The 63,740-nt window shown below is 34.0% G+C and overlaps 6 protein-coding genes and 1 long non-coding RNA gene across 10 annotated transcripts; 3 read left to right on the top strand and 4 right to left on the bottom strand.

The window, feature by feature from the left end:
- Positions 1–19,580: 19,580 nt before the first annotated feature.
- On the top strand, positions 19,581–22,571 carry LOC106439812 (pentatricopeptide repeat-containing protein At3g22150, chloroplastic). The gene has a single exon (XM_048758407.1). The coding sequence runs from the start codon at positions 19,682–19,684 to the stop codon at positions 22,148–22,150; it is 2,469 nt and encodes an 822-aa protein (XP_048614364.1). The 5' UTR covers positions 19,581–19,681; the 3' UTR covers positions 22,151–22,571.
- A 6,379-nt stretch (positions 22,572–28,950) lies between these two features.
- On the bottom strand, positions 28,951–29,825 carry LOC106444238 (VQ motif-containing protein 22). Its single transcript, XM_013885736.3, has one exon. It carries the CDS (start codon positions 29,689–29,691, stop codon positions 29,107–29,109), a length of 585 nt encoding a protein of 194 aa, XP_013741190.2. The 5' UTR covers positions 29,692–29,825; the 3' UTR covers positions 28,951–29,106.
- A 2,253-nt stretch (positions 29,826–32,078) lies between these two features.
- On the bottom strand, positions 32,079–35,970 carry LOC106439811 (protein FAR-RED ELONGATED HYPOCOTYL 3). Of its 2 annotated transcripts, none has more exons than XM_013881331.3 (8): positions 35,606–35,970; positions 33,354–35,519; positions 33,187–33,243; positions 33,026–33,094; positions 32,870–32,938; positions 32,692–32,760; positions 32,558–32,602; positions 32,079–32,475 (listed from the first exon to the last, which is right to left on the bottom strand). In XM_013881331.3, the coding sequence occupies exons 2-8, from the start codon at positions 35,511–35,513 to the stop codon at positions 32,419–32,421; spliced, it is 2,526 nt and encodes an 841-aa protein (XP_013736785.1). In that variant the 5' UTR covers positions 35,514–35,519; positions 35,606–35,970; the 3' UTR covers positions 32,079–32,418. The 2 variants fall into 2 exon arrangements, with proteins under 2 accessions (XP_013736785.1, XP_013736787.1); XM_013881333.3 differs by having other exon boundaries at positions 32,692–32,754; positions 35,606–35,873.
- Positions 35,971–36,044: 74 nt separating this feature from the next.
- On the top strand, positions 36,045–39,525 carry LOC111206417. The gene is made up of 2 exons (XR_002658654.2): positions 36,045–36,509; positions 36,935–39,525. It is a non-coding gene; the product is annotated as an uncharacterized LOC111206417 (long non-coding RNA).
- On the bottom strand, positions 39,318–42,282 carry LOC106439810 (protein IQ-DOMAIN 5). Of its 2 annotated transcripts, none has more exons than XM_013881329.3 (7): positions 42,014–42,282; positions 41,631–41,740; positions 41,319–41,531; positions 40,999–41,226; positions 40,790–40,903; positions 40,116–40,605; positions 39,318–39,804 (listed from the first exon to the last, which is right to left on the bottom strand). In XM_013881329.3, exons 2-7 carry the CDS (start codon positions 41,712–41,714, stop codon positions 39,713–39,715), a joined length of 1,221 nt encoding a protein of 406 aa, XP_013736783.1. In that variant the 5' UTR covers positions 41,715–41,740; positions 42,014–42,282; the 3' UTR covers positions 39,318–39,712. The 2 variants fall into 2 exon arrangements, with proteins under 2 accessions (XP_013736783.1, XP_013736784.1); XM_013881330.3 differs by having other exon boundaries at positions 41,319–41,525; positions 42,014–42,256.
- A 3,108-nt stretch (positions 42,283–45,390) lies between these two features.
- On the top strand, positions 45,391–49,253 carry LOC106439809 (gamma-aminobutyrate transaminase POP2, mitochondrial). 2 transcript variants are annotated; one of them, XM_013881328.3, is made up of 19 exons: positions 45,391–45,642; positions 46,014–46,102; positions 46,188–46,272; positions 46,416–46,488; positions 46,616–46,713; positions 46,816–46,908; positions 46,988–47,061; positions 47,136–47,174; positions 47,275–47,363; positions 47,463–47,539; positions 47,624–47,698; positions 47,819–47,866; positions 47,958–48,041; positions 48,129–48,216; positions 48,298–48,376; positions 48,451–48,544; positions 48,630–48,708; positions 48,809–48,924; positions 49,012–49,253. In XM_013881328.3, exons 1-19 carry the CDS (start codon positions 45,598–45,600, stop codon positions 49,087–49,089), a joined length of 1,503 nt encoding a protein of 500 aa, XP_013736782.1. In that variant the 5' UTR covers positions 45,391–45,597; the 3' UTR covers positions 49,090–49,253. The 2 variants fall into 2 exon arrangements, with proteins under 2 accessions (XP_013736782.1, XP_022559471.1); XM_022703750.2 differs by having other exon boundaries at positions 47,124–47,174.
- A 1,348-nt stretch (positions 49,254–50,601) lies between these two features.
- On the bottom strand, positions 50,602–52,475 carry LOC106427503 (ribosomal RNA large subunit methyltransferase I-like). Its single transcript, XM_013868233.3, has 5 exons — positions 52,101–52,475; positions 51,896–52,033; positions 51,576–51,813; positions 51,125–51,496; positions 50,602–51,040 (listed from the first exon to the last, which is right to left on the bottom strand). Exons 1-5 carry the CDS (start codon positions 52,430–52,432, stop codon positions 50,774–50,776), a joined length of 1,347 nt encoding a protein of 448 aa, XP_013723687.2. The 5' UTR covers positions 52,433–52,475; the 3' UTR covers positions 50,602–50,773.
- Between the last annotated feature and the right edge of the window lie 11,265 nt (positions 52,476–63,740).

Here is a 63,740-nt window from a genome sequence, read left to right as displayed (position 1 = left end):
TTTGTAATTTTAGTTACATCATCTTCCTCTCGACTTGTTTCTTCTCCAACGACAACCGTTTTTTTTATTTATTTTTAACATAAATAATTTTTTTCTTTGACGATTATCTTCGATTCTTGATCGGTAACAATGAAATACTAGATCTTGACATGCGGTTCCGCGCAGGTTTTGGATTTAATTTGCATTCAATGTAAATTTATAAACCATTGATTTTATAAAATGTCCATTTATATTTTTATGTTTTGTAAAATATATTTAGAGTATAATATAATATATTATAATATAGATGTTTGATAATTTTTATTTGTACACAATATTATATTTATAATTTTATAACTTGATGCAATTTGATGTAATTGTAATATTCATATATTAACCTATTTATTTTTTTGTTTATTTATTTAAATTGATTTAATTTTTTACAGTAGGTTTTATAAATTATTATTAATTTTATGATATTTGGTTTTCTTGAAAATTGTATTGTATCAGATTAATATATACTATATATTACAGTTTGTGTTTTTTATTTTCAGCAAAAAAAAAAAGAATTCATTGTAATTAATTAATTTTAAAATTTTGATTTTAAGTGAGGTGACAGATTTGTAAATAAGAAAGAAATGCAATAGCTACATGTGTAAATAAGAAAAAATATTTAATTTGCTATTCGTGTTTCCAAACAATTCTCATTTAATCTTTTATCCAAGTTTCCAAACGACAGAATCTGTAAATGAGAAAGAAATACAGTGACTAAATATATAAAAAAAAAATATTTAATATGCTATCTTTTTTTTCAAACAACTTTCATTTGATCTACTATCTAAGTTTCCAAACAGTACCAAAAGGTACTTCAGTTTTAATAATATAGATGATAGATATATGCTTAAAGGACAGATTTCGAACCGGAAAATGTCAAAATATGTATACTTTTTTTGAAATCCGAATTTTTACCCGAATAACACAAAATCGCAGCGGAGCACTACCGAGTTGTGTTTAACCGGTGCGAAGTCGGCTAACTAGGCCGCATTTTTGAACATGGGTTATAGTACTAAAAGCATTTCCAGCACGGCAGCACGGCACAGAACATGGAATCTAGTCTCCTAAATAATCATCAGTGATATCCATTTTTGTAGCCTTAAAATTTTAAAGGAAAATCAAACTGAAACAGATCAGACATAAAATGGGAAAATTCTGTAAAATTAATATTTTGTGGATACATTTTTTTGGTAATATATTAAGTATACTAGGATAAGACATGCGCCTTACGTATGACAAATTTATATGAAAATTGTTTAAGAAATATTGTATGGGAAAATAAAATGTATATTCTTGATCGAATAAATATTATTGGCCCTTAAATAATTTTTAATTTTTTTTTGTTAATTACATAATTTGTTTACTGATGAGCTGATTCTATTTTAAAAATATTTTAGGTCAAAAAATCATTTATCGCATAAGAACCTAACGTTTAGGCCGGAGAATCTCATGCCTACAATTTGGTTACAATGAAAATATGAAAGCTTGGTTTTATATAATGATTTAGCAATTTAAATGTTAATTATGGTTATGGGAAGTTTACGTTCACATGCCAATCCTAAATATCTTCAATATTTTTCTCATTTTTGTGTCGTTTTTTTCATTTTGTTTATTGCTCGATATAAATATTGATTTTTGAGTTTATTCTCATTTCGTAATTTTGTTTTGGCTAGAAAATGTTTAAGATTTAAAATTATTAAAGAGATATGTACTTAGGTTGATCCGCGTATTGAGCAGAATAAATATTTTATATTTATTACTTATTTTATGTTTTTTGCATATTATGAAATAATAAAATAATAATTATATATTAAATAACTAAGAAATCAGTTACTATTATGTAATAAATTGGCGTGCACATATAAATCAAACAATCGCTCTTGTTTATTCGCAATCATTTTAGGGTAAATAAATCAAACTAATCAATTTTATTTATCGTATATGATATATATATATATATAATTAAATTTAAATGATATTAACATAGATATATAGTATACTTTTAATATGGATATTTATTAAATGAGGTTTCTACTCATATGATTTTATGATTATTTGCATATTTGTGTAACAAAACTTTACACCAACGATTTTTGTTTTTAATGTGGAATTTTTAGTGGTTACAATAATTTATAATTATTTAAAAAAAAATGAAGATTTCAAAATTAAAATATTAACTTTTCAATATATGTTCAACGTAGATATCAAAATATAAGTATGTATTTGCATATGATGTATATAGTTTAATTTAAAAGATATGAAATATGTATATATATTAAAATAAAATTATTTATTCATATGATTTTATAATCATTGTACCTTATTATAGAAAAAAAATCAAACCTTGATCACAAAAGTTTATGTGAGACTTTTAACAATTTTAGTAATTTATACTCGTTTTGAAAAATTCAAAATACAACATATACAAAAAAAAAAATCGTAATTTTTATTAGTAATTATGTAATTTATTTTAATAATAAATAATTAAACAAAAATGATAAAAAATATACAGATTGTTAGCAAATTTTTATTATTTAGAATAATTAATTGTCATATATATCTTAATTACATTAGGTACTTTTGTAGGTTTTAATTAAGGAAAGAATTCAATTTGATAAATGAATGGTCCATAATGAACATACTATATAATATAACATTTCTTAGCAATTTAATTATGGACTAACAAAATTCTTAATTGATTCTCAAGCTGCTACATAAGCAAAATTAGCATTTTAATTACGTGAGAATTCAGCATGAAATTTTTTTAATTAATACAAGTTATAACTTTTTTAATGTGATACCATATTTCAAATTTGGACTGAATTAGATAGAACACTAGCGGAAATATAGAATTCAAACTAACAAAGAAACCTAAACAACGACAAAGAACCGAGACATGAGAAACAAATGAGCAGAGCAATGACGCACCTAAAGAAAACATAAATAAAATGAACATTTGATCATTACGACTTACAAGCTACCGAAACAATTCACCCTCAGACTATAAAATGATGACCCATGTAACCAATGCCGGCGTAAGTACAAGCGCCAGCATTGCACTCTTCGAGAGAACCCACATGTAAAAGGGCATATTATTTAAAAAAAAACAGTAAATCTGAATTTCAAACCAAAAACGAAAAATATAAGAAAGAGGCAAGAAATAGACTGTAATTTATATTTAAGATGGCACTGATTGCGGGAGTCATCGCTTTAGAATTTTAGGGTGCCATTATTTCGGTAGCTTGTGGCGATCATATGTTCATTTCATTTATGCTTTTCAGGTGTCAGTGTTCTTTTGGCTTTCGGTTCTATGTCTTGATTCATTTCTTTCATTTCTTGGTTCTTTGTTGCTGATTAGGTGGGTTGTTTAGTCTAATTATTTTATCTGAGTTCTGTCAAAATTTGAAAGCTGAAAGGAAAAAACAAGCCAAAGAAAGTGGGCTGACGTGGCAAGTCTGATTTGAAGTGCGACTAGGGTTTTGGGTTCTAACACACGTAATCTCTGTTCGGGCCGATGACGGATCTAACCGAGTTTTCGCCTTTGGGGGACACAGCAAGGGAAAATAACACAGTTAAGGAAGGGAAGACGTCTTCGTGGGTAGGGGTGGCTCAGTCGGGACCAGTTTTGGCGATACATGTGTTGGCTTATGTTTCAGAGGAGGGAAAGGATTTTGTGGAGTTTCGGATGGTATAATCCAGAACACAGTGCCTCTATGGGATGATCTAATCGAAGAAAAGTTCATGGGCACTGCTCCTCATGTTGCAAAAATTCACGCTATAGTGAATAAAATCTGGCCTCTGGGAAGCCAAGCTATACGAATCGAGGTTTTTGAAGTGGACAAGACTATAGTCAAGTTCAGAATCAAAGACGCTAACACGCGAGCACGGATCTTACGTCATGGAATGTGGAACATTGCTAATATCCCGATGGTAGTGTTAAAATGGTCTCCAGAGGAGGAGGAAGAGGAGTAAGTCGAGATCACTACAATACTGATTTGGTAACGTTAAAGAAAATGCCGAGAAGGATGTTTTCATGGAAGGGCTTGGGGTTCATCGCCAGTGCAGTTGGAAAGCCTAAGAGGCTACACCCGGACACTCTACTTAGCAAGAGTTTTGGAGGAGGCAAAGGTCTTTATAGAAGCAAATATGACTAAAGAACTGCCGAAGTCTCATCACTTTAAATCAAAACTAGGAGTGGTGGCTGATGTCCAGTTCGTGTATCCTTGGTACCATCCAAGTGCTGTTTATGTTCTAAATGGGGGCATGTAGGAGCAAAATGTAGTGGAAAAGGAAAAAGCATATGTATATTACAGAGGAAAGAGATGTAAGAGGGTCCTTCCAAGGAGGTAGAAGGCAGTGAGTCCTCTTCGAAACAAATTGATCAGGAAAGTGATGCATCTAGCTCTGCACCACTAGCAGTTGAGCCAGAGATAACTCATGGAGTGGAAAAGGAGAGAATGGTTAGCGATGGAGAAGAGAGATTGGAAGATGGAAATATTGTGGTAGATCAGAACCAAGCTCACGAGGAGAGAATTGTTGCTGGTGCACATCAACAGACTGAAGAACATAAAGAAACAAAGGATGACTGGTTGAATGTGTCTCCAGGAAAACAAATGAGGTCAATCTCAAAAATAAATGCAGATTCAAACATCATAAGTTCTCCTTCTCGTTTTGCCATCTTGGGAGAGGATTGAGATGAGAGAGAACATTATGAATGAGGAAGGTGAGATTTTGGAGAAACAAGTGCCTGTGGAATCTGATACTCACAAGTTGTAATGAACAGCAAAAGCAAGAGATTGTTGATGAAGTTAACACTCGGAGAACATCTACTCGCAATGCAAAATTTCATGCTAAGAATGGTGGAGACACGAAGATTCAAAGTACGCGCAGCTTGGCAAGTACTATGGGTAAAAAACGTAATACCAATAAGTGTTAATTATGTCGGGTTTCTTCTGGAATATTCGAGGTTTTAATAAATAAAAAAAGAAGCACATGGTTGTACAGAATTGGGGAAGGGACAAGAATTTCATGTTTGGAGGGTTGCTGGAAACAAGAGTTAAGGAGGGTAGGAGTGAGGAAATACTTTCGACAGCCTTTTGGGGTTGGAGTATGATCTCAAATTATGAGTTTAATGCATTAGGAAGAATATGGTTGGTGTGGAGACCAGACATCAGAGTAACGCCTTTCTTTAAAAGTAGGTAAGTGTTCACAGTCTCAATTTGGATTGAAAGTGGAGAGGAATTCTTTTATTTTATGTTTATGCTTTGAACACTATGGAAGAGAGGAGGGAGTTATGGAAGGACTTAAAGCTTCATCAAGATTCCCTGATCATTCACAATATGCCTTGGCTAATTGCAGGAGATTTCAATGAAACTCTTAATATGGAGGATCATTTGTGGCATGAAGTCTCTCCTATGGTGACTCAAGGAATGAGGAAGTTTGGTGATGTTGTGAGATATTGTTCCCTGACGGACTTAGGATTGCATGGGCCACACTATACATGGTGTAATAAACTAACGGAGGGTCTTATCTTGAAGAAGATTGATCGTGTCATGTTTAATGACCACTGGCTCGCTGCCTATCCGCAATCATATGCTATGTTTGAGACTGGTGGATGTTCGGATCATCTACGCTGGCGCATTCAGCTTCACTCGGAACTTTTGCGCCTGAGACGACCATTCAAATTTGTTAATGCGATCACAGAGTTGGAAGATCTTCTACTTAGTGTTGGAAAGTATTGGGAAAATACTGAACCAATATTTTCATCGACTTCGTCTCTATTAATATTCTCAAAGAAGCTAAAGAACTTGAAGCCTATAATACGGGAGTTGGAAAAGACAAGGTTGGGGAACCTCTCAGTTAAGTTAAAGGCTTATTTTGAAGAGTTATGCACACAGCAGGATGAAACAATGAGAAATCCAACACAACAAACATTCAGTCTGAAAGTGAAGTATATAAGCGTTGGGACTTTGTTTATCGACTTGAAGAGAAATTTCTCAAACAAAAATCAAAGATGCATTGGTTGGATGTGGGTGATAAGAACAATACGGCTTTCCATCGAGGAGAAACAGAAAGAGAAATAGTGAACTTGATCAAGGAGATAGAGTGCTTAGATGGAGAGGTGGTGAGGACTCCTGAACAAATAAAAATCGAAGCTGAGAGGCACTTTCGAGAATTTCTTCAGTTTCAGCCATCAAACTATTCAGGTATTGATGTAGACGTGCTTCAGTCCCTCTTACCTTACCGTTGGACAAAGAGAATCTAGTCAAAGGGGTCACGGCTGAGGAGGTAACAAAAGTTTTATTTGCTATGCTGAGCGACAAGTCTCCTTGTCCTGATGGTTACACTGTAGAGTTCTACTAATTAGCGTGGCCAATCATTGGTTCTGAGTTTGTTACTGCGGTTAAAAGTTTTTTTGAGAAGGGTTTTCTACCAAAAGGGGTTACTACAACCATTACGGCTCTCATACCGAAGGTCACATGAGCAAAGAAGATGAAAGACTACTGTCCCATCTCTTGCTGTAATGTTATCTACAAAGTGATCTCAAAGATTATCGCAAACCGGTTAAAGAAGCTCTTCCCAGAATTTATTAGTCTGAATAAATCCGCTTTTGTAAAAGATCGGCTACTGATAGAAAATCTGCTCCTAGCAACGGAACTGGTTGAGGATTATCACAAAGACTCAGCCTCTCGTCGATGTGCAATAAAGGGATATTTCAAAAGCATTTGATTCGGTTCAGTGGTCCTTTCTATTCAACACCTTGACAGCGCTGGGATTCCCGGAGAAATTCCTACATTGGATATCTTTTTGTGTCACTACGGCTTCTTTCTCGGTCCAAGTGAATGGAGAGCTGGCTGGGTTCTTCAAGAGTGAAAGAGGGCTTCGTCAGGGTTGCGCACTCTCATCATATCTGTTTGTCATCAGTATGAATGTTTTATCGAAGATGTTGGATAAATCAGCAGCAGAGCACATGATGGGCTATCACACAAAGTGTAAGAACCTGAATCTTACACACTTGAGCTTTGCAGATGATATTCTATTGTTCTCAGATGGTAATTCTCATTCCATTGAGAGTATCCTGGAGGTTTTCAAGAAGTTCGAAACTATCTCAGGCTAAATGATGAGTGTGAAAAAATCAACGATCTTTTGTGGGGGAAGTGATGATAACACAAAGCAAGAACTTCAGGAACGTTTTAGCATGGATGTGGGTGTCTTACCGGTTCGATATCTAGGACTGCCACTCTTAACAAAGCGAATGGGGAAGAATGATTACCAACCACTCATTGAGAAAATGAAGAAAAGAATTAGTCTATGGACGTACAGATTCTTATCTAGGGCTGGACGACTGCAGCTTATTAAGTCCATGCTTATGAGTATTGCCAACTTATGCATGTCCTCTTTCTGTCTCCCTGGAGAATGTCTGAAAGAGATTGATAGCTTGTGTTGTGCATTCCTCTGGTCTGGTCCAACACTCAATGTGAAGCGAGCGAAGGTGGCATGGGATACAGTTACCATGTTGAAATCATAAGGGGGGGGGGGGGGGGGGGGGGGCTTGGACTTAGGCCGTTAAAGGAAGCTAATATCACTTGTTTCCTTAAGCTAATATGGAGGATCACTTCCTCCCATTCTCTATGGGCTCAATGGGTGAAAACATATTTGCTTAAAGGAGGGACATTTTGGACGGTCAAGAGTACAACAACAATGGGTTGTGGGTATGGAAGGAACTTCTAAAATATAGAGACAATGCTAAAGATTTTCATCGAATGGAATTGAAAGATGGCCAAGGCACCTCATTCTGGAATAATGCATGGTCAGATATGGGTCGTTTAATCGATCTTACGGGCGTTAGGGGATGTATTGATATGGGAATTCGGTTAAATGCAAGTGTTGCGTCTGTTATCTCTTGACGGCCACGACGGCACCGCTATGATTTGTATCCTATGATTGAGGATGAGTTACATAAAAAGCGAGAAAATATAGGTGTAGGAGAAGATATTTCGGTATGGAAGTCTACTTCGGACAGCTTCAAACCAAAATTCAACATGAGAAGCACATGGTCTCTTCTTAGACGTTTTGCTCCCACTGTAACCTGGCACTCGATCGTCTGGTTCTCTCACTCGATGCCGAAGTACTCGTTCACGGTGTGGCTAGCAATGCACAACATGTTAACAACTGGCGACAGAATGATATCCTAGAATGTGGGTATTGATGTGAGTTGTGTTCTATGTCAACAACACCTGGAAACAAGAGATCATCTCTTTTTTGAATGTAGCTACTCTCAAGAAGTCTGGTCGGCTCTGGTCCAGGGTCTTCTTCTATCCCGTTTCACGAACAAATGGCAGGATATCCGAGTAATCTTGGCAGACAATACTCTTCCGCACCTAACGATGTACCTCTTGCGATACAGCTTTCAAGTGACTCTGCACTCTCTATGCGTGAGAGGAATGGTCATCGTCATGGGTCTCAGCCGCTACTAGCAAGTCAGCTGATAAAGATGATCGATAGGCAGATTCAAAAACAGTGTCTCATTCTGATATCCAAGATAATTAGACGTCATGAAGGGGTCTTACATCTCTGATTCTCTACTAGATAGGCTGAAATAGTGCTTTTATGTTTTTCTCATAATCAAGTAGTCTACATTGTAAACATTATTTTTTCTGAATAAATTTTACATATTATTCAAAGAAAAAAAAATTGAAATAAAGTATAATACTTAACATTTACCCAAAAAACATTATCGACAAGATATTAATTTTACCGAATTTTTCCATTTTATGTATGAACAGTTGAACAAGTCATTGTTAAAATCAGTTTAATTGATTTTAATTTTTAGAACTTGAAGCTACATAAATGGATATCACTGAATTAATTTAATTTGACTGATAGTTGTTACTCCAGATTCCGGATAGAAACAATATAGTATGGGGTGAAATAAATGCATGCCAGAAATTGTGAATATTACCACCTTGTTTTCTGCAATGTGTATGTCTCATCAATCATATATGTATATGTGTATAATATTCTTATTCAAAAATTTTAAAGTTAATAAATTTGCAAATGTGAATCTAATAAAAATTGACTAAACTAATCTTTTGATTATTTACTGTATCGAATATTCAAGTTATAAGATTTAAAGCATATCTACGAATAGTGCACCCAAGAAGTCATCACACTTAGAAATGGATAATGCTATGGTTATAAACTGATCTTATTTTTGAGCCAAAAAATGGACCTCATGCATGCATGTTACTCTACATTTGTTTCATTGCGAATTTCCTCCCATAGCCTAAACATAATTCAAAAACCAAATATAACAGAAAATTTGTGGTCGTCTGAGTACTTGAGTACTACTCGTGAAGACATGTTCTTGGTCCACCAGTAGAAAAGACCAAGGTCAATAAAAACGATATCGATTTTGATATTTTCTACACGTTAGTCCGTCGAAAGCAGAAAAGAGAATAAAATCGGAAAACGATTATCGTTTTGACATTTTCCTAACATCGGCCAATCACCAGCAGAAAATAGCAAAAACAATGAATCATCGTTTTGATATTTTCTTTACACTCCTAAAATATTAACTAGCGGTATTGGTGTTTAACTGAAACAAAAGAATTATGAATTTATGATATGTCACTTAGCGATTTAAGACTATTTCGTTAAGATAGAATGTTACTAGTGGTGGTTTTAGTTTTGGATGTTATGAATGATATCTTATTGACTATTGAGGTTTTAACTCTCGTATAAATGAATAGTACTTCGAATTTTATTAACTGCTATACTTTCACGTCAAAATGAAGAAGTTGATTGTTTTCCTAAGATATATACGAGGTTCACAATCTGTAGAGGTTATAAATAATATACATACAATATGTGGCTGTGTTTAAACATTCATAGTCTCTTTTTTTTACATCAACTCAGCTAAACTCTTACTTGGAACATTCTCTATATGTTTTTCCCTATATGTTTTTGCATTATTTTTTTAATATATATATATATATTTTTTTTTTACTTTAAAGTAGAATAACTATATTATAGAGATGAATTTGATCTAATTATCTGCTTCCATAATAGAGTTACTCTATTACAGAGAAAAAATATAGACGACTGTTATCATTTATTTTTGTGAAGTTTGATGTATGACTGGCATGCTGAACACAAAATCTTCTGCTTGAACATGAACACGAATATCAGGGGAACATCTTAAATGAACCCCATACACAACCTGAAAAAGGTGAAAATTCAAGACTTCTGTTGAAGGCATGGTTATGTGTAATTCACAATGCACAATTGGAAGTCCACAGTCTTCAGGTTCTATTGACCAAACCGCATAAAGAATTTCCTAATGATTGATTCATCACTTATGTTTGTCCAACGGATGGAGAATTTTACGCAAATATTCACAACCAAATTTGTACCAAGTAGTTTCCAAATTGACCGATTATCACAATCAGAGGCAATTGACATCGGTAATTCTTCACGGTTTTATAGGCTCATTAAGGAATGACTATTGTCTCACCAGGAACAAGATCAGCTTGGTGTTGAATATCACATAAAGGAGGCAATAATTCAGCTGGAATTATATCACCAAATTTATAAATAAAAAAAACTTGAACACACAAACCATCAATAATCAAATTCATCGGATTGAGGAATCGACCTTAAATCTTGTTACTATGAAGATAAACTTGTTCAGCCATAAATTTTTCCTTTGTGCACCAAGTTCCATGCTTCATCTTGTTTGTAAAAATAAGGCTTATAAAACCACATCCCTCCAATTAGCGTTTATCAGGACACAATTAATTATTTTACATATTGGAACCTCATCTTGATGATTCCATCAAGTGAACTTGGGCCCTTTGAAAGCCATATCGATGAGCTCACAGTCAGAGATTAATGTTTGAAACCATTCCATGAGAATGATCTTCTGAAGCCAAAATCTCTTTGAAATCATCCATTACAATCCAAGGACCAGAGCTAGTGCTAAAGAAACCTTTCATTGATCGCAATTCCTCCCGAAACTAAGTTATGTCCCTCTGAAAATTAGAAGCATATATGCACGAAATCATGAACTCTTCACTTGGATGTAAGGAGAGAAGAACCGTCATAAGCTGAAGACTTTTGTACAAAACTGTAACAATACCAAAGGAGACCAACGTAACCATATTCTTCCTAACCGATGGTACTCATAAATTGTTTCATAGTTCCATCCACAAAACATATATTCAATGATAGAATCAGCAAAATCTTCTTTAACACGAGTTACAAGAAGACAACCAAGAAGATGATTATTACCTCTAATCCAAGATCGAACTGCATTATGTTTGCACTTTTTGTTGAAACCGCGAGTGTCCTACGCAAAAAGGGTCGTCATGATCATTATATCCTCTGGTTTTCTTTGTAGTAGTGTGAGGCAAAGTAGGTTGAGCTTTCTTTGGAGCAGCGGCTTGCTTTTGACCTTTGTTCTTTTCTTTATGATTTGACTTAAGCTTCTTTTTGTTGGTTACAATTTTTTGAGGAGGTAATTCTTCCTCATCTGAACTATCATCCTCAGAGACTGCTTTTATTTCACCTCCCTCTTGCTTATTTCATCGCTCAGATGTTTGCAAGAATATCAAACCTGGTAGGTGAGATAGCAGCTGAAACTTCTTTGCTCTTTTTTTCTCAATGGAACCTTGAGTTTTGACACATTAGCCTTTAGCATTCGTAGGGACTGTCCAAGCCTGATCATGTTTTCAGAATGAACATCAGCTGTTTGAGTTTTTTTATCTCTTGTACATCTGAAACCCCCTTCAAACCCCTTTCAAATTCGTCTAAGCTTTATTTTCTTATGTTTTCTTTTGCTTTGTTTGATGACTAATTCCCTTTCAAGTGATTGTTCTTTTGCAAAGTACATTCACAAGAGAGGAAGATCATGTCTCTTGACTTAGAATCAATGATAAAGGCTATTTTGGAGAGTCAAGAAAGGATGATATCTAGAAGCTCAACATGTTGTGAAAGAGCTTATGAACCATCCACCTCATTGGAGTATCAACCACATGGAGACTTTGGTCAAAGAAGACAATATGGATATGGTGAGGGATATCAACCTTGGGATATAGACTATGAAGAACAAGCAGCTAAATTTCCTCAAGATTCAAGTGAAGAAAACATCACCAACATGCCTGTGAAGTTGTTAGAGAATCAAAAAAAGGGAAGGATTTAGATAGAAAGACAACTTGATTCTCTTTCCACCAAGATTGATGTTAATGGCAAGGTTCTAAGCTCAAGGTTGGATGGAGTTATAAGACATGTGAAATCAATCAACAACAACTCTCTCACATTAGTGAAGATCAAGAAGAAAGCAACACCCCCTTTTACAACACCAATACTTATGAAGAACATACCATGGATATGGAAATTAATATTGAAGAGGATGTTCAAATCAAGGATGGATTTCAACAAGAAGCTTAAGACTCTATGGATTCATGGTAAATTAAAATCTTGTGATAATATATGAAGAGCAAGTTGAACCAATCGCATTCATGGGTTATTCAACAAGGAGCAAGAATGAAGAAGTACGCTTGGTTGGAAGAGTCTTTGAAGATATTTGTGATGATGGTGTGGTTGTTAAATGCATGGAGGAGAAAAGATAGATCTCATTGGTTATGGATGAGTTATCAACCAAGGACGAAATGCATGTGAGGCTTAATTCCAAGAAAGGATCAAGGGGTGAAGAGTCTAAAGAAAATCAAGTGATTCAACATTGAATAATCTCCCAAAGAGGTGCAAGAAGAAGACTCTCCTATGGACAAACCCTTTGACTACCATTTTGGTATACTCTCTACCAAAGAAGTTGATGATCTAAGGAAGGTACCTTAGATTAGGATGAATGAGTTTATAGTTTGGTTTTATGATGAGTATGATCCCGGTGATCCGGTTTGGCAAGAAAGTCTTCACTACATGGGTAAAGAGCTTGGACACATTCCGCCTTCACTTCTCCGCTTCAGCACGTCTCTCCTGGTGGAACAAATCCGAGGCCAAGGGTCCTTTACCACCCAATTAAACCTATAACTCCAAGTAAGTGCACCCTAAATTTGTAAATACTTTCATTTTCTTTCTCTTTGATCTCTCCTTCAAGTTTACTTTCACACAAGGGACTGTGTGAAGTAAGTTTGGGGGAGAGTCTACCATCTCACCTTGTGTTCTATTTTGTTTTCTTGTCATCTTGAGTCTCATACATTATATTTTGCATACTTATTTCCATAGAAAACCCACAGAATTGAAAATTATTGAAAACAACAAAAAGAAGCATTTAGTTGCATCATTTTAATCTTCAGGATAAGTCTAGAAACATATAGATTGCTTTCATGCATTGGGAGAAAACTTTGTAAAGAACTCATGCAAAGAAGTTAATGTGTTATCCTTCTCAGTCATAATAAGTAGCTTGAACATCTTCTAGATAACTTGTATACCTCGAGCCTTGAAAACTCCTCTTGAAACTTGTTTGATTGACGAAACTTGCTTGTTCTTGAAACCAACTCCAATCTTATTTGAGTTAATGAACCTAATATATCTAGCTTATGGGCTCTTCTTGTGCTTGATCATGGTTACCTCACACACACTTGAGTTAGTCTTATCCTTTTCACCAATCTTTGGCAACTCAAGTCGCCATCTCTCCTTTAGATGGTTCTCCACACCCTTAACCCTACCTTCCTTTCAAGACATTATTAAATTGATGAGTGAGGTCTTTTCTGAAAGTTTGAGATGTGCATAATGTTGAGAGTATTGGTAACGATAATGGTTGGTCCTCATTACTTGCTAGCTTTAGGATCTCATGATGTCTAGCTCATAGGATAGGAAGGGAGTATTGAGTGTTTGATCTTTGAGGGTTGAAAAAAAAAAGATGAGTGAAAAGAGTGAACTCAAAAGTCTAAAAAAAAAGAGATCAAAGAAAAAGAAAGTTTAGCTCAAAAGTGTCTAAAGAAATAAAAACCGCTGAGAATTTTTTTGTTTTTAAGAGTGGGGTAAAGAAAAAAGAAAAGAGCTTAAGCTAAGGAACGAGTGAAAAAAAAATCTCTAGTGGGAAAAAATTAATAAAGAGTTCAAAAAGTGAGAGTGATCTTGAGTGTTCTTGTAGCATTTTGGTGAGTGAATGGGAGTTTGACATTGGGAAACAAAGATTAAAAAATTGCTTGTGTCTAGGAAATGGGTAGAACAATGAGGATTCTTGAGCATTGTATGCAAGAGTTTTGAGCATTGTATGCATGAGTTGTTCTCTTTCTTAGATATATTATGCATAATGTCAAGCTACTTGTTCTTGAGAGTAAACCACCATGAAAAGCACTTGATAACCCTCTTACTTCACTATAACTACAAACCTTTTTTCACCAAGCCAAATGATTAGGACCAATTGTCCATTCGCAAGAGTGCACTTATGATTATTGTTTAATGAATGTGAGGGTTGGTTGATTGGTTTGTTTGTGGAGTCTTGAGAATGAGCGTAAGAGATCAAGGAGTTGAGATAGGCCTAGAGAAGTTAGAGTTTGATAGGATGTTTTGCTCTTGATATTTGGTATGATTTTGTAAGTATATCACGTTGATGTCTTTGAAAAATATCTTTTGGTAATGAGCTTCCACCTTCACAACTCTTTCTCACTTTGTTCTTGAAAGTTTACTTGGGGACAACTAAATGATAAATGTGGGAGGGTTGATATCCTATGAATTTGCATGATTTTAAACTATCATTTAATGTATATAATGATCATGTAGAGATTCATTTATACATATTTATATTTCATTGCATTGCATTGCATGTGTCTATATCAGGTTTTGGAGATACTTATTGGTGAGTTTGAAGGCATTTGAGGAGTTTTGAGTCAAAAGGGTAAAAGATGAACATGGATGACGGCTTTAAAGATCTCTTCTGAAGCTCGAATTTTGGGCCGACATAGGCAATTGAGTCAGCTTTCCAATTCCGGTGGTTTCAAATCATTTGGAGCTGTATTGAGGAGTTATGATCTATCTACTGGAGGCATATCAACCATGTAGCGACCATAGCTGTAGCGACCATAGCATGTCGCTACGGAGGAACTCGAGTGTATGTAGCGACCACTGTAGCGATCAGAGCATGTTGCTATGGTTCCCCAAGAAGCCCCACACAACTAAGTGCTGTAGTGACCTAGTTATAGTGGGATGACCATGTCTCTACAGACGAAAACACCACTTTTTATTGGGTTAACCCAGATTTATTGTGGATCCAGCTCGTTTTAAGACATCTATAAATAGATTTCGACTTAAAAATCCTATTTTCTCTCGTTTTCTCTCAAGACTTTGCCTCATTTTGTAAAAACTTGAACCTTTTGATCATTTAAGAAAGTACTTCATCTTATATTTGTGTTTCTCTTGATCACTAAGATGATTAACCTTGAATCTCATATAGATTTAAGATTTTTCATGGAGATTATTGAGTAGACACTTTTTGAATCCATGGGTTAAGTAGATCTAGGGTGATTAGTGAAGAGTTAAGGTGGTTATTGTTAGATCTACTAGTTTTTATGCTTGCTAAATGTTTTTAATGCTAGATTAGACTTGATCAATCTTATCTATACCTTATGCAATTTTAAGTCCGGAAGGTGTTTGTTAAAATGCTTAAATGAACTTAGTATTGTTTTAGCTTGAATAACCAAAGACATTTGATGTTAGGATTGCTAGATGGTTAGTATACTTGAACATAATGAATTAGGCCAACGGGAGTTGATATTTAGCTCATGATTGCATATGGATTATTGTCACGACAGTGAATTAATCTATCTGAATGAGATCTAGACCTATATAGACTTTTGATTGCTTAAACGTATCACTTTGACTTGGAAACTAATTGCCTTGGATAAATTGTCTTAATCCCATGGATTCTACCTTATCATTTGATTGAAAGTTTAGTTTTTGCACTTATTTCTTAAATGAATTTGAGATCACCTTGTTTATATTTCCAGGATCTTAATTTGTTACCAATCATCCATCTTCTTGTTTTCTTAGATTATGAAAGCTTGTGTATTCTTAGTGTTATAGATCACTAGTTCCTTGTGGATTCAATCCTAAAGTGATGCATCGTTATACCATTTGATTGTGGTAGAGCGCATATTAGGTTAATTGACATGTGATAAAATGCATTAATCATCAGTCCCTACTGATACACATTTGCAGGCTGCTCATAAGGTCTTGCGATATCTCAAGAATAATCATGGTCAAGGATTGATGTACTTAGCTACTTCATAGTTATGCTTGAATGCTTTTGCTGATGCAAATTGGGATACTTGCAAAGAGACTCGCCGTTCTATTACAGGCTTTTGTGTTTATTTTGGTTCTTCTTTGATCTCTTGGAAGTCCAAGAAACTGGTTGTGGTTAGTAGAAGCAATACAGAGGCTGAATATCAAAGTCTTGCTTTAGCTACATGTGAGTTGATTTGGCTGCAACAATTGCTTCGTGATATGCATGTCTCTGTCACCCGTGTTGCTAAGTTGTATTGTGATAATAAGTCAGCGCTTCATATTGCCATGAATCCTTTTTTCACGAATGTATGAAGCACCTAGAGATCGATTGTCATACCGTTCATGATCAGCTGAAGACAGACAAGATCAAGACTTTTCATGTCACCACTGGAAACCAGCTTGCAGACATTCTCACCAAACCTCTTTACCCAGGTCCTTACCATTCATTCTTCTCTCGTTTGTTCTTGTCAAGTCTTTACCTTTTGCAAGCTCCACAGATAAAGACTTGAGGGGAGGGTTAACTAACCGGTTTATATTAGTTAGGTTTTCTTTTGCTTAACCGTACAATTGTACTGAACATACATGTACATGTTCATTATGAGGAATAACAAATTTCTATTTTTATTTTCTTCTTCATCTCTCACTCTAATCTCGAACTTGAATTTTGTTCTTCATTATCTCTGATTATGAACCTTAGTATTATTAATAAAACCAATAAAACCCAAGTTTCTATTATACTATAAATTTAATTCTTAATTTTGAATTAATATATAAAATGGAACCAATATTTAATCATATATATAATAGATAATCTTTAAATTTACATCAGTAGAATATTATTAAGAAAACTAGTTTGAAATATTCTAAATTGGCTGCTATTTTTAAAAAGATATGCTCAATCAAAACTACATTAACATTTGGGTTTAGATTATTGATTATTGTTTAGGTTTTAAGATTAGGAAATGGGGTTGAATTTATAAAGTTATATAAATGTTTTTGAGTAAAGGACATAATTCCCCCACAAAATATCATATAATAACAATTATACACAAACTTTTAACTTCATCTTAATTTCACATATCCCTTATATATTAATTGAGAAACATTACAACCTTTAAGTGTAGTCACGTGTCATCACCAGAATGAAATTCAGAATCCTTAGAAAATATGTTGGTCCAATTAAGTATATATTATACTTTTCATTTAACTAATCATAAAATTAATTAAAGTGTACAATTACTATTTTATTTTCTTTCCTTAAATAAAAGCTACGGAATTACCAAATATGACTAATATATATATGACAATTAATGATTCTAATAATAAAGATTTGATAACAATTTATATCTCATCCATTATTTTTGTTTAATTTTATATTATTAAAATAAATTAAACAATCAAATTAGCTATAAAATTAAAATATAGATTTTTCGTATATGTTATATTTTGAATTTTTAAAAACGACAAAATTACTAAAACTATTAAAATTATTATGTAAAAATTAATGATCAATGGTTTAACATCCCCTATATATTAATAGGAAAACATTTAAAAAGTTTATAACCTGTAGTTACTAATTAAAAAAATGCCGTGCTAGGTTGTCACGTAACTGGAATGTTAATTTGTTTACGTGGCGACTTGAAAATCAATTGAGAATTTTGTTAGTCCAAAATTAAATTGCTAAAAAATGTTATATTATATAGTATGTCCATTATGGACCATTCATTTATCAAATTGAAATGTATTATATATTATTTCCTTAAATAAAACTTACGGAAGTACCTTATGTGATTATGATATATATAGTAATTAATTATTTTAAATAATGAAAATTTGCTAATAATCTGTATACTTTCTATCATTTTTTTTTAATTCTTTATTATTAAAATAAATTACACAATTACATTAATCATATATTAAAAATTTAGATTTTTTTGTATATGTTGTATTTTGAATTTTTCAAAACGAGTATAAATTACTAAACTATTAAAAGTCTCACATAAACTTTTGTGATCAATGTTTAGTTTTTTTTATAATAAGATATAATGATAATAAAATCATATAAACAAATAATTTTATTTTAATAGGTGTTTATGTTAATATATATATATATATATATATATTTCATATCGTTTAAATTTAATTATATATCATATACGATAGATAAGATTGAATGTTTTGATTTATTTATTCTAAAATGATTGCGAATATACAAGAGCGGTCATTTGATTTATATATGCAAACCAATTTATTATATAATTATTATTTTATTATTTTATAATATGCACAAAAATATAAAATATTTATTTTGCACAAGGTGCATATCTTAACTTAAGTATCTATCTCTTTAATAATTTTGAATCTTAAACATTTTCTAAATCTCATGCCAAAATAAAAGAAAAAATAAAAATATACTTAAAAATAAATATTTATATCGAGCAAATAACCAAAATGACACAAAAATGAAAAAAATATCAAAGATAGATAGGCTTGATACGTGAACGTAAACTTCTCATAACCATTATTAAATTTTAAATTGCTAAATCATGATATAAAAACGAGCTGACATAGTTTCATTGTAACCAAATAGTAGACATGAGATTTTTCGGCCTAAACATTAGGTTTTTAAGTGATAAATAAATTTTTGATCTAAAATATTTTTAAAAATGGGACCAGTTTATTAGTAAACAAATTATGTAGTTAACAAAAAAGTTTTTAAAAAATTTTTTAATAGCCAAAAATATTAATTCGATCAATAATATAAATTTTATTTTTCATACGATATTTATTAAATAATTTTCACATAAATTTAGCCCGCGGTCTTATCCTAGTTTTAAGTTATTTTACCTATTACTCACCAATTCAAAAAACTGAAACACAAACCCGGCTTTTCACTGATTTAATGGTTAGAACCTAAACCAAAATTCGTTTACAACCTAAACCAAAGTCGAAACACTTGAACCAAAAACAATTAACCAAATAAAAACCAACTTGACCCTCGTTAGAACATGCCTCTCAATCGCCTATGATTTTTTTTTCTTTTTTTTAACCACAAAGATTATGTGGTTTTATGGTTTGAAACTTTGAACTGGGAAATAACATGTAGAATAATTTAAAATACATATAATTAAGACGAGATTGATAGTTTCTTACCTGATAGTTTTGGTGGGAAAATATGGATTATTTACCCAATATTTTTTAAAACATTAATAAATAGTTTAGTTGGTTTATTATTTTTTTTTTATCACAAATTTAGTGTACTTTGAAAAATGGTAATCTATCTTATAAAAATAGAAAATAAACAAACTCTTATCACTGAAGAAAGATGATGATGATAACATAAAGCGGAAGAGAGAGTCAATAACGTCACTTCATTTCGTTCTTCATCATCTCTTCCACAATGGCCGGATCAGCTCTACCTCTCCCACCACCACCGCCACTTTCGTTCCACTCTCCCCCGCCAAACCAAACCCGCCGCTCTTCCACCTTCGCCCCACCAACAAACCCAACTCCCCAAACACCTTCAATCCGCTCCCGCCTCAGCAGAATCTGCCAAGAAGGAAACCCACAGCTCGCACGCCAGCTGTTCGACGCAATTCCCAAACCAACAACCGTCCTATGGAACACCATTATCATCGGCCTCATCTGCAACAACCTCCCGCACGAGGCTCTCCTTTTCTACTCCCGGATGAAAAAGACCGCTCCTTTCACCAAATGCGACCCTTACACTTACTCCTCCACGCTCAAGGCCTGCGCCGAGACCAAGAACCTGAAGGCTGGTAAAGCCGTGCATTGCCATTTGATCCGGTGCTTGCAGAACTCGAGCAGGGTTGTTCATAACTCTCTGTTGAATATGTACGTTTCTTGCTTGAACCACCTTCCTCCTGGAAGCGAGTACGATGTGGTGCGTAAGGTTTTTGATAGTATGCGTAGGAAGAACGTTGTGGCGTGGAATACGTTGGTTTCTTGGTATGTGAAGACGGAGAGACACGCAGAGGCGTGTAGGCAGTTTGGGATTATGATGAGGATGGAGATTAAACCGAGTCCGGTTAGCTTTGTGAATGTCTTCCCCGCGGTGGCGAGTTCGAGAAGTGTTAAGAGAGCTAAAGTATTTTATGGTTTGATGCTTAAGTTGGGAGATGAGTATGTGAAGGACTTGTTTGTTGTGAGCTCGGCTATTTCTATGTATGCAGAGCTTGGCGATATTGAAGCGTCACGGAGAGTGTTTGATTCTTGTGTAGAGAGGAACATTGAGGTGTGGAATACAATGATAGGAGTCTATGTTCAGAACGAGTACCTGGTTGAGAGTATAGATCTTGTTCTTGATGCAATAGGATCGAAAGAGATTGTGTCTGACGAAGTAACGTTCCTCTTGGCAGCGAGTGCAGTTTCAGCGCTGCAGCAAGTGGAGTTAGGTAGACAGTTTCATGGTTTTGTCAGCAAGAACTTTCAGGAGCTTCCCGTTGTGATATTCAACTCGTTGATGGTGATGTACTCGAGGTGCGGCTCTGTGCACGAGTCCTTTGCGGTCTTTGTTTCGATGCGAGAGAGAGATGTTGTGACGTGGAACACAATGATCTCTGCGTCTGTCCAAAACGGCTTAGATGATGAAGGATTGATGTTGGTGTATGAGATGCAGAAGCAGGGGTTTAAGATCGATTACATAACAGTGACTGCTTTGCTTTCGGCTGCGTCGAATCTTAGAAACAAGGAGATTGGGAAGCAGACTCATGGTTTCCTTATAAGGCAAGGGATTCAGTTCGAGGGGATGAACAGTTACCTTATTGACATGTATGCTAAGTCAGGTCTAATAAGGATCTCAGAGAAGCTTTTCGAGAGAAGTGGCTATGCTGAAAGAGATCAAGCTACTTGGAACTCTATGATGTCCGGGTACACGCAGAACGGACACACAGAGGAAACGTTTGCTGTGTTCAGGAAGATGTTAGAACAGAATATCAAACCCAATGCCATAACTGTGGCGTCGATTCTCCCTGCGTGTAGCCAGATAGGTAGTTTCGACTTAGGTAAACAGCTACATGGTTTCTCTATAAGGCAGTACTTGGATCAGAACGTATTTGTTGCTTCTGCGTTAGTTGATATGTACTCAAAGTCAGGAGCGATACAGTACGCAGAAAACATGTTTTACCAAACGAAAGAGAGAAACTCTGTGACGTACACCACGATGATATTGGGGTATGGTCAACACGGAATGGGTGAGAGAGCTATCTCGCTGTTTCGTTCAATGGAAGAGTCTGGAGTCAAACCAGATACTGTCACCTTTGTTGCAGTATTATCAGCTTGCAGCTATTCCGGTTTAGTGGATGAAGGTCTCAAAATATTCGAGGAAATGAGTGAAGTTTATAACATCCAGCCTTCCAATGAGCACTATTGCTGCGTTACAGACATGTTAGGGAGAGTAGGCCGCGTTGATGAAGCCTACGAGTTTGTTAAAGGGCTTGATGAAGAAGGAAACATTGCTGAGCTATGGGGTTCGGTTCTGGGAGCTTGTAGAGTACATGGTGAGATTGAGCTTGCTGAAACTGTTTCAGAGAAGTTAGCTAAAGTGGATAAAGGGAAGAACTTTTCAGGATATCAGGTTTTGCTCTCGAATATGTATGCTGAGGAACAGAAATGGACGAGTGTTGATAGGTTGAGGAGAGGAATGAGAGAAAAGGGTTTAAGGAAAGAAGTTGGTCGTAGTGGGATTGAAGTTGCAGGTAATGTAAATTGTTTTGTGTCTAGAGATCAAGAGCATCCTCAGAGTGATGAGATATACGATGTCATTGAGGGTTTGGCTAAAGATATGAGAGGCGATTCGCATCTGACAACATTCCCTATGGTTACCCCAAGTTTGGAATTAGAGGAGTGATGTAGAATGCTAGTAACTCTTTTAGCTCTCACAGAATAAGGAGAGAAGATGTGTTAAGAAGTGAGATGATTCAAGGTGGGTAAGCGCCCAAAACTCTCATTTGTTGGTAACATTGCAGCAATTCTCTATGGTCATAAACACTCCTTGTTCATCATTGGAAGAGAAACATTATTCAGCCAGACAGGAGATGGAGGTTCTAAGCCATTGGAAGACGATTTAAGTGAGATTGTAGAACCATTATTTGCCTCGCTTTGTACACTTTGTTCTTTGTATACAAGTACCACTGCAAGCTGATCATCTCTTGTAATGATGTATATAAATAAATAAAACAAAACCATTGTAGTTTCCTTTCTCTCATCTTCACTACGCATCTTCTCTTGTAAACATTATAGTTTTATGATTGTTTTCACTTTAAGATATTCTTTTGGGGTTTCTTAATTTTATTTTAAGTTCAGTTATACGGTAGAAACGCTATAAATTAATACTCGATCAATTACAAACATGGTAAATTAATAAATTTCTTCGGTCTCGAATTTGGCCGGTTCAAAATATGACACAAATCGATAAAATAATAAGATAATAGTTTTTTTGTAGAAAATCTATGTATATATATAATCCCATTAAAATCATAAATTAATAATTCATACATATAATGTTTATATATGTACAAACAAATCATTGTATTATTTATTTTATATTCACAATGAAATTGAACTTTATTTTTCTTAACACATCAACATATTTTGATAATATTAGGTAAAATTATATGGGTTTTCTGCAAAAAAACCCTCAATGTGGTTTTTTTTTGCAAATTAATCCGCGAACTCAAAAACCCACGGGTCAACCCTCCAAGTGCCAGTCAAACCGCAATATAACCCTCTGCCGTATTTATGTGTATTTAACTGTGTATAATTTTAACATTTTTTCAATACTAGGTCGTTTTGGCGCTAATTTTTTAATGAAAAAAATTTGTTAAACTCGTGGTTTGAAATTTGAACCTTAAATACCATGTGCATGCTATATAACCATCTCGGCCAACAAATATATTTGTTTACTTAACAAACGCAATTATATAGATTTCTAAAACGAAATGACCTAGTTTTTCTCGGACATGGGAGCTTGCGTAAATGCACAATGAAGGTGGGGTTCAACAAATTTTTTTCATTAAAAAATTAGCGCCAAAATGACCTAGTATTGAAAAAATGTTAAAATTATACACAGTCAAATACACATAAATATGGCCGAGGGTTATATTGCGGTTTGACTGGCACTTGGAGGGTTGACCCGTGGGTTTTTGAGTTCGCGGATTAATTTGCAAAAAAAAACCACATTGAGGGTTTTTTTGTAGAAAACCCAAATTATATCTAAAACTACATTTAAATTCTATGAAACATATTTTGTATACACCAAATAGAATAACAAAAATAATAAAAGTCTAATTTTAATAAGAGAAATTCCCTAGGATAGACCTAAATTTTTTTTTGTCACAAATATAGACCTCAAAAATAAAAATGACCAAAATAGACTTAAATGTTTTATCAAAAGAAGTAAATATACACTTATACCCCTAGGGTTAATTAATCTAGACATTAGAGTTTAGAATTAAGGGGGTGGGGTTTAGGGTTTAAAAATAAATAAAAAGTTAAATTTTCAAAATAAAAAAGTGCTATTTTGGTCATTTTAGTTTTTGAGGTCTATTTTTGTGGCAAAAACTTAAAAAAATCTATTTAAGAGAATTGCCCTTTTAATAATTTAATTAACATATACACGACAAAATAAACTATTTATCTTATTTTATTAAAAATATATTTTAAAATATAAAAATAATTTTTTTTGTAAATTAATAACTCTAAAAAATAATAAAATTTCGTAATTCCAATATTATTAATTTAAATAGTTTTTACTATAAGACTATTAAATTTCAAGATACTTCTAAAAAATTGACTAATAATATAATGCCAAATATTTTCGTAGTATTTTGTGAGTATCTAGCAAGTTTTTATTTCAGTTATTTTAAGTTTACTTTTATAAAACTATTGAATTTCAATATTGTTTTTGAAAAATTGACCAAAAATGTAATGCAAAATATTTTTCATAGTATCTTGTGAGTATCTAGCAAGTTCTTATTTTAGTTATTTTAATGTTTGAGTTTTCATGATAAAAATTAAAATGGAAATGGATCTAGAGCAACATTTTTCTAATAAATTAGTAGTTCTAAAAAGTAAATAAAATAATGATCTAATATCATTAGATATTTTAGAGTGGTGAGAAATTAGTCAAAATATATTATTTGAGATATTTTGGACTGAATTTTTCACCGTTTTGTGATATTTTGGATTGAGGTTTTTCTCGTTTTGAGATATTCATAATCGAACAATAATATATTTTTATTTATTTTAAGTTGAGATACTCTGCTGAAAGTTTTCTTATTATATGCCTAAAGTCTCAATTTTAACCAAAAAAGAAGTAAAAAAAAATAACAGAGATGTTAAAATAGTACAAAAGTTTTGGAGGGTTTCAACTTGGGTTTGTCCCACATGAAACCCCAATTAGTAGCTTGTGTTCTTTGACTAGTTTTGTGGACCATCATAAGCTTCACACTTCTTCAAAATAAAGGCAAACGAGAGACCAAAAAATCTAAACTCTCGAGTTTAATTTGTAATCACAAAGTAAGAAACGTTTCTACTAGACAAAGACACAAATAACAAGAGGTTACAAGACAATTCGTTTGACAAACAAACAAAAAAGAAGCTAACTTTGATGAATTACGTAAGCTATGCAAGAAGAAGATTATCTACTTTAGACGACTCTACCTGTTCTTGATTATCTTGTGATGATCCCATTGTTGAGAGTTTGTGAATCATCGCTACAACAGACCCTAAAATTCAAATAGACCATTTATTTTCCAAAATAGAGAAGGTGAGTTTAAAAGCTTAACAAACCAAATTTATAGCTGTAATAAAGCATCATTCCAAGTATTCACCATAGATTGGAGTACCTGACAATTCTCCAAGCTTGAATCATGTGATTTTGACCAAAGAACGATATGGTCATACTAATAAACATTAGCGTCTGATCCCCGTGAGAAATGATAACATACGGGGTTACCATAGCGATCAACCCTCCATTTTACTCCATTTAGTTCCTAATTTAAATATATAAAATAAAATCAGCAGTATAATTACATATATAATTAGATAGTCTTTATATTTACACCAATATAATACTTTTAAGCAAAATTTCTTAAAATATTCTAAGTTGGCTACTATTTTAAAAATATACATGCTCAATCTTTGCTCAAAAAAAGAAAAAATATGCTCAATCTGGATTCAAGATTTATGATTATTGTTTAGGTTTCAGTATTTAAGAGGTGGAGTTAGTTTATAAGCTTATATAAATATTTTTTTAAACATTTATAAATGATTTAATTGGTTAATTTTGCTTTTTTCATCATAAATTTAGTGTGTTTTTAAAAGTTGTAATCAACTTTCACCGGGGAATGATATGGTCATACTGATAAGCATGAGCAACCGATCCCCCGAGAGATGATAACATACGGGTTACAATATCAATCAACCTTCCATTTGTCTCCAGACATCCCAGCTAACAACTTTGGCTTTGATCAACTGTTTGTCTTGACATCATCAGTAAATTTTCTTCCACTATTCTTCCTCCCATCAATAGGAAGAATCTCATCCCCATCTTGATTTCCATCGACATCGTCATCGTCATCACCCGCTGTTGTAGATACAAAAACCGAAAGAAATACTCTAGATTTGAGTTGTTTATGCAAAGCATAAACTGACTTATTGATCACAAATAGACTATGAACCATCTGAAAGAATAAATAAAGATTCAACTTCACAAATTGAGACAATTTTCGAAGTTGAATCCTTATTTCTTATTGCAGATGATTCATAATCTGTTTGTGATCAACTTCACAAATTGACAATGGTACTTCACAAAAGTTGAATTCTTATTTATTGCAGACGGTTTCTAGTCTATCTAATCAATCAATGATACTTTCATAACAAAAAATAAAATAAAATGTTGTAAAGTCTACTCATCTTAGTTAAATACCCAAAACAGTTTGATACCCGTTTAATACTTCAAGTAATTATTTTGCTCATTTTAATATATTTACTTTTAAAAATGTGTTATTTTAATACCCAAACTATATTAATTTTAATCAAAGATTATTAATCAGTTTTAAATAAAATTTTAAAAACCTTTATTTTAATTTTTAAGAATAAAACTAACTAGAAATTAGATAGTATTTTAAAATTTAGAAAACCTTAATCATGAATAAAATACATATATTATTTTAAAGTTCAGAAAATAAACTAAATTTGAAATTAGAACTAAAATTAATGTTATAAATTAAGATTATCCAAACATATGTTATTTAAAAAAGAAAACAGGTAATAAATTTTGTTTTTGAAATTTAAAGATTTTTATGTTTTGTTTAAAACTTATTATTAAAATTAGCATAGTTTGTGTATTAAAATGAACATAGTTTTAAAAGCAAACGTATTAAAATGAGCAAAATAATTAGTTGAAGTATTAAACTATGTAGTATAAAAGTTTGGATATAAAAAAAATTAACAAAATTTAGTTGGGTATTGTTATGGAATTTTCCTTTTAATAAAATAGTTACCAGAAGGTGATTATAAAAAATAAAACACTGGTTAAACTTAAACCATATATCTGAATTTTTGAATAAAATGAGTGTTTATTTATGTACGAATGAGGTTGTTCAAATGGATCTCGCGTAGTTTCTGCTAGACGAGAAATATGGAAATCTAGTTGAGTTGTCTTATCTATCACTATTCAAGCTTCCTCCAACAATGTGCGACTTCAAAAAACAAACTGCTCTGGTGAGTGAGTTTTTATTTTGGTTTTTACTTTGTATATGTCATTACATTAATTACCATATGGATGGAGTTTGAAATTTACATGACCATCTAGAAAAACTACAACTCAACCACTAGTCTACCACTCAATAAACTCATAAGATATTTATATATATATGTTTATATATTTATATACAAATAAATACATTTCTAAACTATATTACTACAAAAAACTCTTAGGTGAAAGAATAGTAGATAGTTTGTTCCAATTCAATGCTTCCCTCTTGTGTTTTAAAATCATAGTCTAGTTGTTCGAAAGAATTGATTATCGCATTTATTTAAGTATGTATGAAAGAAGAGGCCTAATTTAATCATAAATAACATCAAAATCTACCAAAGTATAAGATTGAGAGTCGTAATAAGATGTTTTGTATAATTGTATAGTATAGACTGTATAGTAATTGGTGAATGAATTCAAATTGAGTTAAGAAAAGGAATTTTCACTTGAGGTTAAGGGACCCACAATGCGTATTAGATACATCCCCTCTTCCTAACCCCTTTATCACTCTTTTTTTTTTGTCACTTCGTCGATGTTACTTTTTTTTAAAATAAGATTCTTCATTGTTAATTCCTTTTATATTATTTTATTTGTCAAATATAAACACGTCTACAACATGATAGAAATATTCTCTTATTAATTTATGGATTTATCTTAAGAATCTAAAATCTATTAAAATGCAAAAGAGTAAGAAAAAAAACTAAAGACATTCTATAAGTATAGAGTTTGGCTTTGGTATACCGGCCAAACTCTATATTAACATCGATCTAAATCAAAAGATCCATCTCACTTTCAGTCTAAATCATAATTAATATGAATGAGAAGAAATTAAAAGAGGAAAAATAAACGATACTCCCTCCGTTTTATATTGTAAGTAGTTTTAGCAAAAAATGTTTGTTTCACAATATAAGTAGTTTTCATATTTCAATGCACATTTTTCTTTATTGAATATTGTGTAACCAATCAAATAATGCTAGCTTTTTTATAATAGGTTGAATTTAAAATTAAATAATATTTTTTTACAAAAGCGATAATTTCTTAATATTGGTGATTTTAAATAAAACTAGTTACAATATGGAACAGAGGGAGTAACGTAAGAATCTAGGTATGTTCATGTTGGTAGCCTACCTTCACCCAAAAGCTTCCTCTGTTTCCAACGAAAAGCAAGTTTAATTTCTATATGATCCAATTAATGGTCTTATCACCATATTTTAATGTTAAAAGATTATTCTGGTCTTGACGAAAATTCTCCTTCAAATATATTTCAATAATCTTATAAAGTTAGTGATTGAAGACAAAGAAAAAAGTAAATCAAATTGTGAACTGGAAAAGGATAGTCATCGTTTTCCGTCTACAAGTCATATTTTGCATTTTATCGAGCTTATTTGGCAAAGCAGATAAAACTACATTCACACTAACTAATTTCATGTTTGAATGCCTACAATAAATGAATACAGAAATTGGATGTAAGCTATTTCTCTCACATTTCCTCCATTACATGCACGTTATACATATATACTATTAATTTGAATAATATTGAAGAAATTTCAATTTTTCAGATGTAGTTCAGAACTTTACGTGAAAGTATGTTTTTAACATATATAGAGCGTTAATATGTATAATATATATACGTGATATATTAGTGTTCGAGAACATTGTTTTAGTTTACCTAAGTCTAGTAGAAAATATGGATGCCATAATAATTTATATAACTGATAATGTATTCTCGTAAAAACATATAGATTTATTTGGAAACGTTATTTTATTTTGCTTACTGCCAAACTGGAGTTTTCCTTTTGAATGCAAGCAAGTGTGCAACTTCAGTCATTGAATATTTGCTTATTTAGGACCATGATAAGTGATAACGCTGTAAACAAATGCTCAACGCCTAAAACAAAGATAAAAAGCTTGAATATGAAAACGAAAAACTTAAATATACAACAGTCAAAGTTGTCATTCTATGACAAAAGAAAGTCAGTACCTAACATTTCTGCCTTTATGCGAAAAAAGAGAAAAAAATATTTCAAAAAAATCCAATCGTTTTCTCATTGCAGTCTCGAAGACGACGTATTACTATTCGTGGCTTCCTTATACGACGGAGCAGAACCTCCTCCTCCACCGCCCGCGGTTCCAAAACCACCAGGAACCATCGTATTAGGGTTGTTCATGTTACTATACCCAACGACGGGATTCATGTTGTTTAACGAGAACATATAAGGCTGTTGCGGTGGAGGCGGCGCGTGAGGCTGGTAACTATATTGCCAAGGAACTTGTTGGGAAGATCCGGCGGATGGATCCGACGAAGAGGTGAGGCTAAAACCGGAAGTGGTATTACCTGACCCGAAAGCCATAGCGGATGGACCGCCCGTGAACTGCTGAACCATGGCGCGGAAGTTTGATGTGTCCGTGTTGAGAAGTGTTGTTGGTGTTCTACGTGAGGCTCTTGATCTTCTACGTGCCGGTTTGGTTACACGGCCTGTTTCTGGACTAAGACGAGAGTCCATGGAGGTGGCTTCACCGGAGGGAGAAGCTGCTGTGGTGGTTGTGACGGCGGTTGAAGTGATGGTGGAAGTTGTGTAGAAGGCTTGGTTGTTGCTGTAGAGGTGAGACCAATCGTTTGAGTTAGCCATTTTGTGTTGTCTCAAGACTGAGAGATTGTAATAAGTAACAAAACAGCATTTGCCTTCGTTTGTTGTTTATTTATTTAGGTTTAGTGATTAGACTTGGTCAAAAGGAAGACTATTCAAAATCAATCATGACCGTTGATTTAGGAAACATATTAGATTCTGTGGCTTAGCATTTCTTTCCTAACTAAAATAAAAAATATATATATATATAGTATACTAATATACTTACTTTATTAACATGATTTAATCTTTTTAATAACTAAATGATTTAATCTTATTCGATATTATCATGATATTGGAAAAAATAATAAAGAGAAAATGACTAGATAGCAATAAAAATTTTTTTATCATAAATATAGTTTCTAAGAATAAAAATGACCAAAATAGCACTTAATATTTTATCAAAAGAGATAAATATATATTTACATCCCAATGGTAAATTAATTTAGACATTAGGGTTTAGAGTTATGGGGTGGGGTTTAGGATTTAGAGTTTAGGATTTAGGGTTTAAAGTTTAGGGTTTAGAGTTTAGGGGTGGGGTTTAGGGCTTAGGGTTTAGAGTTAAGGGGTGGGGTTTAGGTTTTAGGGTTTAGGGTTTACGATTTAGGGTTTAGGGTTTAGGGTTTAGAGTTGGGGAGTGGGGTTTTGGAATAAGATTTTAAATTTTGAAAAATAAAAAAAATTAGTTTTTTCAAAATATAAAATGCTATTCTGATCATTTTAGTTTTTGAAGACTATTTTTGTGACATAAAATTAAAAATGTGATATTTTGGAGATTTGCCCAATAATAAAACAGCTTAAAGTTACAATTAGTTGAGTTTTTACCAAGAAACTAACTAGTAGAATTTAGTTTTGTATTGGGTTGGTTGGCTACTTTCCCAACAAGTTGACGAAATTTGCCTAATTTACTGTGTATATTCTTTCATTAAATTAGTAAATAAGTGCCTCACTTTACATAATCGTCACATAGCTGACGACATATTTTTCTGTTACGTTATTCCTAACCAAAATGTTAATATATTTCATATCACGTTGCCTGCTTGGTGCGATAGCCGTATTATATAGCACGAATGAATAACGACGGATGTACGATAATGATAATAACGACGAGATTTTGTTATATAGTATAGTACTATATCATTTTTTAAAATAGGTTAGACGTAATAGGATTATAATATGCCGACAATGTTGTTCAAATCCATAGCGTAATGAGAAGCCTATAGGCTGTTTTAATTAGCGAAAACGATTAGTCGATTATCCAATAAAAAAGAGCAACTAAATAAAGAAACAACTTTCGTATATGATACTCAAGACACTAGTGTTTTGATAATTGATAGGACCATAGGTGTACATATTATTTACGCAGTTGATTAAGGAATGAGTGGGCATAAATTAATTGACGGGGGTAGGTGACTTGGAATGAATGTAAATCAAGTTACGACCAAAGATCAGACATGAAACTAGTGAGAATTTTCAAACAAAACCATAATCTAATCCTGACGTGTGATATGTAATATGGGGAACTACATCATCGTTCTCTTTTGTTAGAACTTTGCATCAATTCACACATATAATATATACTTTAGGGGGGGGCTAAAATCTTGTAAACATCAGCTTGAGACTGAGTTGAATAAGTGACAATGAATCATTATTTGTTTAGGAGTGTTGTTCATTAAATCAGTTTAGAAAACCACAGAATTTACAATGTTGAATGATTACTAAATCTAATATGTGAATCAAAATTTATATTTTCAATTTTTTAGTTTTTGGAATGTATGTTTTTCTGTGTTTCAATTTTTTAGTTTCTGGGCAAAACACTCATCACACTGCTCATATGAGCACGTTATAAGAGCATCACCGATATATTTTTACATTTTCTCGCAAAATAGAAAACTCTATTATAATGGTGATATTATTCCAATGTATAACTTCTTTTTTTAATTGAATATCAAATTTATTGATGAAACTTGAAACTATTTACAGATGCTATGTATGTCTATTCAACGAAAATGAATAAAAGAATGTGATGATCGAGCTTAAACCATTTTCTCGTCATCTCTTCTAAGGTGATGATCTCTCCGATGTATAACGTTATAATAGAATTTCTCTATTTACAGAGTAAAATATAAAACAATAGTAGTTTTATATAGATGAAAATAATATTTTTTTATATTTTGTTTTGAAAAAAAAAAAAAACTCTATTTTAGAAGCATATATTAGAGTAAATCTACATCTATAATAATTTCTTTTATTCTAGAAGAAAAGTATAAAAAGAATAGAAATAGGTTGAAGATTGTCTTAGATATTGTACGAGGATCAAAGAGCAAAACAACAGACCATATTGTGGCTTAAGATCAGGGAATAATCTGATGCAATTATAAGAAACTTGATCAAAAGAATTAACAAGAGTTTATAAATAGATAAATATCTTCTAAACAAATGTTTCCCCCTCCTCTAAATTCGAACAATCAATGATCAAAAGCTTTTTGGGGATCATCAAGAACTAATACACACACGACCAAATATTAACAGAAGCGGTATCTTTATAACCGAAACAATACACCATATCCTATTTAAACACTTGAGCCGATAAAACAAGAAATGCTCCTTGTTCTGTTTCCAAAACCTGATCGAGAAATGAGCTTCATCTTCCAAGTGCTTGTTGGCTTTTTGTCTACAGAGGGACGGACGCTCTTTAAGATTTGAACCTTGGTTAGGTTTTAGCCTGGTTTAAGTGTGTCTAGACGCGTCCTCATGCAACTGTGTCGTCCTCACATTAGGATCATCCTGTACAGTAATAAACAATTGTTTCCATGAACAAAAATTCACCACTAGAGATGCAAATATGTTACTAGAACTGAAAATTTACCCGGATATCGTAAGTAAAGTTGGGAGGACGGAAGAAATCTACTCCCTAGAAAGAACAAAAGTAAAGAGTGATCATTTTTTGAATAGGTTTTGCAATCAAGTAAAAGCTCTGAGTCTGAGAATAAGGTAAGGTACCTGTCCATGGATGCCTTGCTGAGCAGTGTAGTAACTGTCGTAGCTTGGTGCTATTGAGTTCAACTGTCGCTACAGAAAACCAGCCGGGGATTTTTTTGTTTTTATCCAAAGTTAAATGATAGAAAAAAACAACAGAAGCTTAGTTACAGATAGGTGTTGATGGTGGAAATTTCCATACCAATCCTTGGATTGTTTGTTGATTCCCATAAAAGTTATCGCGATTTGGCGCCATTAAGTTCAGCTGGACCTGTAAACACACATATAATCAGACCACATTACAAACAAAAATCTCAGTCTATAAGAGAATATTAACAAGTAATTTGTGCTTAGTTACCAGATTTTGCACGCTTTGCTGTGTTCCATAATAACTTTCTAAGCCAACTGTCCTTGGACTTAACTTATCCTGCAAATTACAAAATTCAGATATCATATACTTAGGGGACTCTCTCTAGTTTAACAGAGTCTTTCTACTACATGTTAATAACAAAGACAGACCATCTGTTGCAAGCTTTCTGGCGCTGCAACTGGAATTACCTCCTGCTCTGAGTTCACCTGCAATCCATAGTCAGTCAGGATCATAAGACTTGCAATTCATAAAAGCGCAAAGCTAAGAAAAACCTTAAGTTGTGCATGTACAGAGAGATCATGAACAAGAAGTTTACTTTTCTTTTCTTAGTTGGATTCTTTTTCTTGCTCGTCGTCTTGACTGCACTTCTGCTCTGATTATCCTCCTCGACGGATATCAGACCTTGTGTTGGCGAAGCGACCACATCTGGAAGACTTCTGCCGGAAGTATTAACACCAGCACAGTTCCCCAAAGCTTCTTCAATAGCAGGGAAGGCAATATTGTAACTCTCTTGAGAGATGGATGCCTCTTCACTCAGCTTTAAAGCTCTCTGGCACAAATCATTATACCTCTGGAGCCTCGTCTGCAACTGCTGAGGTTCTCCTGGACAATGCTGGCTTCTTGCATCTTTGGTCCACCGTTTCAATATGTACTGAGAGGGGATGGAAGAAAGATGACAACACTGGAGAACGTTAAGCGTGTGTCTGCATAGATAGCCTTTATACTCAAATAACCGACACATGCAAGAGACTTCAGCCTTTGCTTGGCTCCATGAAACCACGAAGTCCTGGTTGTTTTCAAAATCCTGAACTCTAAAAGCAGAGCACGTAGCATCTCGGTTCTCCTCCCTGGGACTACACGCGATTGCACCCAAAACTTCGATCTGGAACTTTTTGAATACAGCAGGAGTATAGACGTCGGAAACACTCTTCTCAAATGGCGATGGGGACTTCATCGTTGGTGGCTTGTTCCATGTTTCCGAATCAGCTTTGGCTTCTTCTTCAAATCTATCTTGCAAAATCGTATCATACAGTTTCACAAACTCCTGTACGCTCGTCTTCTTGTGCAAGTACTTGTCGAAGAAAGCATTAACACTGTCAGCTCTAAGAGACGTAGACATCCCTGCCAAAAGAACATCGGTCATGTAGGTCGGTGCCCATTTCCTTCGGTCTTCATATAAAGACTGCATCCATTGATCGTCTTTGAGACCGAATCTAGCAAGAATCTTCCACCATCTCCTCGCAAAGTCTTCCTCCTTCCATGATTTATAGATGCACTTCTCAAACTTCGCTGTAAAATTCTCATGTTGCTTAGCGACTTGACCAAGATTCTCAGAGACCTTAATCAAGACATGCCAAAGGAAAAGGCAATGCTGTGTATTGGGGAAGACCTCAGGGACAATGGAGTTCAACAGAGGATCTTGCTCAGTGATCAAAACCTTCGGAGCTTGTCCACCCATCGCTCTCAGCCAGGTCTCCATTAGCCAAGAGAATGTAGCTGCGCTCTCGTCAGATAGTAAAGCACACCCAAGGACCATATACTGGTAATGCTGGTTCACACCAACAAAAATAGCAAGTGGCATCTTGTACTTGTTTCTCACATAGGTAGTATCAAGAGAAACAACATCACAAAAACTGCCATAGTTAACCCTGCTCTTGGCATCAACCCAAAACACATTCTTCACCCTGTGATCATCACCAAGATCTACCGCGTAAAAGAAGTTGGAGTTCAGAATCTGCATCCGCGACAAGAACTCAAGGAGAACCTTGAAATCCCCAGTCTCCACAGACAAACTCCGACCTTTCTCAAAAGAAGTTTTGGACTCACTCTTCAAGCTGATGACAGTCTTGTACTCAGCGAACTGCTTAGCCATCGCAGCGTAGATCTTCCTCGTCTGCTCGCTCACAGCTTGAGCAGGCAAAAGGTCGTGGTTATGATCCCTCACAAAGCTGTGAATCACCCACTTCCCATCAGGCTTCCTCTTAACGTGCATACTCGCTTTACAATCAGTCTTGGCACACGTCCTCCGACCAGACATGTTGTTTTCAGGATGATCCTGCTTGCTCTGCCTAGCTCTCGGCCGGTTGAAAGACTTGTCGTACTCCCGTTTAGTACCGTACCTAGAGCAAGCGAACTTGGCGTCGATAAACTCTCTCGTGGTTTTCGACCTGCGACTGTTCTGTATCGCAGTGTTGAAGCCGATGGTTCGAGAGTACTCTTGGTAGAAGGTATACGCTTCGCCGTGCGAGTTGAACTCCATGCCGTTAAGCGGTTCAAGGTTCACGCCTTGTTGTTGTGTGTTGTGCTCTGGAAGAGTGATGCCTGCTGCAGTGCTGTTGTTATCGGTGTGTACCTCGACGGTGACGTCATCCTCGACTTTGCTAATGTCTATGTCTTCGTTGTCAAGTCCTCTGTGTTCTTCATCGTCGCCTTCTTTGCAGAGGTCGCCTGAATGTAGTCGAAGATCTATGTCCATGACTTCCTGCAACACGATTAATCGGAAATTCTCAATGTATATATAGAATCCGTGGTCGTTTTTTCACTGTAACGAAGATGAGATGGAATCACCTGTAACGAAGACGAGCAGAGAGGTGAATCGAAAGCAATAAGCTGTAATCTCGTCGCCAGGAGGAGCCACGCGCCAATCGGTGCGAGTTGGCGTTTCGATCTGCGGAAGGGGGGAGATGGATGATAGAGAGAGAGGGAAGGAGGAGAGAAAATGGTTTGTGATGTTCACGCGATCTGAGGGGGCGAGTGGGCGGAGGAGGAGGAGGCACGATTCCTTTTTTTTCTTTTTTCTTTGGTGTCTAGGGTTTCTCTCTGTATGTCTCTGTCTCTCTCTCTCCGTTTAAAAAAATGCGTGTGTGTGTGTTCCATATCTTCTCCACTGCGCACGCGTTGCGCGTGCCAATACTGACTTGGTAATTTTAGATGAAGCGTGACTAATGGCATTATGAATATACATATATAAAGTAGGCCTCTTCTAGTTCTAGAGTTAGGCTTTTATATGGCTGGTCCACTAACGATTAAAGATTGTACTTGTTCGATATTTTAGCTTTTGTTTTTTATTTGCAATAATATCTATTTATTTATTTTGTATACTTTAGATATCATATAGTGGATTTGTTTTAGGTGTTCAAAAAAAAAGATATCATATAGTGGTCAAACCAAAATCAAAAGAAAGGGGGCTCTCTCTTAACTCTCTTTGTATCTTTCAGAGAGAGAGTCCGACTCGATGGTCGTTCGGCGGTTGTGTCCGGCGATATGTCCCCTCTGTAGGGGATGAGGTTCTGACATCTGTTGCTTAGTTAGAACCCCTGTTCGAAAACGCGGACGCTTAGGCGCGACTCGGAGCTGAGGCAATTCGGTGACTCAAATCGGTGGACCGCACAACATCCACGTAAATCTGAAATGCGGCCGCCTAGTTCAAGACAAAATTGTGGGCCAACTGTTCTCTGTTCGCGAATTCAAGGTAATAATCTTTTTTCTTTTGCTTCTTCGTTTTGCTTGCTTGTGTTTGTGTGAAACTGATTTTAATTCTTTGTCTGGATTCAACGTACTTGTTTGTTTTTATCTTCTTTCTGTTCACGTTTTTTTATGTTATCAAAACATAGAAGACTAATGTTTCCTGTCATCAAAGTATCGAAGACTCATACATTGTAGTTCTTGTTCACACGAAGAATCATACATCGCATATAATATACATGAGTATAGTTTTTTTGTTAATGAACTTCTGAGAAATTTGATTTTAATTTGTTATTGATGGTCAGTCAAGTGTTTGTATCTAACATGATGTCTCTCTTTATATGCTCTGGTTTATAGGTATTGGTTATTGTATGTCTTTTTATTTGCCATGGTTTAATTGCAAGTTTGATCGTATTGTCCAAACTATTGCAGGTGTATGCTGCAAGATCTAATTCCTAACCCATCTTCCCAATTCATGGTGATTACTTATTTGACCTGAAGACAAAAAGGATGAAGACTTGCAATCTTTTATTGTAGTTTGTGTTTTCAAGATCAAAACATTCTGTTTTTTTTTTTGTTTATCTCATGAATTGGAAGTTTCTTTTTGTGACTTTTGAACCAAATGTATACTGGAAAAACAATGTTATTCTGTAAAAGTTATATAAGCATGTATTAAAACATATATTTGGTACTTAAACATATTATAAATATATTAAATCGTATTAAAAACTAGGCTCCGCGTATACCCCGATTACTCCCCGATTTTTTGGTAACTCGCTAGGTCCGGAGTAGCCGCCCGACTAGCGCCTAGCATAGTTCGGAACAGGGGTTAGAACAGACTGGTCGGCTTTTGGCTCCGGTGGTAGGCATTCTTCTCTGACGTTCCCACTGGCTCTTGGCTCCGGCGTCTCACTTACTTCTCCGGTGATGACGACGGCTTCTCTCCGGGATCCTTTCCCGGTCTGGTTCGATCTCTGACGTCTCGACTTCCGCTGCGCAGTCGCCTTTGTTCCAATTTCCGCTTGATCTTTCCTTCTCTCGGGTAGAGTTGTTGCATCTTCAAGCTTCCTTCTATCATCAAAGGTGCCTCGTGATTCTTGCAGGAACATCGTTATTGGAAGCGTGGTTGTCGATTGATGAAGCAGAGATCTTTTGGCATGGACTTTGACGTCTTTGGTGGCTTTGTTTTTCGGATATGTTCTCGGATTGGGCCGATTTGATGTGATCTTGTTAGTCAGGCTCCGGCGTTTTAGCCTTTGTCGGTGTGGCCTCTTAATTGCTAAAGTCGTCCGACAGCTTCTCCTCATCTATGTCCTGCTCTGGTGTGTTCCGGTGGACTGTCGGTGAGCTGCTCCGGTGAAGATTTTCCGGTCGTTGGTGACGGGTGTCGATTGTGCTTCCACGTGCCCCTCTATCTCTCTTCCGTAAGACGTGTGTTGAGGTTGACTCGAACTCCATTTCTCACTTAGGCTATTTTGTGGTTGGGTCCTCTGGAGCCTCTTGTTTTTTCTTTGTTTTCGTTTGGCTTGGCTTTTGGGCCTTTTGTGTTGTATAGCTTGGGCTTTATCCTTTATAATATTATCAGATGACAAAAAAAAAGATATCATATAGTGGTATTTAGGTTGTATAACAGAAGGTTTCAACTCTTCTTTCAGATTCATGACTAACCCAGTGTGAATATGTGTGTGTGTAAAATTCATTGTGGTAGAAAATTTCTAATAGGCTTGTAAATCTGTGTATGTGTAATTTTCAAAATCTGCTATTTCGGAGAATTACATTAATTTTTATGAAAAACAAATCGAAACTATGCTAAAACATACTCCCTTTGTTCCATATTGTAAGTAGTTTTAGTTAAAAGCACTAATATTAAGAAATTGTTGCTTTTGTAAAAAATAGTATTTAATTAATAAACTCAACCTATTATAAAAAAACTAGCATTATTTGATTGGTTACACAATATCCAACAAAAAGAAAATGTGCATTGAAATATGAAAACTACTTATATTGTGAAACAAACATTTTTTGCTAAAACTGCTTACAATATAAAACAGAGGGAGTATATCAGTAGCTAATTTGTTTATCAGAATTAGTCCTAATGTAATAATGAAGTGTTTTGCCTGTTGGTGGTGGTCGCTTACTATGCTTTTGGGAAAACATTTTGATCTGCCTTTACTCTCCGGTGTTATGTTTATAATGCTTATTCAAACAGTGTGTACTTCCAAATCTAGTAAGAGATACATATGAGGTTTAGCAACTTGAAATCTTAGGATAAAACCATCTAACCAAATACCACAACACACATGGATGTTTGCAAATTCAACACGAGTTTCAGGTTCCATAGCTTATGATCATCTCTGATAATGTATCATGTGTTTGAGGGCTCTTCGTCTTTTGTTCTGTGTGGTCCTGTGGATCCAAGAATCATGTCAATACTTGATATCGGGCAGAGATATGTCCAAAAAATCGATGAAACTAGCAAGTCAGTTGCACTCGCCTCCAGGAGTTGTACCATAGCAGACAGACAACTATAGTGTGGAAGATTATGTAGGAGATGCTCAAAGAGTGGACTTTGTTCCTACAAATATTGCTACAAGCCTCTAGCTATCTTCTATAATTCTATTGCATGTTGGCTTGCTTAGAAAACTTTCACAGGGAATACTTTTTGTTGATGTTTAGGGCTTTTTCTTTCATGATCCATTCACTTGTTGACATTTCCTTCGCTGCACTTTAATTAAATCACTTTCCCGTTTCGAAAAGATGACAAGCCAAGTGATACCTTATCATGATAATATCATCACTCTGAAACATTCGAACATATACCAAATACAACACACTATATATATCACATTGGGAAGGCCATGAGAAGCATGGTCCGTCCTCCCAACATAAAACTGTCTCACAAGATATACCCCAAACAACTTTACTTGAATAATAATAATATTACTTACCAATCCATTTAAGAATCATGGACAAAAAAGGATGGCTGACACGTAAATAACAAACAACAATGAAAGCAGAAAGACGCCAAGACGATGGTGTTCTCTTCTGATCAATGTACCACCAAGCAAGTCTGAATGTAACCCATTGTATTCTCACATGATATCCTCTTTTTCTCTTTTTTTTTTTTGTTTCCATTTTCAGAAGCTGTGTATGTACAGGAACGATGGGAGTGATAGATGGACTGACGATTCTCAGAGACTCTAGCCAGGGCTATGCAAGCCTCTGTTTTATTGGATCGGGGTTGCGTCTTTTCTGGTTTTGGGAAGATTTGGCTTTAGCTGACTGAGGTCCCAAGGATTTTCCTGCTCAAGAACGAATGTTCACAGTTTTAGCCTTAAAAAGGAAAAAAAAAGGTCAAAAGACAGCCTAAATGTTTCAAAGATCAAATGTATTGCTTCTTAGACGTATACAGATCGATTGAGGCATGGTCAAAGTCTCCACTGACGACACCTAGCTATCCTAATATCTAAGTTGTGGTCTGTATCTTTATGACTAATACAAAGCTGATTTTCTTATCACTATCACCATGTTGATAAGACTATTCACTCAACCATCAAAAAGGGCAAAAAAGAAAAGAGGAACGAATCCTAGGGGTTAGAGAAAGAGATCGGACCACTGTTTGGCAGAGATAACCGCTCCTTAGAAGCTTTATCTGGCGCTCTTGATCTTTCTTTTGGATTGCTGTGTGATCTTGGACCAGCACCAGGTCTTGAGTTAACAACTTCTACAGCAAGATCGTCTTTAGCGAGCTTTGACCTATCCTTGGACACCACTGGCACCGGCATGCTTGAAGATATTCCAGGTGAAGACGAATTACCATCTGACAGAGATGGCCCGGTTACCTTCTGACTTGAAACACCGGACGCAAGATTTGAAGTGTTTGGAATCTTGCTTGCAATCTTCATCTGAGTTTTATGCACAACATTCTCAGACTGCTCCATATTGTTTTCAGCTAATATGGCATCGTCCCTGAGGTTGCTGTCAAGATACCGATTCTCCCATGGACGAACAGCCATCCATCTTTCTAGCCAGTTCCATCCCCAGTTGTTTTTGTCAGGCTGAAAACCACTGTGCGCAGATAACTGCCGAGTTCCTGCTTGCCACTACAACATACCAAATTTATATGTAAGAGAAGAGAAACAAATATCCTTTTGCTATCATAGTGTTTTGTGAAAGATTGATCTTATAGAAGACGATCAGATAGACTATTATGGAATGTTATGATTAGTACAAAGTGAGAAAATTCAAACAATTTACTTCTAAACAAGCACATAGGTTGTGAGTAACCTGGTGAGTCAAAGCGTATGCCATAGCCCTCTCACGCTTAGCTGCAGCTTCCTGCCTCTTTAGTATCTTGGCTTGGATTTGTTCAACAGAACCAATGCTATAACACCAACCTTCCTGAAAAATGATAACACATAGTCAACATGACTATAGTTATCTTTGCAAAAGATTTTTTAAAAAAAGTAAATAACTGAGACAAGTGATCATCACACCTCTATTTCTCGAACCCTGGCTTCATCTGCAAGCTGTTGCTGAAGAATCTGCGGACCCGTTTCACTTTCCAAGGCGAGACGAACACGTCTTGCGCGAACACGAGCCTGAACTCTTACTAACGCTTGCATGCATCGAAGCGTTACAGCAGCTTGCTTTCTCACCGCGTGTCCTCTAACAAGGGCCTGAAGTCTAACCAATCCCTTCAATGCTCGTAAAGCCCTTCTAGCCTGAGAAAAAAGGTATCATCTTTCTCTCTCAGTAACGCTTGAGACAAATATTAAAAAAAAAGTTAACAGGGCGAAGAAAGTGATAATGATACCAGGAATCCTCGAAAAGCTGTTTGAATCCGAGTTGCAGCCATATGCTCCTTCCTTTGTTCTTCATTAGCAGCACCATAAGAAGTTGAAGTGGAGACCCCATTATCTAACATGCTGCTATGCGTATTGGAATCTTCAAATCCAAGTTGAAACTTTTCAGCATCAAAATCAACAGAATGGTTTCTCCCAGACCGGCTCTTGGTTGCAGTCTTCACCTTCGCCAATTGAACAAACATATAATGAAGAAAGTATACATCTCTAACCAGCAATTGGCATTTAGATAAATAGATTCTATAGGTAATGAAAGAGCATACATTATCATCCTTCTTTTTAGACTTTGACTTATCAGACTTGGTGAAACCAACCAATGCTTTAATCCATCTCCCAGAAGCACCCATTGTATCTTAAGCAAGTTAAGAGCTACCTGCAGAATTGCATTTAGCAGCTGAATTATTCAGAAATAAACAAACTTTCCTTTTTTGGGTTGAAGCAGCAATAGATACACAAGTAAGGAAACTCAATTGAGTAGCTAGATTCTTCGGACAATGTTAGGATCTCAAAATTAAAACCAAAACTTTATTGATGAATACTTTTAATCAGCAACTCTGTATTGTAATAAATAAGGAAACTTTGCAGTAAATTCTCAAATTGAGAAACGAAGAGACACGAGAGAAGAAGCAAAGTTAAGAAACTTTACCGGCGGGGAAGGAAGGAAGGAAGGAAAGATCGGGCGATGAGATCTCTTGAAAGGGTGTGTGAGTGAGTGATCTTTTATTTAGTCAGTGACCGTCTTTCTTGCCTACTTTTTCTCTCTCTCTCTCTCTAAAGAGTCTCATTTTCTCCCTCTAAAATGCGAAGAAGATTGACAGATAGGAATTGACTTGCTAGAAATTGATTTATCGTTTCGTTTCCCTCTACTCAGATACGAATGAATGATGGATAGATTGCACGCCGTCAGGGTGCTAAATTGCGCCTTGTAACCTGAACTTCTCAGCGTTTGTTAAGCTGTAAAACGCCACACAGTTTAGTTTCTTAATTCTTTTTCTGTATACTAAATAAGTTTTAAAATATTTTTATTTGAATGAGAAGACAAAAAAAGTTTCTTATCTTATGTGACTGTCTTGTCATTCTCATCTACGACATGGATGTGACTGATTTGTAATTTTTGTGACACGGATCGTTTTCTCTCTATTGTTTCATGCATCGATAAACATATATATAAACCTAATGATTTAAAACTTTGTGCTTGGTTTGTAGCGTTGAGTTACTATATGATTCAAGTTATTAAATGGAAAAACAAAATGAACATATCAACGAAGATGTCTATCTCGACAATAATAATCGGCCATAACCTGTAGCTGCAAAGCCTGCAATAGGTAAAACAAGTATACGGTAAGGCGGTAACCTTTAGACCCAAAAAAAAGTATACGGTAACCAATCACCAAAATGGAAACCCAACAATTTAGCAGTACTGAAAATGATTCTATCATCGATCTCTTACCACGATATGTTTTTTTTTAATGTTTTTTTATACTAAAAATATTCACAGAGACATAATTATTTTGTTCCTACTAACTTTAATTTAATAGGATGTAATCAACTTTGTAATTAAATAAAAAAACTAGCTGGCGTAGTTGGTGCGATTTGATATGGTAAAATGAAAAGAAACTAAAATATAAATGTAATAAAATGAGTCAATGACACGTCACTGATAAAAAATCAAAGAGAAATTGCGCTCTACACACACAAGTTATTCCATATTTAACTATATACACATGAAGGTGTTTCATTGTTTTTGTCAAAAAATCATGGACCATTATACCCCTATTCTTATTTCATAAGATATATATTGTCTGCTTATTTATTTGATAACAATACACTAAAGCTCCTCTCTCATACCACTTGACATATTATATTATTTTCGTAGTTTTTCTCCATAAAATTAAATTGTCGTATCTGGAAACCTCTTTCTTACTCCTTTATAATCAGGTTTTTGTCTGTTCGTTGTTTCCATTATCAATTAACAGTATCAATTTCTTAGTTCTCTCATTCCTAACCACCAGCAAAAGCTAAGATTTCTATGGCTCCTAGCACTGGTGTAATCCCTCATCCTCCATTTCCTCATAGGATGTTTGCCATTGGCGACGAACCTCTTGGCGTTAGGGTTACCCCTTATCACAAACCCTCAGTGTATAAACAAAATTCTAAACGCCTTCGATGAACACGAAGTCGCTTTTATTAAAGAGTCTCAATTCGGAAAGCTCGTGGAAATTGACTGGAGATAGATGTAGCTGGAGAAGAAACAGAGTTTGTGACATAAGTGTTCAATTTTTTTCCTGTGAATAAAATCGAGAGCAAAGTATCTTAGAGAAATGAAATTGGTTTGAATCCTCCATTGCCGAAACGTTGTGAAGAGGTTGAAGAAGAAAGTAGATTAAAAAGAAATCTAACAAAAGTGATTGTTTTGATAGTTATTGCTCTTGTTGGATAGACAATTACATATTTTTCCAGATAATACAAATTCTAGCCAAATATTATTTTATGTATACGGCTAATTGGGAAAATAAGTACATATACGAATATCATTTTATTTAAACGGATTATAAATAAGAAAATTGTAATACAAGTGATGTTAGACGGTTATTTTGGTGCATTGTAACAACCCAAAGGTAATAGAGGGTTACATAATTTATTAGATTGTATACTTGTTGTTAGCTGGATAATATCACTTTATAAATGTATTATAGATAAAAATGGTGGTAGATGATACACATGTGCCTCAGTTTATACGTATGGGCTTATTTACCAAATTCTGATTAATTCACACCAAGCATACAAACAAAAGCTCTTACATTATAGTTTCATATTATAAAACAAGCTAACTTCCTTACATTAGGCTAATTGTTTCTACAAACAGTTATTCAAAATTTATCCATCCAAAAATTTATTACTCCTGGCTAAACTTTAAATTCCTTACATTAGATCTTCATATCATTTAGGTTAACTTCCTTACATTAGGCTAATTGTTTCTATAAACGGGTACACAAAATTTTAACCATCCAAAAACTTACTACCCCGGCTAAATTTTATGTTACCCGTTTTACAAAAACTCGTAGACATTTAGAAAATAGATCCTAAGCTTCCATAGTATAACACAAGACCCAATCATTAATGGTTGACTCCACTCAACACCCACCATGGGTGTTGCTGCCTTCCGAGGATGTCTCCCCAACCTTTGACTTCACTACATATTTTTTCCACTTTTCTGCATGCCAAAGTTAGCTTCAACGACGCTCGACCAGTTGTCTACATCTCCCCCGAGTTTATGTTCTCCATGGTCTGGTGCTCACCACCTCCACGTTTTAAGCATGGTGCATCACCTCTAGCGATCGCATCCAGAGGAAGGACATGGTCTTGATTGCTAGACACCACAACACCTAATCATAAAACACGGATGTATTCTCATTAAACAGTAATATTCGCACCACAGTTGATATTTAATCATTACATTAAAAATTTGATCACATTTTATTTTCTGTCTAAACAATTTATTATCATGCCAATAAAGCAAGAAACAATTCAAACTATTTTTATAACCATTGTAACTGCACATCAACTAACCATTGCTTCCGACATTGAACTATTTTGTGCTTCATATGTGCTGAAGAGAAGCACAGAGTCACGGAAGAGAGATGGAGGCGCTGACGAGACGCAAATGTGCTGCAAAGAAGCAGAGGTGGAGGCGCAGCAAGTGAGCGGAGGCGCGTCTTTGGTTTCTCAGATCCAAAAAAAAGTTCGACGACATCACCAACAAGTAAGAGAGAAAACACCGGCAAGATGCTCCACCGCCTCAGACATGGTCAAGAACATGGTAAAGGAGGAGGAGGAATACGAGATTCAAATTTTGAGTATGTGGTGAAATGGTGGATTGGGAAAAAGCTTCTGTAGCTCCTCGAGAACATCGTCTGAGAGCGTCTATAAATTGACTTGAACATAGTTTAGGGACACTAAAGTAATTTTCTTTGACACAGAGAAAAACAAACCCCCACAATATTTTTGTTTTGGGTATTTTGCCAATTTCAACATTGTTTTAGGATTTTAACCTAATTAACTCAAAATCAAATGGGACTCGAAGAGATAAATAAGTAAGAAAAAGATATTTAATTTTGTAGAGTTTTCATACAAGGGAGGTGTATCAACGATGATGATCCTCCTCTGTTATTAGAAGGGAACCAATCTCAAAAGAATCAAAGGATCATTTCTACAGATTCTATCTTCGAAATGGCAGTGGTCAACAGCCTCCGACGATTGGCGCGCACTACCCAGGTTTTCTCACTCGCTCCTTTTGATTGCTTTTTAGCTGCTTCATCGTCACCCGTAGTAGATCAGGATTCTGTCCAGATTCATGTTCAAATGCTTAAAAATTGAATCTTTCTTACTTCTTTCTTCTTCTTTTTTTTGCAAGTCGTATTTTCAAATAATATTCCCATCAAACGTGACTGACTTTGTGAGAGTGTAACTTTTTGGGATTCTCCAGTAATCAAGGAACCCCTTTTTTTTTTTTTTAATTTTATAATAATAAACTACCCAAACAGTGATCTTGAAGAATTTCAAGGAATCCATTTTACTATATATTAACTCAAATAGTGATTTTGATAGATAGCTAAAAAAAATCTCTCTTTTCTATTATATGACAGGTTACTTTGCAGAGCAGGTATGCTGTTTCTTCGCAATACATGCCTGGCTCGAGAATCTTCACTACAGAAGCATCACCAGAGAAGCTTGGGTAAGTTTGGTGATTATTTTCTGTAAAAGTTTCATGCTTTTGTCAACGTGGCGATGAATAAGTGGATGAGTTTTCTGATGGGCAGGTCTAAAGGGCATGATATGCTAGCACCTTTTACAGCTGGGTGGCAGAGTGCTGATTTAGATCCTTTGATCATTGCCAAATCCGAGGTCACCCCCTTCTTTTTTCTTTTGTATAGACGATGATACATTGTCAATGTTGATACAAACAAGTGTGTGACATTTTTCTCCAAATTTTAGCAAAAAAAAAAAAAAAAAAAGACATTTTTCTTTTACTCTCATTCTTCTTACAGGGAAGCTATGTGTATGATGACCATGGCAAGAAGTATCTTGACTCTCTCGCTGGTCTATGGTGTACAGCCTTAGGTATTGTTCTTTCTGCATGCTACCACACTATTGACTTCGATGTTTCTCTTTTTTCCTTTTTGTATATTTCGCTCTTCCTAGGATATTTGTGAAAGTGTTAGCATTGACACCCCTCAAAATATTGCAGGAGGAAATGAGCCACGGCTTGTTTCTGCTGCTGTAGGGCAGTTGAACACCTTGCCCTTTTATCACTCCTTTTGGAACCGTACTACTAAGCCATCTCTGGTGAGACTTTTTACTTCTGGTGTTCTTTTATTAATAATGTTTTTTTGTACATTCTGCTGTGTAATATTTGATCGTTGTGTTATATTTTTCCTGCGAAAACAGGATCTTGCTAAGGATCTTTTAGAGATGTTCACAGCCAAGAAAATGGCCAAAGCATTTTTTACAAACAGTGGATCAGAGGCCAATGATACACAGGTTTGAGGTCCCCAAACTATATGATCTACCTTGATCTCCTTGTTTAGAAGCTTATAAATCTCATGTATGTATGATACAGGTCAAGCTGGTTTGGTATTACAATAATGCACTTGGGAGGCCTGAGAAGAAAAAGTTTATCGCGAGAAAGAAATCGTGAGAAAAGGATCCTTGCTTGTCATTTAGTGTCTTGTCTGCTTTTTATAAGATCTCAAAAGTGCTTATTCCAGGTACCATGGCTCCACTTTAATATCAGCAAGTTTGTCCGGGTAGGATGAATATAATTCCTCAGATATTCTCTTTAGAAAGGCTATAGACTCTTTATATTTGTCTAACAAATGCATCAATCTTGATCCTCTGTTCTTATAGTCTCCCAGCGCTGCATCAAAACTTTGATTTACCTGCACCGTTTGTGCTGCACACAGATTGCCCTCATTACTGGCGTTTTCATCTTCCAGGTATGAAGGATTCTAAATTCCATTATTGGTTAAAGGGAAGCTTTGCTAAAAGCTTAAGAGTGATCTTTTTATTTTAACCTTGGATAATTCTGTGTGCAGGGGAAACGGAAGAGGAGTTCTCAACCAGATTAGCCAAGAATTTAGAGGATCTTATCATTAAAGAGGGACCAGAAACTGTGAGCAATCTAAGGAAATTACGATCTTCATTTAGTAACGTTGATGTTGGCAGCTCCAATCTAACGCAAATGTCTTCTTACCAGATTGGTGCTTTTATCGCTGAACCAGTAATGGGTGCTGGCGGTGTGATACCTCCACCTGCTACATACTTTGAAAAGGTCATTTTCGGAACCTTTGTTGGCAGTGAATACCAATTCCAATGATTAATTTGTTTCATGGTTAGGTAATTGTGTATATGATGTGTTCTTTTTTTTTTTTTTCTCATTTCTGTACTGCAGATTCAAGCTGTTGTTAAGAAGTATGACATCCTGTTCATTGCTGATGAGGTATATGCATTATCTTATTGAACCATGTTTCTATCACGATGAAGAAATAGACCAAACATAATTAAAACGGATAATGATATCTTTTCTTAAGGTGATTTGTGCATTTGGAAGGCTGGGGACAATGTTTGGATGTGACAAATACAACATCAAGCCAGATCTTGTGTCCTTAGCCAAGGTGAGATTTTGTCAGATAATTTGTAGATTTCTGATCACTGTTGAGAAACTTCTCGGGACAATTGGTAAATGTTTCTAATATATGCAGGCACTATCTTCAGCTTATATGCCGATTGGAGCCATTCTTATGAGTCAAGAAGTAGCAGATGTCATATATTCTCAAAGCAACAAGCTAGGTATTGGCTAGTTAAGCTCAACTTTGTAATATTCCAATGTCCTGATACTTCAAGAAACAATTTTTGGTTTGGTTATTTCAGGTGCTTTCTCGCATGGATTTACTTACTCTGGTCATCCAGTTTCGTGTGCTGTAGCAATTGAAGCTTTAAAGATATACAAGTAAATTGGTGATTATGATTCTCGTTTCTCTATTCTTGTCTGCACTTTCTTGACGCTCAATATTCATATGACAGGGAGAGGAACATACCAGAACATGTCGCCAAAGTTTCCCCAAGGTTTCAAGATGGTCTTAAAGCTTTTGCCAAGAGCAGTCCTATTATTGGAGAGGTATAATTTCTCTTTATTGGTTGATTACTCACCAGCTTATCTATTGAAGTCTCTGATTGAACATTTTTGTGATGTTTTTTTTCAGATAAGAGGAACGGGTTTGATTCTGGGAACTGAGTTTACAGACAACAAATCTCCAAACGAACCATTTCCACCAGAATGGGGTAAAAAGTCCATCTAATAACCCAAACAAAAGTGTCTCTCCTCTCCTAAACTCATCACCTTATTAAGATCCCTACATTAATATTTAACTGATGCTTCCAGGTGTTGGCGCATACTTTGGAGCTGAATGCCAGAAACGCGGTATGTTAGTCCGTGTTGCAGGTGATGGCATAATGATGTCTCCACCGCTTATTATCTCACCTGAAGAGATCGATGAGGTATAGGTTACAATTCTTGAGACATTATTAATCTGTTAAATCTTTTTTTCTTGGTTTCCCTCATTTGGCTCTTATCATTTCGTGCAGTTAATTGATATCTACGGGAAAGCATTGAAAGCTACGGAAGAGAGGGTAAAAGAACTCAAGGCTCAGCAAAAGAAGTGAGAAGCAAAGGTTTCTGATACTGTCATGAAAGTGTGGTTTAGATTCTCCCCATGTCTCTCTGCTTGAATTATTTGCCATTTTGCTTTGCACAGTGCGCGACTTCAGTAATATCTATGCATAATAAAGCATCCATGCAAAACATAATAAATCATCAAACTTAAGTCTTCTCTCTTTTCACCACATGACAATCTATGCAAAATGGTCAGAACGGTAGAGGAGACAACCATGTACGTAGTTTGTAATACGCAAGTCTAAATATACAAGTGCATTAGATAAGGGATAAACAGCGATGTGTCATGGTGATGAGACATGGCAGTGTTGTTTCTTTTCACCCAATGATTTTTTAAAGATAGCTTCTCCGGGCGGGGACTGCATATTCAAGTAATCCTCCTTAGTAGCTTGTTTCATACACAAGTCCCAGATCAGCCACCTCCTTAACTTTTCAGATTAAGCAAACGATACTGCTTTGTTGCTATAAGCTTTTATCACCAAAGCTGTACAAACAGTCGAAATATGTGTGATGTGCAGTGTCTTGACACTTGCCAATATCAAACATTCTGATTCAAATACAATTATGATTACCTTCAAATGCTACCAAGAGGAGCTGTTTCTTTTGATAATTCTTCTGTGGCCAATTATGTTTTATATAACCAGAGGAAGATAGAACAAAAGGAAATCTCATGATTCATTGAATTATTATCGTAAACAGTAACGTATAGTTCAATCATACCTCAACTATACAATAATTTCATTTGCGGAAATTATAATTTTTTACACTTTAACTATTATTCTTTTGTTATTTTTCTTATTTTTTGTTGTTGGTACCCCATTCTTTCTAAAATTTCGGATGAAATGGATTGAAGTGGTTTTCCTCAAATAAAACTGTTCTGATTTTTTGAAATTTGTTCGTCACTTTTAAAAGAAAACTAGATTTTGATCCGCGCTTTCAAAGCGCGGATTTATTTTCTTTTTTTTTTCAATTGACAAATATTTAGCGTCATATTTCATATATTTGTGTTTTATTTTATAAAAGACTTAAACTTTTTATCTTTCTTTATCGTGTTTCATTTTAAATGACTATTTATGTTTAAAAAATTAAACTTTATTTTTTTAATGAATTAAGTTGGTATAACTCTGATGAATTAATTTTATTATGTGGTTAATATATTTAATAAAAATAATTATATACTTTTAATAAAGATTTATACTTTTCAATGAAAAAATCAATTTTTTTTTATGAATGCTTAAATTATATTAAGAAAAGAAAAAAAAATTAATTAAGAATGGTTGAAAAAAAAAATTATTTGAACTTGGACTCAATGGCCCAAAGGAAAAAAAATGTGAGAATTGGATCTGATTTCTTAATCGGTCCAAATGGCCCAAGAAAGATCTGATGTGGATAGTGGGCTAGATCCGAAAATAATGACCCAATATAAATGTGTTATTAATATTACTTGATTGCCCTTAATGAAACATGCAATGTTAATAAAGAAAGAGCAGACTAAGGTAAAAAAGACAATAGGATGCTGCTATACATACGTGAAAATGGTTCTTTCGGTGGAGCTGATACTCCAAAAAATATGTATAACATTTACTCTTGTTCCAAATAAGCTCAAACTAAATTACTATTGTCCCAAACCAACCTAAAAAAAAAAAATACAGAGATTTTTGTTGAAACGAAAACTCAGAGTACCCGAAGCAGAATATTGGAGAGGTACTGGCCTTGAGGGTAGGATGGGTCGAGAGGATGATCAGAAGCAGCTCCTGCCTCCCTAACCACAGTGATCTTCCTCCCCGCCATAGCTGCAGCGCTCTGAAGAATGCCCAAGAACTTCCCGCTCTGTGTCATGGCACCTGAACATGAGCATGTCATCAACAAACCTCCACTGCTTGTCAATCTCATCGCCAGCGAGTTGAGACTTCTGTACATTCCTGCCGCGTTATGTAAAACCTAGCAGAGCATATTCAAAACCTCAATAACTATTCCTGTAAATCAATAGAGGAAAAAGAAAAACAAAACAAGTCCAAAGCCAACCTTTTTCCTTGGAGCAAGCTTAGGAGGGTCTAGGATGACAATGTCCCATGTCTCTTCCCTTGACAGAGCGCCCTTCATGAACTCTGTAGAATCTTGTTTGAAGAAAACAACGTTCCCTGGATCCATACGGTTGAGGATGACATTCTCTCTGGCGAGCTCCAAAGCAGGCAAAGATGAATCAATACCGAGGACGGTGGTGGCACCTCCTCTGGCGGCATTAAGTGCGAATCCACCACTATAGCAGCACAGATCAAGAACTCTTTTGCCGGCGGAGATGGTGGATATGAAGCGGCGGTTTTCGCGTTGATCAGTGTAGAAGCCTGTCTTCTGTCCCTCTAGCGAGATTGCGTAAGAGATACCATTTTCCACGACCTAAGGGGGAGGGGGATAAGAAAGAAACATCATTCCCTGATGATTGTTTCCATAAAGATAGCCAAGGGGAAGCAAAGACCATTGATCTCTCGGGGAGAGGAGGGGCAGATGATGATGTTTGTGTTTGTTTCAAAGATGAGATATCAAAGCCGTCTTCTTTGAGAACATCAAGAGAGGGTCTCCAGTTGATGTGATTGATTCCGTGGATTGATGATCTCAAACAAGCCTCCACATGACTCCTGTACTTTTCAAGCCAAGCAGCGGAGGACGCAACCACAGCTATATCTCCAAACACATCCACAATCAATCCAGACAATCTAAAGACAATGATATGTTAGAAGAAGATTGAATAAAAAAAAAAACTTTGGTTGTTGAGATTTAGCGAGTGAATGAGAACACCTATCTCCCTCGCTGTTGACAAGACGATAAGCATTAGTATTATTTTCCGCGGGGAGTCCCAAACTATTCCGCAACTGAACTGCTTGAGTGATTCTAGTTTGGAGAAGCTTCTCAATGTTGAGTGCACAAGAAGGATCTCTGCCAATAAGAAGAAGAAGGAAGAATCAATATGAAGCAAAACAAAGTTGACTCCAAAGAGAGAAACCTGGTGGATTCGTGTTGGAGCTGCATAAGGCGAACACAGAACATTGAGACGGAGTTATACAAACCCCAGCCAATGGGATTCTCTGTGCCATCGGCGACAATGACAACATCTCCGGTCTGCGGAGGCGGCTTTCCGATGATCCTGTCCACGGCTCCACTGTACACCATCGGACTTCCGTCTTTGAAGAGCTGCGTCTTTCCCTTTTTAAGAACCACCTTAGCTACACCTGACGAGACTGAGAGGGGAGGGCGAGAACAAGAAGATAAACAAACAATTCGAGAAGACGCAGAGAGGATGTGGTGGTGGAGCACACCCACGGCCACCATTGCCATTTTCCTCGACGTTTCCTCTTGGCTCGGTGGTGGTGGTGGTGGATATGGCCTGGCTCTTCTTTACTAATTTACACATAACCCGCTAGTGGGCTCTTATTGGGCTGGGTTTATCTATAACTAGGGCAGTGATAAAGATAGATTACATAGTTCATTTTTTCTCTTTTTCTTAACGAGGTCGCGTTTTGATAATAATGTTGCCTTCATTACATGTTTGCATTAGTATTCTGTAGCTAAGAATGTTGATTTGCTGAGAAAGTGAGAATGTGGAACCTTTTTAAGGTTTGATGTTGGTTTTTTTTTTTGGCCACCGTCCAAATTTACACGATATCAGCTTTTTCTAGCTTGAGCTAATGATTTCAGCATTTTGGAAGAAGGGAAATTGTTTAATTTTTAATATTTTAATTTTGGAAGAAGGAAAATTGTTTAGCTAATGATTGATATTTTTTTTTATTTTTTTTTAAATCACTCTGTAATTTATATGTATAATTTTAAATAATATTATACTACCTAATTAGATATGTAATATCTAGTCGATGTGTTTATTATTTGAATATAATGCTTTCATTTATTTCTCCGAATTCGAGCATATTATTTGTTTTTTTGTTTTGAATAGATTAAAGTTTTAATAAATTTTGTTATTTGATTTATTTTGGTTTTCGTTTTATCTTTTTTAATTGTCTCAATAAGATTATGTATACATTTGTTTAGTCGTCAGATTATGTATAATTTAATATATATTGTTTTGACAATAAAATAAAAAAAATATTGATCGATTAAAAATTACATAATAAATATAAAAATGATATTTTAAAAATTATGTGTATATATATATATATATTTTAAAAAATTAAATTGTAACACTTTTTAATATTTCATTTTCATTTATATATGTTTGGAGTCACTCCATAATTTATATGTTTAAAATAAATAAACTATTACTATAAATAATAATATATTATTATAGTAATTAGACTTTTGATTTTGGGTATAAAACTTTGGAAGATTACCCAATTTTGGGTTATATTGAGTAACATATTTTTCATCAAATTGAAGTATAATATTTTTGATTTTAGTTAAAATAAATTTGATTAGTTTTATTCATTGCATAGGTTCAGTTCTCCATCTTTAAAATGTAACTATACTTTCGTAAATTTTTCGTATAATTTGATATTTGGTGATTTGTAAAATATTAGAAAAAACTAAAATGATGATAAGTGAAAAGTTTCATAGATGGATATAGCCGATAAAATTTTGAAAGTTTATGAACAAATATCAATATTTTGCAAAATAATTAATTTTTTTTTTTGTAAATTTGAAGTAATTTATAATTTTTATGTGTAAATTATAAATTGAAAATTATAAGTAGTATTAAATACAAAAATTCATATTGTTTTATATATTATTATTATAAGTATATTTTGTTATACACATATAGAAGAAAAATATAAACCAAAAAGTATTAAGCCTTAATGAATTTTAGTGGTATAATAAGTTTTGTAAAGTTTGTATTTTTTTATTTATTTAGTTTGATAAAAATTATATAGAAAATTTAAATAAAAATTAAAAATTTAACAAAAAAATTAGGAAAAAATGAATAAAACATCAGAATATTAGTGATTATAAATATTTTAGTTCATCAAAAGTATCTTGGTTTATGTTATTTAAAATTATTTTTAAGAGTATTCAAAAAAGATTTGATATAAGGAAAATATTATCTTACTGTTAAAATATATTTTATTTTGTTTAAAATTATATTTTAAAGCGATGATTATTTCTTTTTAGTATCAATATTTTTTTGTAAACTTTCCTTTTTATGGAAGCATATTACATATATAATATTTTCATGCTCATATATTTATAAAATATGTTTTCCTAAAATATGGTTTTCCTTTTGTAAGTATGTTTTTCCTTTATTTATTTTATAAATATTTCCTTTTTATGATATATGTTATTTTGAAATATAGGAAAGGAAATTAAAATTAAAACCCTAATTTACATAAATTAAAAAACTTTTGAAATAATGGTAATTAGATATTATATTTTTAATTCATTAAAGACACCTCTGAAAATAACTATTGTAAGAACTAACGTGAGCGCGACAAGTAGGAAACTGACTTTTCAAATAATATTTTATTTTGTTTAAAATTATATTTTAAAGCGATGATTATTTCTTTTTAATATCAATATTTTTTGTAAACTTTCCTTTTTATGTAAGCATATTACACATATAATATTTGCATGCTCATATATTTATAAAATATGTTTTTCTAAAATATGTTTTTCCTTTTGTAAATATGTTTTTCTTTTATTTATTTTATAAATATTTCATTTTTATTATATATGTTATTTTGAAAACATAAGAACGGAAATTAAAATTAAAACCCTAATTGAAATAAATTTAAAAACTTTTGAAATAATGATAATTAGATATTATATTTTTAATTCATTAAAGACACCTCTGTAAATAACTATTGTAAGAATTAACTTGAGCTGAAACTGACTTTCCAAATAATATTATAGAGATGATTGAATTTTTGATGCGTTTCAGCAATTTTCAGCATGAGTTTTGTTTATTTTCCATCCAAAGGTATCTAACAGTGTTTTACGTATCTCCAGCTTTCTTCTGCGTAACTTTATTATACCGTATAGATAGATAGCATTGTCATACAAACTTTTGACTGCTATGCGGAGATGTGGTAGCTCCACATAAGTATTGTTTTTATGAAAATATTCTTGTATTCCATGGATAATTCTTGGTGCAGGCGAAACGGAAGAGGAGCCCTCAACCAGATTAGCCAAGAATTTAGAGGATCTTATCATTAAAGAGGGACCAGAAACTGTGAGTAATGTAAGGAAATTACAATCTTCATGCAGTAACGATGATGTTGGCATCTAAATCTAACGCAAATGGTCTTTTTACCAGATTGGTGATTTTATCGCTAAACCAGTAATGGGTGCTGGTGGTGTGATACCTCCGCCTGCTACATACTTTGAAAAGGTCATTTTCAGAACTTTTGTTGGCAGTAAATACCAATTGCAATGATTAATATGTTTCGTTGTTAGGGGATTGTGGATGTGATGTGTTCTTTTTCTCATTTCTGTACTGCAGATTCAAGCTGTTGTTAAGAAGTATGACATCTTGTTCATTGCTGATGAGGTATATGCGCTATCTTATTGAACCATGTGTACTATCACAATGAAGAAAACAAAAAGATATCATTATCCGTTTTCTTTATGTTTGGTCTATAAGGTGATTTGTTCATTTGGAAGGCTCGGGACAATGTTTGCTGTGACAAATACAACATCAAGCCAGATCTTGTGTCCTTAGCCAAGGTGAGAGTTTGTCAGATGATTTGTACATTTTTAACCAGTGTTGAGAAACTTTTCCAAACGATTGGTAAATGATTTTTAATAAATGCAGGCACTGTCTTCAGCATATCTGCCGATTGGAGCCATCCTTATGAGTCAAGAAGTAGCAGATGTCATATATTCTCAAAGCAACAAGCTAGGCATGTATTTGTTATGCTTAACGTAGTAATATTTCAATGTCCTGATCTTATGAAACCATTTATGATTTTGGTATTTCAGGTGCTTTCTCACATGGATTTACTTACTCTGGAAATCCAGTTTCATGTGCTGTAGCAATTGAAGCTTTAAAAATATGCAAGTAAGTTCGTCGCTTTGTTCCTTTACGCAAATGAGCCAGTTTTAAATTGCTTGTTTATGTTTTTCGTGTCTCTATACTTGTCTTCACTTTCTTACGCACATATTCATATGACAGGGAGAGGAACATACCAGAACATGTCGCCAGAGTTGCCCCATGGTTTCAAGATGGTCTTAAAGCTTTTGCCAAGATTAGTCCTATTATTGGAGAGGTATAATCTCTCTTTGGTTAGATACTCACTACCTTTTCTGTTGAAGTCTTTGATTGAACATTTTGAGATGGTTTTCAGATAATAGGAACATGTTTGATTCTTGGGATTATTTTACACACAACAAATCTCAACTGAAGAGATCAATGAGGTAAGTTATATACAATTCTTGAGACATTAATCTGCGTTAAATCTTGTTTTTCTTTTCCCACATTGTTTTTATTTTTAAATCATCTTCGCAGTTGATTGATATCTATGGGAAACCATTAAAAGCTACGGAAGAGAGGGTGAAAGAGCTCAAGGCTCAGTAAAAGAAGTGAGAGACAAGAGTTGTAATGCTGTCCACGAAATAGTGGTTTAAAGTATTCTGACATGACTTTCTTCTTGAATTGTTTGACATTTTCTTTGAACAATTCACGAATTCGGTTTATATGCATAATAAAGCATCCATGCAACATAATAAATCATCTCTTTTCAACCATCTCACCACATGACAATCTATGCAAAATGGTCTGAACGATAGAAACCATGTAGTTTCTAATAAGCAAGTCTAAATTACCGCATTAGATAAGGAATAAAGAACAATGGCCCACAACGATATGATCAAAACCATCTAACCAAACCAAAGATGGTTTCATTGTCAGACTTTACCATGTTTGCTTCCAGTGCCACAATAGCTGTGAAATGTTTTTTATTCATCCAACGATTTAAAAAGGTAGCTTTCTGGGAACGACCGTGATGTTTAGTTCAGGGTTTATCATTAAGTCATGAGTACGATGATACGGTTGTTGATATAGATAAATAAAGGATGTTTTGAGTTCTGTGATAGGGAAGAAACTTTGGCTGACATTGAAGTGTAGTTAATACCAGGAAACGTTCTTCTTTTATGTGATTTTTTCGACTATGAGATTCTGGGGGACATAGAGGATTTATCAAAATTTTGGCTAATTTTTTTTTTAATATAAATTTGGGGGTCTAAATATTTTTTTTGAGAGTTATATCTATATTTATTTTGGGGGGGAAGGTTTAAAAGCAACTAGAGCTTGATCCGCGCACGAGCGCATAATTAGTTTTTACCTTTTATAAATGGTTTAATGATATTTTTAGGTTATTTAGATATTTTTAGAATCCTATGAACCTACCCGGATCCGGAAGAGTCTGACTCGAATCATGTCTAAAAATTTATGATACTCAAACAGAGTTTAATTTTAAAATCCAAACAAACTCAATACCAGAAAAACCAATGTGTACCTGAATGCTAATGTCTAACTTATTATGTAAAAAAAAAAAATCCTTGTTAACTGGTTTGAATTCTTGTCACTAATAGAACAATTTCATTCAAACATGTAAAATTATTATGGTTAACACGTAAAACAAATGACGTCAAATTATTATGGTAAATATAATTAATGAAGTAGTTTGAAAGAGTGAAAAAATGTAAAAATATAATAAAAAGTTAAAATATGTAAGTTCTGTTTTGTATCTCTGTAATAAATGAAGTCGAATTATTTGAAAAATAAAATAAATGAAATGGTTAAAATTAATTTAAAATATGAATGAAGAAGATGTAAAAAATCACTTAAAATCAGGTAAGTAATCTTTTGCACTTCAGTGTTAATAGAATAGATTGAATTCTTGTCACTAATGGAACAACTTTATTCAAACATGTGAAATTATTATGGTTAACACGTAAAATAAATGTCGAATTATTATGGTAAATACAATTAATAAAGTAGTTTGGAAGAGTGAAAAAAGAACGTAAAAATGTAGCAAAACACTTAAAATATGTAAGTTTTGTTTTGTATCTTTGTAATAAATGATGTCGAATTATTTCGGAAAAAAATAAATGAAACGGTTAAAATTAGTTTTAAAAATGAATAAAAAAGATGTAAAAATTATTTAAAATTAGGTAAATAATGTTTTGTACTTCAGTTTAATAGAATAGATGTTTCATTCCGCTTTACCTGAGACCGGCACGGGACATAGACACTGTATATTCATCGTGCTGCATATTAAAGTAATCATCCTTAGTTGCTTTTCATACACAACTCCCAGATCAGTTGCCTTAACTTACATATTAACATCATAACATGTCCAGATTCGTAAGCAAACGATGCTGCTTAGTTGCTATAAGCATTTATCACCGAAGCTGTACAAACAATCAATATACAAGAAATCATGAGCAAACACTTATCTTAAAAGAGAGTGAAGCGGAAGAAATACACATTGTGCCACATAAGAAGTACGTACAATGTGATATGTTCAAATATTATTTTATTCAAATACAGTTATGATTTTACCTCCAGATGCTACCAAGAGGAGCTTGTTCTTATAAGAATTCTTCTGTAGCAAAGACCATTGCTTGTGGCCAGCGATGTTTTATCTTCTGTACCATTTCTTGTGGCCAAAATGTTTTATTTAAACCAAAAGAAGATAAAACAAAAGGAATTCTGAATTCTCAGAAATCATTGCATTATTATCCTAAATTGTAACGTGATTCAATCATATAACTCACTATAATATAATTGCATTTGTCGGAATTATAATTTTTTATACAGTTATAATTTTTTTTGTCGGTACCTAATCTTGATAACATTTCGGATGAAACGGACTGAAGTGATTTTCCTCAAATAAAACTGTACTGATTTATTAAATAAAATTTGAAAATTTGTTTTTCAATTTATATCAAGATAATATGTGAAATCAAGAAAACGTATTCGGACGGATCAAATATGTGCCGTTAGAAGTATACATGTGTAACACATGGGTACCGAAAAAGGAAACAAAGGTAACTATACCAATAGAGACGGCGTGGATCTGGACCATGGATCTGAACCGCGGACCGGTCCGTAAAGGACTGTCGCGGAATGGTATTGGGACGAGGTGTTTTAGGCCTGTAAATTTGTGGGCCTCACGGGATGGACCGAAACGGGTAATGCAGGATTACGTGGACCCGCATTTTTTTTCCTCATTTCTTATTTTATCTGAAAAACGAGAAAGAGAGCAAGAAGAAAGCGATTCTTGTGACTTTTTCCCCAGAAAACATAAGGAGTTCCGGTAATGATAATTCGAACTCCGGTGATGATGATTCGAGCTACGGCGATGACGACTCCAGCTCCAGCGATGACGATTCGAGCTCCGGTGGTGTTTTGATTTTGTTTTCTCTTTTTATTACACACAACTATGAATTGTTTTATTACAATGTGATATTTCTTGTTTTAAATTGATTGGTTTTGGTTTCAGTACTGTGAAGTGGTGGTTTTAGATTAAATTTGGTTGCAATGGTATTGTTTAGGAGAAAAGTTAGTTGTATATCACGTCACTTGTATAATTTGACAAAATGATTCACAAATTTTTTTGCAATCCAAATAATTAAAAAAATAGATGGTTTGATGAAGACATACAACACCTGAGCCAAATTATTACAAAGACAACAACTCAATCAGATTCAAACTTAACAAAAGTTTATGCTGATAACAAAAGAATGCTTTTAACTCAAGAACGCAAGCACAAACAGAGCTTTGTGGCATTGATTTTGATAAGGCTTTATTGAAGCTTAATGAGTTCTCTTCAACTCTCTTATACAACTCTTTTACTTGAACATTCATGAAAGAAGCTGTAGCAGGCGGTTTGATAAGGGGCATTCTGCGGGACGGCCCACGAAGATCTATATATTCTGCGGTACAGGTTTGGGCCGGCATTTTGAAGACCGCAGCCCGCGCGGAACAGGGCTGTTGTGACTCGCTCGACGACTAACCCGCTGCGGTAAGGAACAGAACGAGATGAGTAAACCTGTTTGACATCTCTATATACCAATAATGGCTCATCAATCTATTCTATAAAAAATGAAGTACAAATTAATATTTATCTATTTTAAAATAATTCTTACTGAGTTTTATTTTTTTAACTAACTCTAACGATTTCATTTATTACATAATTTTAAATATTTTATCACGCATTTTTACACTTCCTAAGCACAATTCTCTCCAAATAGCTTTTTTAAAATATTTGTCACAAAAAAGCGAAAAAATACCAAAAGAAATTTCATTAAAAAGGTAAAATACTCTTCTACTCCTTATTTTATAGATATATAAATATAAAATAAAAAATGTATTTTCAATTTCGAACTTTTATAATTTTTTTGTTCAAAAATTTAGTTCAATTTTTTTTTTCAAATTCTTTTTGAAATTCGAAAAAAGCTTTTTGAAACTATTTTTAAAATTTTTATTTTTATATTTTTATTTTAAATTTAATTTTTATATTAAAAAAAAAATAATCTCCACCCTCAAAACCCCACCCAATTCTAAACTTAAATCTAGATTAGTTAACACTAGGAGTATAAGAGTATAATTATTTTTTAAAAAACTTCTTTTGGTCATTTTCCTCTTTGATGGTTTTTTTTGTGAAAATAAACTAAAAAAAATATCTAGGAAAAAAAAAATTTAATTGTATTTACTATAATAATTCGACATAATATTTTTTATTAACCATAATAATTTTATAGGTTTGAATTAAATTGCTTCATTCTTGACAAAAAATCAAACTAGTTAACAAATAATTTTTTATTTGTTTACAGGATCAGTTAGACACGGGCATCCAAGTACCATTCTAGTACGAATTTGGATATCATGTTTTTTTTAGGTTTTAAAATTAAACACCATTTTGACGGGGTTTGAACGTTATCCTTCCTAATATAGATAGGTTTGTAGGAACCTAAAAATATCCAAATAACTTATGTGTTTAAAATGTCATTAAATAATTTATTTAAAAAGAAGTAAAAATTAAAATCTGCTGAGGACGCAGGTCAAGTTCTAGTTCACTTTATAATTTTAAACGGTGACAAAAAATCAAGTTTAAATAATGAATTCCTAGTCATTTCTTACAAATTACACTATTTACTAGGAATATTTGTTATCTATGGTTTTTTAACATTCTTTTACATTTAAAGAATTATATACTACATTTGTTTTTTCAAATTCGGAGAGGAACATAAGTAATAGGTATTACTCTTTATTCTTTTTATTTTATTACTTTTTTTCTTAATTTTTATATTCTTTTATTGGTTAGTGATCAGAGCCTATATAATATTTCTAGTAATTTACCTACTTTACGTGTTCTGAAATGAAACCACTAGTGCTGATATTTCAAAGAATTGTTACTTCTTTATTGTAGTATATGAGACGATCTCCATCTCTAATATTTTAAAAAGTTCTCAAACTATAAATAACAACGGATAACTTATAGTAATCAGTGGGCACAAGATAATAATAAAATAATATATGGATGTGAGATTTTTTGCATAAGTAGATAGAATTCAGAAAATTTGAATCCAAAACTCGTAATTCACAAAACCTAAAACCACAACATTTAATATTAGTTTCATCCAAACTAGAGATTTATGATATAATGGCTAGAATCTTTTCCAGTTGAGGTAACGACCTCTAATAAATATTCATATACTCTTTTATCATTTTCATTTAAAACCTTACTGAAAATCTGTGGAGGTAGTCTCAGCTCTCAGCTAATTAATCAAAGTCTCCTTCCCAAAACCTGGTGTAAACATTTATTGAATTGTACTCTAATTGTTTCCAACAGATAAAAGTTTTAAAGTAAAATTATGTTTCAAAATAATATATATTTTAAATTTTGTTTGTAATTTTTATTAGTTAATAACGGTGAACTGTGAATTTCAAAAAAACACTTATATTTTTTAAAATGCTCTTGATTTAAAATTATATGAAAATAGTTTATTAAAAAACACATTTATAATTGAAATTTAATATTTTTCATATGTGCTGCTAACAAACGAAACATAAATCTTTTACAAATAGAGAGAATATTGTTTTCTAATTTCTGGTAGAAGTAAAAAATATTTTTATGTAAATACTTTCAAGAAATATGATTTTAGTACCAACTTAAAAGGAGTTCAAAAAAAAATATGTGACGACAAAAAAATCAGAATATGTAAAAGATTATATATAGTTTCTGTTAAATTATTGACCATCCACAAACGACTTTTATAAATAAAAAACAAATGGTAAAAGTCATCTTCTCAGATTGACGCATCAATAATTAGTATGAAATGCGATTCTTGAAAAGATAACAAGAACGTATATGTTGCTTCACAAGGCATTCATCTGTCTATATAAACCAACCTCAAGAACTCTATCTCTCACAGAATTCTCTCGCTTCACCTTTCATCTTCTCTAATACTTTGTCCCTCTCTGATTTTTCACTCTGGTCCTAGATTCAACTTACCAGAAAATGGCCGTCATCAACAGCCTCCGACGCCTGGCGCGTACCACTCAGGTTCTTACTAGCTTCTACTTTTGTAGACTGTTGTGTTCAGGAGCGAAGCTAGTAAAGAGAGAGTAGTACACATGCAGCCATAATCTTTTAAAGTTTTTTTTTTGACGAAATCTTTTAAAGTTAATTTTAATTAATTTCATATATGCACTTATCAGAATTTATAAGTTTACATTTATTATAACTAGGGGTTTAACCTCCCTGCAAGCGCGGAGCTGGGTACGTTGTCGATGCATTGTGTTGTTCTGTGCATGTAATTGTATTGTTTGTTTTTTTGATAAAAGTTAATTTTGTCATGTTGTCTATAATTGTCTATGAATGGAGGATTGAAAGTTATACATGTTGATTAGGTAGATCTAACAATAACCATTGTATTTATTTCGTTGTTTTTTTTAAATCTTATATTGGTATAGATTTGATTGACCTCTAGCGTAAAAATGATCAAAGATAACCGATCTTTTGTAATTGTTAAGTTACGGTTAAAATAGTGTAAGGAAAAGGGTTTAAACTTTGATTTTAAAATTTTTAATTGTATATGTACAGTAAATAAAATAGTTTTCTTAGTTTACACGGATTTTATTGTGAAACTTCTCAAATGTAGTCATTTTTGTAAAATTAAAGTAATAAGTAAAGATATTTATATATTTATATTGTTATATAACTATTTAGTTTAGAGGTTTAGCGATTTTTTTCTAAAAAAATGGTTTTGTTGTTTTAAAAAAAAATTCAACCGCAGACCAAAAAAAAAATTGGTATACACTACAAGAAAACATAATCTTAACGAGGGCGGTTTTCCTCGTTAGTTCGTCGTAAAAGAGGCTTTACGACGAATTAGCGAGGAAGCGCGTTTGCTCGTTACTCATCTGTCGTAACACATATTTCCTCGCTAATTCGTCGTAACTTAGCGAGGAATATATTTCGTCGTAAAGACGAAGTAGAGCTTTTCGTCGTAAAGACCACGTCAATATTCCACGTAAGGACGTCGCTATATTTCCTCGTAAATACCTCGAAACGAGTTCCTCGTAATCTACACGTAAATACCTTGAAAGCGTTTCCTCGCAAAATACACGTAACAACCACGAAAGGATTTCCTCGTACAATACTCGTTTATCTTTCCTCGTTATTTTCTC

This window comes from Brassica napus, chromosome C5 (genome assembly GCF_020379485.1).
Source record: "Brassica napus cultivar Da-Ae chromosome C5, Da-Ae, whole genome shotgun sequence".
Lineage (NCBI taxonomy): Eukaryota > Viridiplantae > Streptophyta > Magnoliopsida > Brassicales > Brassicaceae > Brassica > Brassica napus.
Note: the sequence above shows the minus strand (reverse complement) of the source record. Positions and strands in the feature narration are given on the sequence as shown.

Excerpts from the sequence above, each read along its gene's own strand:
- LOC106439812 (XM_048758407.1), top strand. The coding sequence starts at position 19,682 with ATGGCCGGATCAGCTCTACCTCTCCCACCACCACCGCCACTTTCGTTC.
- LOC106444238 (XM_013885736.3), bottom strand. The coding sequence starts at position 29,691 with ATGGCTAACTCAAACGATTGGTCTCACCTCTACAGCAACAACCAAGCC.
- LOC106439811 (XM_013881331.3), bottom strand. The coding sequence starts at position 35,513 with ATGGACATAGATCTTCGACTACATTCAGGCGACCTCTGCAAAGAAGGC. Across the intron at positions 33,244-33,353 it reads ATCCAACTAAGAAAAGAAAA|GTGAACTCAGAGCAGGAGGT; the intron begins GTAAACTTCTTG and ends TATGGATTGCAG. Across the intron at positions 32,939-33,025 it reads AGCAAAGCGTGCAAAATCTG|GTCCAGCTGAACTTAATGGC; the intron begins GTAACTAAGCAC and ends GTGTGTTTACAG.
- LOC106439810 (XM_013881329.3), bottom strand. The coding sequence starts at position 41,714 with ATGGGTGCTTCTGGGAGATGGATTAAAGCATTGGTTGGTTTCACCAAG. Across the intron at positions 41,532-41,630 it reads CTAAAAAGAAGGATGATAAT|GTGAAGACTGCAACCAAGAG; the intron begins GTATGCTCTTTC and ends CAATTGGCGAAG. Across the intron at positions 40,606-40,789 it reads CATACGCTTTGACTCACCAG|TGGCAAGCAGGAACTCGGCA; the intron begins GTTACTCACAAC and ends GGTATGTTGTAG.
- LOC106439809 (XM_022703750.2), top strand. The coding sequence starts at position 45,598 with ATGGCAGTGGTCAACAGCCTCCGACGATTGGCGCGCACTACCCAG. Across the intron at positions 47,062-47,123 it reads TTTATCGCGAGAAAGAAATC|TGCTTATTCCAGGTACCATG; the intron begins GTGAGAAAAGGA and ends AGATCTCAAAAG. Across the intron at positions 48,377-48,450 it reads GAAGCTTTAAAGATATACAA|GGAGAGGAACATACCAGAAC; the intron begins GTAAATTGGTGA and ends TTCATATGACAG.
- LOC106427503 (XM_013868233.3), bottom strand. The coding sequence starts at position 52,432 with ATGGCAATGGTGGCCGTGGGTGTGCTCCACCACCACATCCTCTCTGCG. Across the intron at positions 51,814-51,895 it reads GTCAACAGCGAGGGAGATAG|ATTGTCTGGATTGATTGTGG; the intron begins GTGTTCTCATTC and ends CATTGTCTTTAG. Across the intron at positions 51,041-51,124 it reads AGCTTGCTCCAAGGAAAAAG|GTTTTACATAACGCGGCAGG; the intron begins GTTGGCTTTGGA and ends ATGCTCTGCTAG.